The sequence below is a fragment of the Prosopis cineraria genome, unplaced genomic scaffold (assembly GCF_029017545.1).
Source record: "Prosopis cineraria cultivar Desert tree isolate PC_DT_omini unplaced genomic scaffold, ASM2901754v1 PC11, whole genome shotgun sequence".
In the NCBI taxonomy this organism is placed as follows: Eukaryota; Viridiplantae; Streptophyta; class Magnoliopsida; order Fabales; family Fabaceae; genus Prosopis; species Prosopis cineraria.
The window spans coordinates 40,482,163-40,546,394 of NW_026555342.1; the positions used below are offsets into that span (position 1 = coordinate 40,482,163).

Below are 64,232 nucleotides of genomic sequence, written 5' to 3' on the forward strand. Positions count from 1 at the left end.
ATTCAAAACACATTTTATTATAATAATAATAATTTTTAATTTATTAAACTAACTTTTATTAAATAAATTTTAAATAAAATAACATTTGACTAATAGAAAACTAAACACACACTAATACTTTTTAATAAAAAATTATTATATATATTGATGTATATTAAATTATTTATTATGTAATTTTTTAATATATCAAACTTCATATTTTTTTATTATGTAAAATATCAAATTTTATATTATTTAAAATTTTTTAACATTTTTAAAAATTTCAAACATATTAAATTCATAAAATAAAAATTACAAATAATTATAAATCAAAGTCCTATTTAATAATTTTATATTTAAAAATACATTTTATTATTATAATTTAAAAATTTTTTAATTTATCTAACTAACTTTTAAAAAAATATATTTAAATATAAATTTGATTATAATAATTAAGTTTTATTAAACTTATTTTTATTAAATGACCTTTTAAATTGATATTTGATTAATGCAACAAAACACGTACTAAGACTCTCTCTATAAGCAAGTTGGATTTTAAGTTTCCAATTCATTGAAAATAATACTTCTTGTGTCATCTGGCAGATTTCTAAACCCATGACCATTTCCCCACATCTACTATTTATAAAATAAGAAGAGTTTGCCGTGCGCCCTTCTTGGACTAGTAGCGGGTCCCAAAAGTTTGTCAAAACCGCGGAAGGTTAACCAAACGGCAAGGACTCGAAATCGCGTCGCGTCATCCGATTATCGTGAAAGACTGTTCTGCGAAGGATCCTTCAGCTGTATACTATATAAACATATATCGATATGGGTTTCCGGAAAAGAATTAGTTCATTCAGCCGAAATTTGATTACCCTCGGAATGGCAAAGGAATAAAGAAAAAAATTTCAAGATCTGAGAAGCGGGTACCTCAATTCAGGGTGGATTTATTTCCATTTGGTTTAGCTGATTCAGGAAAAGGAAGGAGGGCCCAGGCACAGTTTAACTGTCAATTGCTTTTCTTTTAATTCGAGGGCTGAAAATGATAGGGTAAAGGATGTGAAGGAGGAGCCTCTGAACCAGGTAAGACAAATTCTCCAAGTGATGAGCAACAAAGAGAATTCTGGGCATAGAATTTTATGCTTGCCTTCGCAAAACCCAGAACTCGTCATTGCGATGAATGAGCCCTTCTGGAGTCTGAAAATGGAGCTTCTGAAGGATGGCGCTTCCGTCCTTGGATTGACTGATCTACCAAGATCCGGAAAGACCACCTTGCCAGCGAAGCCCTGTTGGGATGAACAAGGTGCAGGTGACGCCGCTACTTTTGTTTTCTTTTTTATTCCTAATCGCCTTCCTTAAGGCCCAATACTCATTTTGCCCTAATTGAGGCCTAATAATTATTGTTGACACTCGAAAGTGTGAATTCTCAAAGGGAATTTTCCTTTAAGCAATGCTTTGGGCCCAGTGATATATACTCTGGTATCTGGATCATGTGCAGTCGCTTTTTGTGGAGTGATTTAGAAGTAGGTGATCGTGACCGTATATTTTATCTAATGATTGAGTAGTGAATAAGAATACTTTTCATTTGTAAAGCACGCAATCAAATTAAATATTATTTTTTTAAAAATTTTATAAATTAATTATGTAAAGATATTCTTAAGTTCAGATATAATGTTAAAATTTCTTAATAGTTTTTATAATTTTTTATTTAATAAATAAAATATGAAAAATAAAGATAATATTCTGGCACTTTCTAAAAAAATATTATTTTTAAGAAAAATTACAAGTTAAAAATTTAAAATCAAATCCATTCAACATACATTTAAATGGTTAATTTATGAAAATGATTAAAATTTTAATATAAATTAGATAATATAAATTAAATATAAATTGTTCATATTAATATTAAAACGGTTTTATTAAAAATATAAAATATGATTGTGTGCTTTGTAAATTAGAAGTCTTTTTTTTCACCTTTCACTTCTCAGCCATTTGGTAAAATGCATGGTGACGATTACCTACTTCCCAAGTATTGTACAAAAGGCTACTGCACATGATCGAATCCATTATTTTGGCATATGCCCAGTGTTACTCTGCCTATTAGTAAACTTACGACAGCCCAAGTATATATCCACCCCCATGAAAAGGCATGAAAATGTGCTTTGCAAGAGCATTATATCATATTATGATGTCTTGATGATTTTTGTGCGATCTCAGGTGAAAAAGTTAATAGCTCGAAGTCTCGAATTGTATTCTCTAATAATGTCAGACCTAACCATGCAAGGGAGATTAGTGATTTTCTTGAGTTTACTTCTACTGCTGATTTGGGAAAGTGTTTGGGTGTCCAGTTACATCATAAAAGGGTGTCCAAATCTACCTATCAGTATATTCTAAACAAGATGGACAGGCACTTATCAACTTGGAAAGCCAATACATTGTCTTTGGCAGCAAGAAAGACGTTAGTTTCGTCTGTGGTGGCGGCCATTCCGGTCTACACCATGCAATCAACTCCTTTGCCTTCGCACACTTGTGAGGAGATTGACAAGGGATGCCGTAGATTCTTATGGGGTGCAACGGCGGATAGGAGGAAGATGCATGCGATTGCGTGGGATGTGGTATTTAAACGCAAGGATGAAGGAGGTTTGGGGCTTCGTGAGGCACAGGAGCAAAATAAAGCCTATATGATGAAGTTGGGGTGGAGCCTTATAAATCGTAGAGACGCCCTGTGGGTTAGATTACTGGCGGAGAAGTATCGGTGTGGGGTGGATGTAATACCAAAAATTGAGTCTCGACATGGAGGCGCTGATATGTGGAGGGGCATTCGCAATGCTTGGGAAGAGACGTCAAATGGTATTGCTTGGCAAGTCAGAAGCGGGGATCATGTGAAATTCTGGACTGATTGTTGGGTGCCCCATCATGAGCCTTTGATCACATATGCCACTAAACAGGTACCCCATAATCTATTGACTGAAATGGTTGCTTGTTATCTTTCTCCTTTTGGTGGGTGGAATACTGACAGATTCGTAGGGTTCCTGCCTGATAAAATTGTAGCTGTAATAAATGGTTTAGGAGTAGAATCCGGTGACGACTTGCCTAGGTGGAAGTGGTCAAATAGTGGGGCCTTCACAACTGATTCAACCTATCGAAGCTTATGCTCCAATACAGACTCGGGTTGCCGTAGCGTATGGAGATTGGTTTGGAAAGCTCATGTGCCACAGAGGCATAAGACGTTCATATGGTTGTGTATGCAGGGACGTCTTATGACAAATGCTCTTGGAGCTAGACGAGGAATTCAATCAGATGAAAGATGTTCGGTGTGCATTGGATGTAGGGAAGATATTATGCATGTCTTAAGGGACTGTGAGTTAGCTGCTGGGTGCTGGGATAGGGTTGTCCCTACAAATTTACGACCATGCTTTCATAGCTCTGATGATCATGTGGAGTGGTTAAAATGGAACTTGTCTCAGAAGGCCATGTTACAGGGCATTAAGTGGGATGTTTGGTTCATTTTTCTATGCAGACAGTTATGGTTGAATAGGAATTTACATGTGTTTCAAAAGAAGGCTATCGGTGTTCAGGCCACACTTGCCCAGGTGCATGCAATGATGCGGTGGCCCAACACAGACCTTCTTAGGGATGGGTTGAATCGGAGAAAAACGGGATGGCAAGCTCCTGAGATGGGGTTGTTAAATTTTATCGTAGATGGGGCATGTCAAGGAGAAGGAGACGTTGCTGCATGTGGTGGAGTGGCACGTAACCACTTGGGTGAACTAATAGCTGGGTTTTCCTGCTATATCGGGTATGGCAGCAGCCTATGTGCAGAGCTCTTGGGGGATTCTTTGGGGTCTCAAGCGAGCATGGGACCTTGGGTGGAGGAAAGTGGTGATTGAAACTGACTGTAGTGAAGCATTGGAAGTGGCCCAGAACGTGGTTGCTAATAACCATCCTGATCGAGAGCTGGTTGAAGAGATTCAGCGCTTGCTGCATTGTGAATGGAACGCAGAGATTATATGGTGTAGCTGAGATGCAAACATGGTTGCAGATATCCTCGCAAAGGAAGTACTGACGTGAACTGATCCTGTTTTCTTTTCTATTCCTATGGACTTGTATCAAGGAGGTTCTTGCCTCAGACTTGAGGACGTAATGTCCTAATGCTTTGATTCTCAACGGAAAAAAAAAACAAAGAAAGAAATTTCGTCCACAACAAATTAAGAACCAAGAGGCATGTTATTGTTACCTTCGAGACTTCAAATGTTCCTTGATGCAAAATATCTGCTTGGTTTTATCAGGTAAATTCAGAGACCATATCTTTTTAGTGACCTTCTCAAAAAACACCCAACTTTAAGGTCATTGTGGAGGCGCTGCTTCAAACCTGTGAAAGTTGGGTTCCCAAGGTTCATAGCGACAAAGAAGCTGTTAAACTGTTGGGACCTCGTTTTAGTAAAATAGAAAGACCAATATTGTTGGTGTTGGATGACGTTTGGCCTGGCTCAGAATCCCTTGTTCAGAACTTCAAGTTTCAGATTCCCGATTATAAAATTTTGATCACTGCAAGGGTTACAATTCCAAGTGTAAACCCTCAAATCCACTTGGGACCGCTTCGTGATGAAGACGCACTAACCCTTTTCCGTCACTTAGCTCTCGTAAAAGACAACAGCTCATGCAATCCCGATGAAAATCTTGTCCAAGAGGTGCCCCCCCCTTTCTTCTTTTCACTTTCGATTCGTGGAAGTTATCTTTCCCTCTTTCTACGTTTGATAAATATTATGCTGAATTTTAGAAGTTGGCAAGATCAGCGATAATTTGACATAACTCATAACCTATATCATCATTTTCTCGGACCTTATTCGTTTGCGATGAAATGTAGGTTGTGAAAAGTTGTAAAGGTCTACCTTTGGCCATTAAAGTAATCGCTGATCACCGCGTCAGCAACCGTATGAGGCGTGGCAAAAGATGATACAGGAATGGTCGCAAGGTCATTCTATTATTGATTCTAATACAAGTTTGCTTAACTTTCTCCAAAGAAGCTTGGATGTTTTGGAAGATGAGCCCATCATCAGGGAGTTTTTGATGGACCTAGGGTTATTTCCGGAAGACCAAAAAATTCCCATCATGGCTCTCATTGATACGTGGGCAGAACTTTATAAAATAGATGATGACAGGAAAAAAGCGATGACCATAATCAATAAATTAGTCTTCCTGAATCTGGCAAATCTCCTTGTTACGAGGTACATTAACTAATCTTTTTCCCATGGTCTCTTAATGTGTAATTGCTATATGTAGTTGAAGATGTTGGGATTTGAGGGTGGAGGAAGAGTTGTAGATAAACTTTCATTACTCACTCAACTTGCACTCAAATACTAATAACTTTTCTCATAATTTTCCTCTACTCTTTCTCTCTCTTACTTCATTTCGCGCTACACTTACACAGGCACACACTTTCTTGTCTCTTCTCTCACCTTGTGTCACTTCACTCTTTATTTACTCATAAGCGGCCAATTTTGTCTTGTGACTTTAAACATTCTTGATTCTTGACTTCTGTATCTTCACAGATCTTTGTGATGGTGAAGATTGGTCTTGCTCTCCATCTTCGTCTTTATATTTTTTCTTAATTGAACTTTTAACATTCTCTTCCTTGACTTCATCTGCTGCTTCTGTGATGCAAAATGCTGTTGTTTCTTTTCCATTGAAATCTTCTGTCTCCATCTATTTTTCAATGGCACATATGATGCTTCGAAATCCCATTCTTCCTCACTGTCATTTTTATTGGTGATGACAACATTTCCTTCAGCCCTTCTATGCCAGCAGTCTCATGTGAAGAGGCCAACCTTCCCGCAATTATAACACTGACCTTTCTTTCAATGATTTGTTTTTCGTCAAGCCTGTCTCAATCTTTGTAACCTTGACGTGAGCTTCTATTGTGACATCCTCTATACCAATTGCTTTGTTGCCTTCTATCATTTCCTTGCTTCTTTGAGTTTGAATTCTCTTGTTGATGTCTCTTTATACAAAAGAGAGCCTTTCCCTTGTCTTTCAAAGAAACTTTGGACATTTGTGTATTCAAAGCTTCTTGATTGGCTAAGATACCTTCCAACTCGGCTAAGGTTGGTTCCTTAAACCAACATTTTGTTGCCGTGACTAGGCTGTGATATTTTGGATTTAACCCATAATCTCTGCATTTGTGTGTCGTAATGGGGTTCCTTGAATCTAACTTTCAAATCTCATTGCAAATAGATTTAATTTTTGAAAAGCAGTCACTTGCTCGCATATCATTCTATCAAATTGAGGCAAGCTCATTCTCAAATAACTGCAACTTTGCATCATTTGCTCTTTCAAATAGCAAGGCTAATGTATCCCATGCTTCCTTCAACGTCTTTGCTTCTTTGACATATCTAATGAATTGTGGCTCAACAATAACAGCCAATATGTAAAGAGCTTTCTTAGCCCTTACTTGCCAAAGATTTGTCGGGGGGTGTAGCGTCATCTCTGTTGATGAGATCCTAAAGATTCTGACTTCCGAGATAGAACTCGACTATTGTACTCCACACTTGATAATTCTCATTGTTTAGTTTCTCCACTGAACAAGCATTCGACATCATGTCTGCCATGGCGATTTGGTTGTGCCTAACCACTAAAGTCTTCTGCTTGAATACTCAAACTCTATCAGCTACTCTCAAGCAGCCCAACTACACCTCAATAGCTCCGGCTCTAGTGCCAAATGTTGGGATTTGAGGATGGAGAAAGAGAGGGACTTAAATGAAAATAAACTTTTATTACTCACTCAAATTACAATACACTCAAACACTCATAACTTATCTCGTAATTTTCCCTTACTCTGTCTCTCTCTTGCCTCACTTCTACACTCTTACAAATGCTACACTCACACACACTTTCTTTTCTCTTCTCTCACCTTGTGTCACTTCACTCTTTCTTTCTTTCTTCTCTCCACACTGATAAGATTCCTGATAAGATTCTTGTAAAGACTTATTCGAGAAGAAAGCAATAAAAGATAAATTAAATCTGATTTTATTATATTTTTAAATATTATTTAGGAAATTTAATTTATTATGAGATTTCATTTAGATATTTAGTTTTTATCTAGATTTAGATTTTATTCATTTAGATCTTATATTTAGATTTTATCTTGTCTTTCATTATCTAGTTATCTATTATCTAGTTATATAGCTTTCATTTGTATTTACCATTATAAATATGACTAGCAACTCAAAAGCTAGCATATCATCATCAATAAAATAATTTTTTTAAACCCTTTGAAGATTCTCCTAAGCGTGGCTATTGAGAGAAGCATAAAATGAGATTCTTGTTTTATATCATCTCAATAGATTTATCTCGTTTGTTTTCTTTTATTATTTTGAGCACCTATCAATTTGGCATCAGAGCCTAGTTAACCATGGTTACCACATGCACTAGCAATGAATCTATCAGGCCCCTTGCCAACGCATCCAACAACACACTTTCAGACACCAAAAATCCAGAAAATTCCAGCCAGACTACACCAGATCATTTGGCTACTATTGCAGCATGACTTGAGAAGCTTGATTTGCTTCACAAAAAAGTAAAGGCACTAGAAGCCTTGGCCATACGCAAAAATCGAAGAACACAGGATGACCAAAGAAGATGAATTAACTAGGAAGACGAAAGCGAAGAAGAACTAGACTTTTACTATCAAAGGGGTCCTCATCCACCTCAACCAAAAAGTGAATTTCCCAAATTCAATGGAGGAGACCCTCAAGGATGGATTCTCAAGAGAAATACTTTTAGTACTACCATAATCCAGAAGAATCAAAGGTCGACATAGCCTCAATGTCTTTAGAAGGAGACGCACTAGATTTATTTTCATGGATAAACTATAAACGTACCTTGCTATACTGGGAAGAATTGGTGACTGTACTACTAGAAAATTATTGTCCACCTGAATACCAAAATCCCAATGAACATCTCTGCAGCATCAAACAAGTCGGCTCCATGCAAGAATACTGCCAAGAGTTCGCCAAATGATCGGCTAGAGTCAAAAATTGGCCAGAGCACTACCTCCTCAGTGTTTTCCTAAGTGGCTTGAAGATTGAATTGCATTCTGATGTGCACATACACAAACTAGGGAGTGTCTATCATGCAATGAGTATGGCCCTAGAATTTGAAGGGAAGATGAGTACTCATGGGTCAAAACCCAACCCAGTTCAGAATTTGACCTGGTTCACTAATCATCCATCATCTTTTGCACGTGACCCAAACCAGAGGCAGCAAAATGAATACTCGAACACGTCTTCTAATGCATACAAGTCCTAGGCATCTTTGGCTTTGTCTTCTTCGCTCAAACCAATGAGCTTGAATTCGGCCAGACCATATTCCATGGGAGCCGAGCACTAAAGAAGGAAGGAGAAGGGTCTTTGTTTCCATTGTGGTGAAGTTTTCTGTCCTGGGCATCATTGTAAAGGGTCTTTTGCATTACTGGAGATTATGGATGAAGGAGAGGAAATCATGCCTCATCTAGAAGATGTTGAGAATAATTAAGCAGAGCCTTAGGATGTAGAAATCTCACTTAACGCAATTTTAGGTGGCAATTTAGGATCAGCAATGAAATTGCGTGGCACGCTTTGCTCTCAAGAAGTATTATTATTAGTGGACAATGGGTCCACGCAAAATTTTACATATGATGCATTAGTACAGGAACTTCATCTCCCTACCCAGACTCTTTCCACCTTCGAAGTTCAAATCGGTAACAATAGTATTGTGCACCGCAACCAAATTTGTAGAAATGTAGAAGTGGGATTGACAGGATTAACCATTAAGGAAGATTTTTACCCCTTCACTTTGGGAGGGGCTAATTTAGTTCTTAGAATTAAGTGGCTAGCATCTCTTAATATAGTGCAAGCCAACTGGAATAAACTCTTTATGATTTTTTGGTTGAATGGCAAGAGATATAAGCTTTAAGGGGTACCTAATGACACTAGAGGTTCTCAGTTTAATTCAATGCAACAACTAGCTGCTTCTGCTAACTCTATCCCATTCTGAGATTTCACACCATAGCCGTTGTTTAAGGAATTCACTTGTTTTTGAAGAACCTACTAGTATACCTCCATTTAGAAACCATGCGCACACTATTCCTTTGTTACCAGGGGTTAATCCTCCTAATCTACGACTGTATAGGTAGCCACACTATCAAAAAATAGAAATTGAAAAACAAATAGAAGAATTGCTAGCAAAGGGGTTTATCCAACCTAGTTCTAGTCCATTTGCTTGTCCAGTCCTATTAAACTAAATAGCATTACCATCTCAGATAAGTATCCAATCCCTAACATTGATGAGTTATTAGATGAATTACATGGGGCCGTCTATTTTTCAAAACTTGATCTTCATTCCGGCCACCACCAAATTAAGATGTTACCTGAAAATATCCACAAAACTGCATTTTGCACTCATTTCGGGTACCATGAATTCACAAATATACCTTTTGGCTTAACTAACGCTCCAGCTACTTTCCAAGTTGCCATGAATGACTTGTTTCGTCCCTATTTGAGGAAATTCGTATTGGTATTTTTTGATGATATTCTGGTGTATAGCCCCTCCTTTTAACAACATCAAGATCACTTACGCGTAGTTCTGAAGGCCTTGCAAGAAAATATGTTTTGTGTCAACTTAAAAAAATGCTTTATTGGGATGCCATGAGTTCCATTTTTAGGGCATAAAATTTCTGCCCAAGGAGTGGAAGTTGAGGCTGAAAAGGTGGAGGCTGTACAAGAATGGCCTGTTCCTAAAAACATGTAGGAGCTGCATGGTTTCCTTGGCCTTGTAGGGTATTATCGGCGTTTTGTAAAGAACTTTGGGATCATTGCTTGCCCGCTTACTGAATTAACTAAGAAGGATGCTTTCCTATGGTCTGAACAAGCCCAGAAGGCCTTTAATCACCTTGAACTCTCATTGATAATGGCCCCAGTCTTATAGCCACCCGCTTTCGAGGAAGAATTTACAATTGAATGTGACGCATCAATGGAAGGAATTGGAGCTATCCTTATGCAAAACAACCATCCTATTGCCTACTTCAGCAAAGGTTTCTCTGTCTCTAACCATTACAAATCAGCTTATGATCATGAACTCCTAGCATTAGTTCTTACAGTACAAAAATGGTGCCATTACCTTCTTGGGAGACATTTCTTCATACAAGCAGATCATGCTAGCCTTTAATATCTACTACAACAACGCATCACCACTAATACTCAACAACAATTGATCATAAAGCTTTTACCATTTAATTTCACTATTATCCACAAGGCAAGTATGGAAAATAAAGGAGTGGATGCCTTGTCAAGGCGACCCCAACATGCAGACTTCTTCCACATGGCAGTGCCACTCGCGTTTGAATTGCAAGATCTATTGATGTGTAAATAGATAATTAAAGGATAATTGGATAATTCATTCAGCTACGATTAGTTACCGTTAGACCGTTAGTCTATCCTAGGGAGTCCTATAAAAACAGACTCTGTAATTCATCCATATGTTTTCTCTTTGAATAATAAGTCTTGAGTACTATTTAAAAATCCTCTCTTCTTTTATCTCTCTTGTCTCTTCCTATCCTTCTCTATTCTCTATTCTTCTTTGTTCCTCCTATCCTACACATCAGTGGTATCAGAGCTGGCAGTTCTCGGCCTGTATGCCTAAAACAAGAGCACAAAGATTGCAACCTACCATGGCAGACAACAGTGAAGACCGACTTCGCGCACTGGAAGACGCCTTTGCCAGATTGGCTAATCTGCCAAGTGACGTCCAAGCTCTCACCAACCAAGTCGCTCAGATAGTACGTGATCGTACTGATACATCCGATGAAGGAAGGGCCAGTCATAACCAGCGCAGAGGACGACCCAGAATGGAAACCCAGGAGTATCAGCCTCGCATGCGTTTTACAAAAATGGAGTTTCCCAGATTTCAAAGAAGTGATATCTTGGGATGGATCTTGAAGTGTGAGTTCTATTTTCAAAAAAGATAACACACCTGTAGACTGGAAGGTGCTTATGGCAAGTCTGCACCTTGATGAGAAGGCATGGCAATGGCATCAAGGACTTACAGCATCAGATGTAAGTGGTCGATAGACATGGGAAGAATATGTGGAAGAATTGAAGCAGAGGTTCGGACCCACCTATGAGGCTCCCATGGAAGATCTCATGAAGCTTCGACAAACCGATTCCCTTGAAGAATTCGATGATGAGTTTGACACCATAGCCTGCAAGATCAGACTTTCAGAAGAGTATCTCGTTCAAACGTATACCGCGGTCTTGGGGGAAGAATTTGCAGCCCAAGTGCGGATGTTCAAGCCAAGAACATTACGAGAAGCGAGAAATATAGCACGTACTCATGAGGTAAATCGCCAGAAAGCACAGACGAAGACGCGTGGCACTGAGTCGAGACAACGTTTGTTTCAGTGGGGTCGAAACTCAGAGTCGAGACTGCAAGGGGGTGTCTTGGATACTTATCCAAGCGAACCGAAGGGAACGACTAGGTGGAGAGAGGCAAAGACTCCATCTGGCAGCAGTGGGTCTTCATTTAGTAAGGGTAAAACGGTCCAGTCTTCTAATTCTCTTTCTTTCGCACCCAAGACAGCTTCTTTTGCTTCTGTTTCTTCACACGCAGGGGCTGGGTCTTCAAGAATAAATACGAGCAACACAAGAACGCTGACCCCAGAAGAAGTAAGGGAATTACGGGCAAAAAACTTATGTTTCTATTGTCGGCAACCTTTTTCCAAAGATCATATCTGCTCGCAAACTCAAAAAATGCAATTGCAACTCATTGAATTGGAAGAGGAGGGGCCCAAGGAAGCTGATGAAGACATGAATCCAGACATGGAAACACCAGAAAAATTCGAATACATTCCAGAACACTCTGAATGTTTGCAAATTTCACTACATGCAATATAGGGAAGTGTGGGACCCTCGGCTATGAGAATTACAGGATATGTGGGTAGAAGACAAGTACAAATTCTCATAGATAATGGAGCTTCTCATGCCTACATGGACTGTGACTTGGCTAGGAAGCTTGGGTGGAAGGGTGATTTTGGCCCGATGGCAAAAGTGGAAGTGGCCGGGGGTGGAAAATTGAAAGTATATGGGATATTAAAGGGGGTGAAGTGGAAGATGCAGGGCGAAGAGTTCGTAGGGGACTTTCAAATAATGGAAGTCAAGACCTATGACATGGTTCTAGGGTTATCTTGGCTTAAAACCATCCATCAGGCTCATTGGGATTATGACAAAATGTCCATGACATTCTGGTATAATGGGAAAGTGTGTAAATTACAGTCTCAAGTAGCTGTAGGGTGTAAAATTGTTGATTTTAAAAAGATTGAAAATGAATTAGAAGCTGAAGGTCAGATGTTTATGCTGCAATTAGTGGAAAAGGAGGATGAAGAACGGTATTACTTTCAGTTGCAGGGGGAGAAGGGTTCTGAAAAATCGGTACAAGGCGTGTTGATGGAATTTTCAGATGTATTCAAGGAGCCTAAATCTCTTCCCCCTTTGAGAGAGGGCCACAACCATCCTATTATTCTGCAAGAAGGTTCTGACCCAGTCAATTTAAGACCTTGCCGATATCCAGCAGCTCAAAAGAATGCTATTGAAGATATGGTGAAGGAGCTGTTACAATCTCAAATCATTCAAGAAAGTAGCTCACCATTTTCTTCACCAATTGTGTTGGTGAAAAAGAAGGATGGATCATGGCGCATGTGCATTGATTATCGAGAGCTGAATAAGAGGACGATCAAGAATAAATACCGTATTCCGCTGGTGGAAGAGCTTTTGGACGAATTAAGGGCTGCTAAATGGTTCACTAAGCTGGATCTAAGAGCGGGTTATCATCAAATTCGAATGGAGCCTGCAGACATCTATAAAACAGCCTTTCGTACTCATTCGGGTCACTATGAATGGTTAGTGATGCCTTTTGGGCTCACTAATGCACCTGCAACTTTTCAGGGGGCCATGAATAGTATATTCAAGGAGTATTTACGAAAATTTGTCTTAGTTTTCTTTGATGATATTCTGATTTATAGTCCCTGTTTAGAATCTCACACACGACACTTGCAGGTAGTTCTGGAAATACTAAGGAAAAATTGTTTTTTTGTAAAGGAAAGCAAGTGTACGTTTGCTGCAACACAAGTAGAATATTTGGGACACATTATAAGTGGAGGAGTTGTCTCAACAGACCCCAAGAAGATCAAGGCAGTCATGGATTGGTCTGAACCAACCACAGTAAAACAACTGAGATCATTTTTGGGACTTGCAGGTTATTATAGAAGGTTTATTAGGGGTTATGGTTCCTTAACTAAGACCCTAACTGAACTACTAAAGAAGAATAACTTTCAGTGGTCAGAAGTGGCTGCTGCTACATTCCGAAAGTTGAAAGAAACACTGGTGGCAGCCCCTGTTCTTGCTCTTCCAGATTTTTCGCAAGTGTTTGTGGTTGAAACTGATGCTTGTAGTTCAGGCATTGGTGCTGTTCTGATGCAAAGGTGTCAACCTATTGCATTTTTCAGCAAGGCTTTGGCTCCTAGACATCTGAATCTCTCTATCTATGAGAAGGAGTTGTTAGGGGTAGTACAAGCTGTGGAACATTGGCATCAATATCTGGAAGGAAGGCAGTTTATTATTAGAACTGATCAGCAAAGTCTTAAATACTTGTTAGATCAGAAGCTTAAAACTGCATTTCAAATGTATTGGGTGACCAAGCTTATGGGATATGATTATGAGATCCATTATAGAAGGGGCAACGACAATAAGGCAGCTGATGCTCTTTCAAGGATGCCAAAAGATGAATTTTTCCAAGTATCGCTGCAGACCTGTTCAGAATTCCTTTTTCTGGAAATCCAAAAAAGCTGGGATGAGGATGTTGATTTGAGGGCTTTAAAAGCTCATTTGCAACAAAAGGGAGGTGTAGAAGGTAATTATTCTTGGGATGGTCAGCATTTAAGAAGGAATGGCAGATTAGTGGTGGGCAATATTCCTAGCGTAAGGCAGAAAATACTAGAATGGCTTCATGCAAGTTCACAGGGAGGACATTCAGGGGTACAAGCTACCTATCGAAGAGTCAAAAGGTTGTTCTGGTGGCAAAAATTATTTGATGACATCAAGGAATTTGTAAGGCACTGTGATACATGTGCAAGATGTAAGGCTGAATCAGTAGCTTATCCCGGGTTGCTACAGCCTTTACCTATTCCCAGTCGAGTTTGGGAGAGTGTGACCATAGATTTTATAAAAGGGTTGCCCAAATCAAATGGGAAAGATACGATTTGGGTAATCATTGATCGTTTTAGTAAATAAGCACACTTTCTGTCCTTATCTCATCCTTTCACAGCATCTACATTGGCACAGCAATTTTTAGACCATGTGTACAAATTGCATGGGTCACCGGTTGAAATTATTTGTGATAGAGATCCCCTCTTTATTAGTAATTTTTGGAGGGAATTTTTGAAGGTTTTGGCAGTGGAGCAGAAACTGACCTCCTCATATCACCCACAAACGGATGGGCAGTCAGAGGTACTTAATCGTTGTTTGGAAAATTATCTAAGGTGTATGTGCTGGGAAAGACCTAAGGAGTGGCATAAATGGCTTTCTTTAGTAGAGTGGTGGTATAACACATCCCATCACACTTCCACAAAAACTACTCCTTATGAACTGTTGTATGGACAGGTTCCTCCTGTGCATATTCCATATTTGCCTAGAGATGTGGTAGTAGAAGCTGTTGACAGAACTTTTTCAGCAAGAGAAGAGACTATAGCAATGGTAAAATATCATCTCAATAGGGCTGTGAATAGAATGAAACAGAAGGCAGATTTGCATAGAAGTGATAAAGAGTTTGAGATAGGACAATGGGTATTTCTGAAGTTACAGCCTTATCGTCAGATTTCTACAGCCTCAAGAAGCTCTCAGAAATTAGCCCCGAGATATTTTGGGCCTTATAGAATCTGTAAAAAGATAGGACCAGTAGCATATAAACTGGAATTACCTCCAGAATCAGGGGTTCACTCCACTTTTCATGTCTCATTGCTCAAATTATGCCCTGATCCTTCAGTAAAGCAGCGGCATCCCCCTATTGATTGGCCAGAATCTCCTTCAGATTTAATTCCAAAAAAAATATTGAACGAACGGAGGGGTAGAAGAAAAGGCAGGATTATCACGGAAGTTCTTGTGAAATGGAAGAACCTTCCAGATGAAGAGGCTAGCTGGATTTCTTTGTTTCAGTTACAGAAACAGCACCCTAGCTTTGTTATTTCTAACCCTTGAGGTCAAGGGTTCTTGAAGGGGGGGTATTGATGTGTAAACAGATAATTAAAGGATAATTGGATAATTCATTCAGCTACGGTTAGTTACCGTTAGACCATTAGTCTATCCTAGGGAGTCCTATAAAAACAGACTCTGTAATTCATCCATATGTTTTCTCTTTGAATAATAAGTTTTGAGTACTATTCAAAAATCCTCTCTTCTCTTATCTCTCTTGTCTCTTCCTATCCTTCTCTATTCTCTATTCTTCTTTGTTCCTCCTATCCTACACATCATCTATCCTCTGAGCTGGCATTAGATACCTTCACCAGTGAGATAATGCTGGATTTGCATAGGGACCCATCTTCTCAACCAAAATTCCACTTGGTTGACCAAAAGCTCTTCTATGACAACCTTATAGTCATTCCTTACACATCACAGTTGAGACCCAAATTACTAGTGGAGGCTCACTCATCGGCTATTAGGGGACATGGTGGTTTTCTTAAAACCTTTAAATGGCTTGCAAAGCACTTTTATTGGCCTTCCATGAAGTCAAATATGAAAGCATATGTACGGCATTGTGCCACTTGTCAGCAAAATAAGTATCAAACATTGGCACCAGCAGGTCTTCTTCAACCCTTACTAGTACCCTCCCAAATTTAGGAAGACATCTCACTTGATTTCATCATCGGCCTCCTAAACTCGAGCGGTTTCGAGGTTATATTGGTAGTAGTGGATCGTTTAAGCAAATATGCCCACTTTATTGCCCTGGCACATCCCTACACTGTAAAGAAGGTAGCAGCAGTCTTTTGTGAAGAAATCATCCGTCTACATGGGGTGCCTCGCTTAATTGTCTCTGATAGGGACCCTATTTTCATGAGCTCCTTTTGGCAAGAATTATTCTGGCTAAGTCAGACTAAGTTAAAGATGAGCACTGCCTATCATCCCCAAACAAACGATCAAACAGAGGTGGTTAACTGAGGCCTCGAAGCTTATCTTTGATGTTTTGCACATGAACAACTGCGTCTATGGCACAAGTTCCTGTGTTGGGCAGAATACTCATATAATATGGGTCATCATGCATCCGCCAAATCTTACTCCCTTCAAATTGGTGTACGGTAAAGATCCACCTCCCCTCCTTCCGTATGTGAAAGGTGAAACTCAAATAGATGAATTAGAAGATCAATTGGAAACTAGGGATGCAATGCTCAAACCCCTAAAAGATGATTTGCGTAAAGCTCAAGACAAGATGAAGGCTTATGCAAACAAGCATAGGAGGGAAGTCAAGTATGCTGTGGGTGATGTTGTTTGGCTACGGGTCCAGCCCTTTCACCAACAATCTCTCACCAAGAGGAAATTCGAGAAATTGTCCCCTCGTTTCTTTGGCCCTTATAAGATTCTTAGGCAGATTGGCAAGGTAGCTTATGAATTGGAACTTCCTTCAGATGCTTGACTTCACCTTATTTTCCATACATCTCTCTTACGTCTTGCTTATGGGATGGTTCCACCGGCTTCTCCAGCATCCTTACCACTTACTGCAGATTTTGAGTTCCATGTGGTACCAGATCAAGTCTTAGCTTGTAACACTTGCCCCGAGTATTATCCAAAAATCACACAATTCAAATATACTAAGTGTGGTTAAGGAATTAATCCTAAAACCAACTTAGGAAACAAACCATTTAAAGCCTTTAACTGCCTGTAATCGATACACAATCTTAAACTACCATCCTTCTTCTTCATAAATAAGACAGGAGATCCCCAAGGAGAAACACTAGGTCTAATAAATCCCTTATCTAACAGCTCCTCAAGTTGCTTCTTCAACTCAGCTAACTCTGAAGGAGCCATTCTATAGGGAGCCTTTGAAATTGGCTGAGTCCCCGGTACCAGGTCAATCGAGAATTCAACCTCACGTTCTGGAGGTAATCCTGATACATCCTCAGAAAACACCTCTGAGAACTCCCTAACAACCTCAATTTCATCCACTATACCTGTCTCAGACCCTTGGGTAGCGAGCACTACCATGTAAGCCTCACAACCCTGCTCAATCAACCTTTCAACTTGCAAAGAAGAAAGAAAACAAGAATGACCAGGGTATTCCTTGATCACCTCCAGTACTTCTACCAAAGTCACTGTCTTAGCCACACAATCTAAGACAGCACCATAAGCTGTCAACCAATCCATACCAATAATTAAATCAATCCCTTGCATAGGTAATTTGATCATATTCACCCAAGTCGATCGCCCATTAAAAGTCATCTTAGTCCTACAGACCATTCTGGATCGACCAACCAAACCAGAAGTAGAGGAAACTTCTATATCATGGGGCAACTGGTCAACAGGCATAGCCATTCTATCTAAGCGCTCGGCAGAAATAAAAGACTGCGTCGCACCACAATCAAACAAAGCTTTTAAATCGAGGCCACAGATAGAAACCATACCAGTGATTAGATTCGATGACTTCCTAGCCTCCTCTTGAGATACTGTATACACTTTACCAGGAACACGTTCCTCCGGTCCGAGCTCTCATGTAAATCAGGGCAGTCACGGATCAAATGGCCTAACTTTCCACACTTGTAGCAAGCAAAGCAGCGACCAAAATGAACCCTACCACATCTATTGCAAGGTGACCTCGCTGTGCTTAGAATTGGGGCTTGACTGGTCTGTGAAGAACGTGCTGGAGCATTCCCAAAGAAACGAGAACCCCCAGATCTCATATTACCACCCCGATTACCTTGAAATCTTGAACCCCTATTTAAATTTCGATTACCAGAAGCAGAAGAAGATCCGGTTCTAAAGGAGCCACTAGAAGAAGAACCAGAGCTAAAACCCATTCTCTTGGATACACCACCAGTAGGAGCCAACCCAAAAGAAAATCGACCTCGTGTATCCCTACTCCGGCTACTCTCTGTGTCTCGGCCTCGACGAGCGGCAATCCTCAGACGATTACACATCTCATCATATGTCGCCTCGCCCAACAAAGATAGCTGCTGGCGGTATTCTGGCCTCATCTTTTCTAATAACCTCTTTGCTTTCCACTTGCTATCATTAGAAGCCTTCAAATATGTTGAGAACTTAGACAGCTGATTGAATTTTCTCATAAAAGTCTCCTCGTCTAAGTCCCCCTGCTGAAATGCATGAAACTCTGCCTCTTTCTCATCTCTGAAAGCTGGCGGAAAGTGAAAATCATAAAATCTTTCTTTAAATTCAGCCCAAGACATAGATCTTCCATCTGTGGGCTTAACAGAATCCCACCAATGCTTGGCTTCACTAACAAGCTGCATCATAGCCAAGATAACCCTCTGCTCAGATGTACACCTCACAACAGTAAATAACTGCCCCATCCGATCCAACCACTCCTCAGCTTTCCCATCAAGCATACTACCATCATATGTGGTCGGATTAGAACGAGAGAATTCCTTCCAAGATTCGGATATGTCATAATCTCGATTATTAGTAACTGGTGCATGAGCTCCCATAGTACTAGAAGATCCCTGCCCAGCACTTAGGTCAACATGCTGATCTGAACAGTATGACTTCTAAGATTTTGCTGTATATCCACCATAACTTCAAGCAGCCTAGCCATGACTGCATCCATCCCCTGTGGTGGTGGCGGAGGTGGAGGCGGAGGCGAAGGAGGTAGAGGTGGTGGTCATTCCTCATTCCTCGATCTACCCCTTCCCCTTCGAGCCATATTAGAACTGAAAGGTGTACGGCCACAAGCGTACGGACCTTTCTCCCCTCCTAAAGGAACAAACCAGAGAAAGAAAAACAATATTAGTCCAGGTTAGTGGTAGAAGGGAAAGAGCAAAAAAGTAATGTATTTAAGGTGCCAAGTAGGAAAAAGGAATCATAAACCTAAAACTAATACCAAATGTAACACTTGCCCCGAGTGTTATCCAAAAATCACACAATTCAAATATACTAAGTGTGGTTAAGGAATTAATCCTAAAACCAACTTAGGAAACAAACCATTTAAAGCCTTTAAAAAAAATTTATAGGTTCTACCTATAGCACGCGGAAGCAAGTTAGACGAAAGTGAAATAAAAAGATGCTATCATGACAGCATTAAATTGCTGTCATGACAGCCCTCCTGGGCCAACTTCCAGGAGGCACCGTTTCGTCATTCGACCTCCGATCGAAGTGATTTTAAAGCTCACACGTCACATTCAAAGGGTACTATAAGTATACCAAATTTCAAAAAGATCCAACGGTTGGATTGAAAATTAGACATGATAAAAAATTGGTTATTTTTGCTGTCATGACAGCACTTCCGGACCAACTTTCGGAGTGCACCATTTCATCATCTGATCTCCGATCGGAGTGATTCCAAAGCCCACATGTCACTTTTAAAGAATACTATTAGCATACTAAATTTTGAAAAGATCCAACGGACGGATTGAATTTTATGCAGGTTACAACATCAACACTGTAGCTGTCATGACAGCAATTTAATGCTGTCATGACAGCACCTCCAGACCAAATTCCGAAGTGCGTCGTTTCTCCGTCCGATATCCGATTGACATGATTCCAAAGCCCACACGAAGCTTATAAAAGGTTTTACTTGTGACCCAAATTTTAGAGAAATCCAACGGTCGGATTAAGATTTGGACACCCGGATGCAAAAGTGCAGCTTTTTGGTAAAAACCATTTTCAAAATTGTCCAAATCTCATCCTAATGGTCACAAACCTGTGGGAATACTTTGGACACGTCAAATAAGATTAAAAACACCTGATAGAACATTCAAATGATGGAAAACCTCTATACATCAAAATTTGACCACCCGAGTGCCATTTCCCAAAATGGGCCCTAGACCCCCAAAATGCACAAATCATACAAGAGTGGTCACAAATCAATCCAAATACCATGTATTTATATAAATACATATGCTACATTTTCACTTGGCTCAGAGCTCCTTGTGAGGCCCACGCACCCACTCTCTTTATCCAAACTGTATGTTTGCCCATAACACACCATTTGCAATGCAACCACTTTGCATTTGCTTATAAAATCACATATATATCAAAATAAAGATCTGCTTGTAATAGAAACTTGGTCTACTAAGTAAATCCATCAAAACCACACACCATAACCAAGTTTCCTAACCACAAGTCTGCAAACAGACAAAAATTCATATGCAAGCACACAATCCACACATATTCACACACACACACATTATCATGTCCTACTGGCACCCTAATCTTAAATACATTACAATATATTTGCTCAAAAGAAAGAGGTTGCAGTTCTTTACAAATCACAAGCAAACCCCTAGTTTTGCTCCTTTCCACGTCCACCACTGGATCCTTCGCCTAGACCTAGAATATTGAAAAGAAAGGGGTGAGACAACCACAGCCTCAGTAACAGTGAAATCTACATTGATTATTACAAAGTAAGCCATAATCAAATGAATGAATAATAAATTCAACATAGTATATAATTTAGCCATTTAAAATGCATGAATGCATGACCTAGGCCGATATGGCCTTTCATGACCAACAGAATGCCCCCTGGCACTCTTTAACTCGCAGGTAAACCTTATACCTACTTGTACCTCCACAGGCACAAAACATAATCTAAGGCATGATCTAATCCACCGAACCTCCTATGCCCCTTCGACGTGAATCCTAAGCAGTTAAAGCTAACTCCCTCTCAGAGCCAGCCGAACTTACTTTCCATGTGAGGGCTACCTTGGCCTAGGCACTAAACCTCACACTTCATATGTCGGATTCCCTCCCCCACTGAGAGGTGTCGAACACTCAATACACTAACCACTTTAGTGCACTAAGTCCACAATACGTAAGACAACACTGAGTACTGACAGTGTGACATAAAATATCAAAAATCCACACCTTCTCATTGGTGAACTCCCACCAAGATCATGCCTTTTACTCTTGTCTATCTTTCGTGAGTATTGACCATTCAACACTCTAAAGTAGTATAACATTTATAAATCTCGTTTCCATAAAAACATTGTTATTAAACAATCTATAATCAAAGTAGTACCCCATAACCCCTTATAAAGCACATTTAATCTTTTAAAACATGTAATGCATGATAGCTAGTAATATTTATTCAAAAATAGCTAAAACAGAGTAATAGAAAATATAAATTTTCCCTGTTACCTCAACCCTTTGGTACCAAAAGGGTTCCCCTTGTACAAAATAGGGCTCGGCTTGTTCCTTACTTCTCAATAAGTTCCACCAACAATTTTCTACAACATATAAGTGATCCACATCACTTATCATGACAAATAGCATTAATGAAGACTATAACTCATACCACACAACTTGTGTCTATGAGCCATAATCCATCCCAATAGTCCATATATTTAACCAACCATTCACATAGTATCACTTAACCACCAAAACCATTTATTAGCCATCACTAGGCTAAATTTCTAATTTATATAAAATTTTTAATCAAGTAAAAACCTTTACTTAGTGCCACCAACTTTCACCATTAGCCTTTATAATGAAAACCAAACCTTAATTTAAATCTTATTGGGCTCAAATAGTAAAATTATAATTAAATCAATAAGCTTAAACCATTGAAGAGCAAAAACCCAATTTCTCAGGATTTATTTTGTGCCCAAAACACCTCTTTTCATCCAATTATTCACTCAAAATATTAGATCACTATATAGAAACTCAAAACATCCTCCCTAGGATCCAAAGAAACAAAAGCTTACAAGAATAAAGCCTTTGAGATCAAAATCCAAAAATCTCCTCTTCTAAAAATTGAAGAAAATCAAGAGAAAGAGAAGAGGATTGAAGTAGGGAGTTTATCTATCGTATAGCCGAGCTCGCAACAGTCGCAAAGACTCCTAGATCCGAGCCTAACTCCTTCTCTTTCTCCTTTCTTCTTCCTCTCTCTCTCTCTCTCTCACGTGTTTCCTTTCTTTCCTTGTTTTCTTTTCTGCGTTTTTGGTCTATTTTTCCTCTTATAAAAGCTGATCTAAAAGTTTGGGAAAAATTACAAGAAATGGCCCAACATTTTTTATTATTGCACAAAAGCCCGGGTCAACTTTGGTAATTTTTTCCATAGTTAAAAATCAAATAAAACTAAATTTTTGCTTAGTAAAATTCAAACTCTGGACCTCTATCAAATTATTCTAAATTTTAATTTAATTATAGATATTTTCTTTTATTTTATCTTTATAAATCCAAGTCTTAAAATTTTGGGATGTTACATAGCTCATCACTAGACTCAACATAATGCACTTGAATTATTAGTGCAATGGCAAGGATGATATGTGGAAGAATCAAGTTCGGAAGACTACAACCTCTTGCGAGCTCAATTTCCCTCTTTTCAACTTGAGGACAAGTTGAGTTTTCAAAAGGGGGGTAATGATAAGATTCCTAATAAGATTGCCGTAAAGACTTATTTGAGAAGAAAACGGTAAAAGATAAATTAAATATGATTTTATTACATTTTTAAATATTGATTAGGAAATTTAATTTATTATGAGATTTCATTTAGATATTTAGTTTTTATCTAGATTTAGATTTTATTCATTTAGATCTTATATTTAGATTTTATCTTGTCTTTCATTATCTAGTTATATATTATCTAATTATCTAGATTTCATTTGTATTTACCATTATAAATATGACTAGTAACTTAAAAGCTAGCATATCATCATGAATAAAATAATTCCTTTAAGTCTTTTAGAGGTTCTCCTAAGCGTGACTATTGAAAGAAGTATAAAACAAGATTCTTGTTTTATATCATCTCAATAGATTTATCTCTTTTGTTTTCTTTTATTATTTTGAGCACCTATCACACGCCCATCAGTACATCACTAACTAATGCACATACATATTTATAGGTGAGTTATGTTGCCCAAATCACTTGTCCAGCAGTATCCAGAAATTTTACTCTTTCACCGTCATTGCATTTTTCTGACCAAGGATAGAAACACTCAAGAAACATCCGTGAGGAAGAGAAGGACCTCGAGAGAGAGGGAGAGGCGTTGATATCTAACAGAAGATAGCTGATGTAGCTTCATGTAATTGCACGAGTACTATTCTATTGAACATCAAATAGAGAACATAAGTTGAAGACTAGCATAATATCAGACAAGAGGACGCATACTTCTACCTTGTCTGGAATTTTTCCTTAGTTGGGAAGCTAATTTCTGCTCATTTACCCGGAAAATTGAAAGTGATTCAGACAAAATACTACAACAACTACTTCATCGTGCAGCATGACCTTCTAAGAGAATTTGAAATTCATCAAAGCAACCAAGAACCATTTGAACCGAGAAGATTGATGATTGGCATAAATGAAAATAATCGCCAATGGTGTCTGGAAGAGCAGCAGCAAAGCATTATTTTCCGCCTGTTGTCAATATTCCTTAAATGGCGAGCTAAACTAAAGCAGCAACCTGCTATTGCTCGCACATTGTCTATATCAACTGGTTAGTTTGATCTCTTCCTTAAAAATTTACACTTGCAGATTTAAAAGAGAATACCTATTAGAAAGTTGCAAAGTGCTCTAAATTGATGCCAATTGGGTTATTTCTGCGAAACATTCACTTTAGATTGGGGCAGCTCGCAGTTATTGGAAACTGAGGTTCTATTATTGAATGTTCGTACTAAGCAGTATTCCCTGCCGAAGCTCACTGAGAAAATGAGTAGCGTAAAGGTTCTGGCATTCACTAACAATGGTTTCCATACTTCTGAATTGGAAAACTTTGAGATACTGGGTTCTTTATTCAACCTGAAAAGAATTAGACTGGAGAAGGTTTCTGTTCCTCCCCTTGGCACCTTGAAGAGCCTGCAAGAATTATCCCTTTATATGTGTGATACAAGTCAAGCTTTTGGAAGCTCTAAGATACCAATTTCAGATTCATTGCCAATGCTAGTAGAATTGAACATTGACTATTGCAAAGATATGGTGGAAGTGCCTTCTGGTCCCTGTGATATTAAAACCCTCAAGAAGCTAAGTATTAACTGCCAGAAGTTTTTACTTTGCCGCAAGAAATTGGAAGGCTGGAGAATTTGGAAGTGCTGGGGCTGAATTCCTGTGCTGATTTAGGAGCTATACCAGATTCAATTGGTGGGCTTTCCAAGTTAAGGGTTCTTGACATCTCAATCTGCATAAGCCTAAGAAATTTACCAGAGGGCATTGGTAGCTTGCAAAGTATAGAAAAGTTGTACATGACAGGTTGCTCAAGGTGTGAATTGCCAGACTCAGTCATGAATCTTGAGCATTTAAAAAGTGTAACATGTGATAAGGAGACGGCTTTTTCATGGGAGGTTTTCAGACCATTGCTTACCAATCTAAGGATCGAAGTTCTACATGTAGATGTTAACTTAAATTGGCTTCTTGTGTCTGGCTCAATCTAATCTGTGGTTTCACCGGAAGAAAATCTGCTTGATGGTGCTGCCGGTACAACGCAGCATTTTAAGTAACTAGCATTCACTCGCCCGCACATTGCATAGGAGCGTTTCCTTCTATGTAAGACCTTTAAAGTAATCTTTTAATTTTTTTCAGAGTTGTTTTACATTATGAAAAATAACCCAATCAACTTGTGCAAAAATATTAACAATAAGTTTGTGATTTATTCAATGATCAATAAACATGACATTTACTAATTCAATAACCAACATATAAAACAACCATTAACAAATAATGTTTAGATTTTGTCCTATACATTTACTCACCAACTTATAGAACATTTTTTCCTGTTTAGATTCTAGTGTGACCAACATGTTTTTAGCATTTACTCACCGGTGCATGGCATGGAAAACTTATACTTTATAGCTATTACAATTAAAGATAATATGTTACTTTCATACTTGAAAATAATAAAATTTATAAATAGTAGTCATGTGTTAGCTTGAATCATGTTGGGTACTTGATACCCAATATTATATGATGCAATTTATACCATCATCTCATCCCCTTGCCAGCATCAAAACCACCTCTTCAACTCAATCCATAATACTGTTTATTCAAGCAAATAATTCAAATGAAACCATTACAGACTCCAAAACAGAGATATTGTTCAAAGAATTTATTTCCCATGCAATGCATGACAATGTTAAATGTAAATAATGGTCAAATACAATATAAATATTAAATTTCACTCTTTTTATTAATGAAAGGATACTATATATCATAATTAATAATAAAAACAATTTTATACGTATAGATCAAGTTTATATTGTATTCCCATTTAATATACCAAGGAGATATTTTATATATATATATAAATATAGATGAGTGTAAAGTGTGTGTACAAGAGAGAAAATGTTTGCGAGGATTATTATTGTTGTTTTGGTTGTGAGCCATTGAGGATTAAGATATGATGATGGGATTGTGCCATGAGCTGGATTTTTCTTTGATTACTTTAAATGTTGCAATCTGCACACTATTATTTCTGCAGGGTCTTTTGGAACCCCACCTTCTATGAGATTCTTCCGGGACTCTTCTTCACCGCTTCGGGGGGACTTAGGATGAAAGTACTTGCACGAAGTGGGCTGCCTTTTTAGTTCTAGGGCCTTTTGTGTGTGTCATATTCAGGAACTATGTTAAAGTTGTATCTTTTTGTGTTTTTGGGGCTGTTCTTCGTAAGATTATATCTTGTCCCCAGGTGTTGAAGATCTCTAGCTCTCCAACCCTTTCAAGAACTTTGTAAAAGTGCTGTAGATCTATGGTCCTTTGGCCTTTTGAATCTGTAATTGGTGCTTTAGCACCATATATTTTATTCTTAAATGTTATGTGTAGTTTCTATTCGGTCCTGCCTTCTCCATTCATTTTAATCAAATAGTTGCCATTTTTCTTTTATTTGTTTATACATGCTACTTATACTGTAATAATGCTGGTAAAAATTGGCACAAAGCTATTGTCCTGTTTCAATCAAATTCGGTTTTTAATTTATATTGTCGAAGTTAGTTTCTTATCTTTATTTATTTAAGGATATGGTTGTGATATGTAAGTTTGAATCTTTATACTGGATCATATACTATGTGTTAATTATAATTTACTTGGTGTATATATATAGTCTTGATGCCTTAAAAATATCTTTTATCTTTTTTATCCAACATTGATCAGTTTTACGTGATGTATTACTTACATTGCTGAAGTTTCTGATATGTTTGTTATATTGATTAGCTTTTTGGTCACTTGTCTTTCCTTCCATTTTTTGTGCTATGACTATGCCTATATTGTCATCGATTTCTGTTATATTTGTTGCAATATTTTTTATTTTTTGTCATGTTTTATTGTTGAAATCTTGGAAATGTCATCTGTATGATCTGTTACATGATTTTGTGTCTTTTTCTCTCTTCCAGTTGTAGCGTGTTATTCAGTCTCTGGCAGCCTCTTAGAGACTTATTTGGATTAGATGTGTTGTGTGGACCACGATAGTACATATAAAGCAGTCTAATTTTTATTTACACTATCATCACTGCTTTTAGATATGTCCGAATTTCTTTTAGTAATTAATTGTGGTTTAATTTTCGTATATCTTATCAATAACATGGTGATTAAGTCTAATGATAAACGTCTTCTTTATATGGTTATGTAAAAGGGGTCCAATGTGGTTTGGTTAATTAATTTTAGATTTATTATCTTGAAGATATCATCTGACTTCGTCACATCTGTATAATTTTCTAGATAACACAGCACATTTCTTCAAGCTATTGTTGGATCTGTGATGTGTGATATTTTTGTGAAAAAAATTAGAGCATGTCATGATTTGTTCTAACCTGCCACTATAGAAATATGATATTACACTTTCAATAAGTAGTTAAAGACATGAACATCAACATTCATTCATTTTTTTTATTGAAGCATAACCAACTGTGTGGTTTATTTATGTCATGTTGCTTTCTAACTTTTAAGGCTTGTATCTTTGTGAATGTATTGACCAACGGGTAGCTGTTGTGGTATCTATATTTTTTGTCCTTTGTGCTTTTTTCGGTTAGTTCAGATTTAAAACGTGGGGGTAATCTGATTTATGTTGCTCTTTTTGTTCTAATTCTGTTAGTGCATGTTTTTCGGTGATGATTGATCATCAGTCAACTGTTTTACCTTTTTCATTGTCCGCTTGGTATTTCATGATGCATGACCAGTAAATCTTTCCTTATCTTTTTTCAATAGTGTTAATATCAGACTCGTGTGTTTTCTTCTCTTCCTTTTTTTTCCTGCTGTGACCATGCCTTAGTAGACATTTGATACTATTATACTTATTGTAGTCTTTTTCTCTGTCATATTTTATTGCTGAAACCATGGAATGGTGATTTGTATGATCTGCCACACGATTTTTTCTCTGTTTTTTTCTTCGAATAGCAGCCCTATGGTACCGTCTCAGACACTTTTTTGGATCCAAAGTGTTGTGTGGACCACGATAGTGCCTATAAAACAAGTCTGATTTTTATTTAGGTAACATTGTCATCAATGCTTCTAGAATATAGTGTACCTCGTTCAGTAATTAATTGCGGTTTACATTTAGTGTACCATATAATAAACATGCTAGTTTCTTTTAATGTTTATGTAAAAGGAGCCCAGTGTGATTAGATTAATTAATTTAAGATTAAATAAGATCAAGAGATCATCTGAGATGGTCACAGTTGTGTAAGTTCCAATAGATGGTGCTGATTTATTCAAGATATTGTTGGAAAGTGTGATATTTTTGTGAAAAGATTTAGCGCGATCATGATGGTTTGTTGTAGCTGATTTTTATATCTTATTGGGTTCCTCAAATTCTGCTTCATGATTTCTAGGACATCTCAAAGGATTTTTTAGTATGAAAATAATATCTTTCCAGGGTTTTTAGCAATTTAATATTTTTATTTATTTTATCATGACTTATAGTTATCACCATGATAAATTGTAGGTATTGCGGCTATACTGATTTTTTTCTCGAAACTTTATATTTGAGTTCTATGATTTAGTGTGCTTCTCGATAAACATATCATGCTCTTTTAGCTCTATCTATATTTTGATAAATAGAAAATGATCTTATGCCATACTTCTTTGGAGCATAGATTCTGATATTGTTTTCTACAAGACTTTTCACATCTACATGGTATGTTTTAGTTATTGAAAGTGTAGCGCTTTCCCATAAACTTTACTGTTGAGTCCCATGTCTTTGTTTGCTCTTCGTAAAATTGATCATTATATTCTATTACTGGTGGAAGATCTTTATCTGTGTGGGTCCATTTTTTATTGGCGTAACACTGCCAGCATTGTAATTAGAATGTAATTAGTCTCTGATATAAAGTATTGTTTGCTGGATAAAAACCTTATTATAAACATATCATTACTCATTATCCTATATGTCATAAATATGATCAATATAAGTTTTCATTAATTATTTCATTTGTTTTGCTTACACGACAAATACCATCTATTTACTTGATTTTAACGAGATACTTCTTTATGTATAATGAAAATCCTGTCGCAAGGACTAATCCACGTGTTATGGTCCCCCAAATGCCATTACTGTGTTAAGTCTGCAATGAATTTTGCAAAGGAAAATGAGAGAAATTGAATAGGCATTATACATGGTGCTTTAAAGCTATTTTTATGATAAGGCTTGATTGTATGAATTTACATAGTTGTTGTCACCTTGCATATCATTTTCAGCACTCATGTATATATTCTACTTTTATTTATAATTTGGACATATGGGAAGCTATGATCTTTTAATAAACCTCTATCTCTTCCATTGTCAATGCAAATTTCATTCTGTTTTATTTTAAATGTTAGTCAATCTTCATTAGAAGTTCGATTGAAGTCAACTTTTTTTATGAGTTATCATTGGTAAAGTTGTTTAAGTGGCTCGAAAGATCGGTTAACCAGGTCTTGCCCAAGCCAATTGGGCTAATCAGGCCTGGCACCAGGCTGAGGTAGCCCTAATCTAACCTTATTCGGCCCGAAGTATTTATCTATTTTATTTTATTTTTTAATTTTTTGTCAAAACTTAATTATTTTATAGTGCTATTTTTATTTAATTCTCTTATGTATTATTTTTTTTTATGTTCATTATGAATATCTTTTATAATTTTAATTTTTCTAATCATTTAAATATTTAAAATTGATTTGTTTTACTTTATATCATGTGAAAACAATGAATAATTTTTAATTATATACAATTTAAAAATTAGTACTTTAAATTCTAACATTATTTTTATAAATAATCCATTTTAAATAATTTTAATTATATTTTATATTGTTTAATAAATTTTTTATATTTAAATTTTTTTAAAATAACATTTGAGCATCGGGCCAAAACCCAGCCCAATCGTTTAGGTGGTCCGATATCCATAGGGTCGGGCATTGGGTTAAGGTGGAAGCCAGCCTGGCCCATATACACTCTTAATCGTTGGGGCAACTATCCATTCTACAGTTGGTATGATGTAAGCATACACTTGTTTTTTTTATGGTTTAGGTACAACTGTGTGAGTTTGGAAATTCATCGTCCTTTTTTTTTTATTGGGTGAATTCATGGGCTTTTTTGGTTGTCACTCTTGTCTTTTGTTAACTTTTTGTTTCATGCTTTTGATCGATGGTCCAATACTTTGTTCATTTTCTTATCCAAGTTAAAAAAATTTTATGCTTTTGTGAGAATATCTTTTCTTCTTTTTATATTTACTGTTTCTTAATTTTGCACCACCTTTTTCATATTTTGCTGTTGTTACCATACTTTAGCAACAAGTATGAACTTGTATGCTTTATGATGATTTTTTATATGTCATGTACTTTATATTTATTTTTTTTATTTTAGTAAGGAAAGTGGAAAAATATGCAAGAGAGGAACATATGAAGACTTCCACCCCCCCAAAAAAAAAAAAAAAAAAAAGCATCTTGAGGCATTTAAACGAAAAGAAATTAAATGCAGTGTTTGTCGTGAGCACGTTCTTTCAAAGGCGGCAGCTAAACGTAAGGTTGGGCTACTACCCGAATGTGATCATTCTGCATATATGGTAATAGGAATTGGCGTTGTAGTTACTCAACCTTGGGCATGGATGTAAATACCACGTTGAGGTACTGTCCAATCTGTGGCAAGTTCTCTTATTTTGTCATTCAAATTGTCCATTTAGACATCAATTATATGTAATTGATTATAAAAAATAATTGATTAATGTAATTAATTTTAATTATAATTGATTGTATTATAATATAATTTATTTGAATATTATTTTTTAAAATTAATTTTAACTGTATAAATTACAACAGAGGACATTACTTTTTAAAATTAAATTATTGATAACGTTATATTTAATATTATTAAATTTATTAAACTTTATTTAAGAAATAAAATATATTATTTAACAGTAAAATTAAGTTTATAAGCAAATTTTTGAAGCTTATTTTAAAACGTAATTTTGGCTCAGTAATTATTTATTGACTGTTTGGGTAATATTATTAGTGTTTTTCTATAAAAAGGTCAAGGGAAATACTAATTTTAAAACACGACTCATCTAATAAACAAGCTTAATGTTCCATGTGATGGGCTCTTGGTATTATATTATAATATCAAACTCATTCAAAAGCTGCACCCCCAACTTAAGCCAAAAATCAATTTTGGGTCAAATAATTAATTATGAGCAAATTTGGTTGTTTGGGTAATGTTTAGTGAAATCAATTATTTAGCCCAAAAAATTGATCATTGGCTTATCCAAAAAATCGATTAGTTCTCTTATTTTGTCATTCTAATTAACCATTTAAATTTCAATTAGGCATAAATAATTAATTAATATGATTGATTTTAATTATAATTAATTATGTTATAACGTAACCTGTTTAGATATTGAATTTGATTTTAGCTATATAAATTACTATAAAGAATATTGCTTTTCAAAATTAAACTATTGATAAAGTTGTATTTAATATTATTAAATTTGTTAAACTTGATTAAAGATTTAAAATATATTATTTAATAGTAAAATTGAATTTATAAACAACATCCTAAAACTTATTTCAAAACGTGATTCAAGCTCGGTAATCAATTATCAAATTTTTTGAGATAACTTTTATTAAAAAATCAATTTTAGCTCAAAAAAATTAATTTTATATCCTATCCAAACAGGCAGTACAACAAAAGAAAAATAAAAAATCATTGACAGCTACAAGGAAAAACTCAAGTAATTTTTAACTACTGGCAATTGCCCTGTTTCTCTCTCAGGCTCTGTATAATTAATGCATGCTAAGATTATTAATCAGGCACACTTGTGTATTGCTTGATGCTTGATTTGAGGGTCATTGGTAATTCTGCTTCACCTCTCATTCCTCTCTTTATTGATATGCATGTGCAGTAAAAGTATGGATTTTACATGATTGTTAGTTTGTTAGTATTTTAAAACCATGAACCGTTCAACCAAAGAATAGGTTCCACGAAGATTTTTTTATTGTGACATTTTCATCCATTTCAATCCACATAATGTATGATGTAATGGTTGTAACAGAATTAGGCTCATAGGTTTTAGCTGCTTTTAACTTTTTCAAATGTCACCTGTAAAGGTTGAGAAAGGAAAAGAAAATCGCCATCCTTTTTTTTTTTTTTCATAACAGGAAATCACCATTCTTAGTAACTCAAGAAAAGAGAAAATGTAGCATATATTTAATTATGAAGCAGAAACCACCTGTTAGTGTCTTGAAACTTATTCTTTTCAGCTCAAAATTTTTTAGGTGTGCAAAAATTTGTTTTGACATATTAATGGATAGGAATTTCCTTAGATAAATAAATTGGATGAGACACACTAAAGTACTTTTTCTAAGTTTGAGTAATGTGTTATCGGCTTTTCATTATCTAGCTCTAAATTTTCCAAAAACCTACAAGAAATTAGTAGCCTTAGTCATAGCTTTAGGAGAATGATAAAAAGGTCCTAAAAAAATTAATTAATTAAAGTTAGGTCTCAAGTGTCAAACTCTAAAAATTTACAACTTAATTTCTCAATTTTGTAATTACATTATAATAAATTTGTAACTTATTTTTTAAATTTTAATATGGTTGAAAAATAAAAAATTTATTTTTTCTATTAAAATTTAAAATACAAGTTATAAATTCATCACAATGAAATTGTAAAATTAAAAAATTAAGTTACAAATTTTTAAAATTTAATACTTAAAATTTAATTTAAATTAATTAATGTTTTTAAAATTTCTCTATCATTCTCCCTTGAACTTTTGTTCATTTGATTTTCAGAGCAAAACGTCAATGGCTTTCACACGTGAGCCATCAGTCACAGCAATAATAACACTCGACACATTGCAACCCCGTGCCCCTTCAAGCTTGCGCTGGCACTCTGATAATGAACAACAAATTGTAATGTTCATGCATTGTCTTCCACATGGACGGCAGGACATTTTAGCAAAATGTAGGGAAGGGCATTTTGACTTTCCCATAACGTCACCTCTTTTTTTTTTAAAAAAAAAAAGTATAACTTTTAATCTTTTTTTTTTTAAAAAAAAGTATAACTTTTAATCCTACATTTGCTTGTATTTTGTTATTGATCTTTATATTTTTTTTTAATATTTTAAATCTCTATATTTTTATTTTTCATTGTTTTAGGTATACTTTTATTTTTTATTGTTTTGGACAGGACTTAAAACACTAAAAAAAGTGTAAGAACCAATAATAAAAAGTGAGCAAAGTACAGAAACATAAAGTTATATTTTTTTTTTTTTTAAAAATAATCATTTGATCTTGTAGTGTTTATCTAGTTGTGATTCAGTTTCTCAATTTTAACTTATTATAACTCAGTCTCTAGAGTTTTAACTCAGTTATAAATCAGTCCCTGAATTTTATCTTTTACAATTTAATCTTTAAAATTTTAACTTCTTAAATATTAGTCCCTATATTTTAAAAAATAAAATTATAAAGATTAAAAATATTTTAAAATTTTAATATTTATAATATTTATAAAGATTAAAAGGTTTAATGATTTAAAATATTAGTAATAAAATTTAAAATATTTTGAATCTTTATTATTTTATTTTTAAAATATAAGATCAATATTTAAGAGGTTGAAACTTTATGGACTAAGTTACAAGAGATAAAATTCAGATACTAATTTACAATCGAGTCAAAATTTTAAATATTGAATTATAACAAATTAAAATTTAAAGACTAAATTACAACTAAGTCAAAATTATAAGAATTAAATAATTATTTTTTTTGGATAAAGTAATGTCACCTTTTATAGCTAAAGAAAAGAAAAGGAAATCACCCGTCTTTGTATCCGTTAAAAAGACAAAGGCATAACACTCATTCAATTGCGAGATAGAAAACACTAATTAGTACATTGAAACTTGTTCTTTTCAGCTCTAAATTTTTAACATGTGCAGAAATTTGTTTGACAAATTAATGGGTTGGAATTTTCTTAGCTTTGTTATTTTCATACATGAACTTGCACAAAGCTTGTCAAAATTCGGTTGAGCGTTGTATAATGCATGCAGGGCATTCTTCCTACTTTGAACTTTTATGGCCTAATTTCACAAGATTATTTGTCGGCCTCCCATGCATATGGCGTTCATTATACATCTCAATTGCTCACAATACTATTATTTTCTCATACACTTTGTACAAGTACAAGTAAATGCAATAATTTCATATTTTAATTAATCCAAGTAATTGATCATGAATTAATTTCTCTGTTGCAAAGCACAGAGGAGTATGAACTGATTGTAATTAACTGGGAAGAGAAGTTCATAACAAAACCAAGGATAGGTATAAACAAGTTCAATATTAGGAATTATGCAAGTAATCAACTTCAATTGAATATTATCTGCTCAAGCATGTATTTATGCATGAACAATTATATATTTCTCTTTTAAGAGAGAAAAGTTACAACGGTTGAAGATTTTGTTTAGTGATTAGACAAGTTAAGTTATTGCTATTAGAGCAATGTTCAATTATTAGATGGTTTAATTTAATGTTATTAGTTTTTCTACAATATCATTTATTTATTAATGATATATTTTTTAGGGAAAAGGACAGTAAAGTATCGAATGGAAGAATTAATAACAATTAGATCCTCAACAAAATTTTCTAAAAAAATAAGTTGTGAATATTAATTTAAACTGGCGCAAAAAGAAATATTAATTGTAAACTAAAATTTACTTTTAGAATTTAAGTGTATCATTTGTAATTAAAATTTCTGAATTTACAATTATTTAAATTGATATTTGTTAGTTTATTTTTCAGAAAATTGTGAAATTATTGATTAATGACAGGACATCTTTTGCGGGGAAATATTAACTAATATATTTGAATTGCTTTAATGAGTCATGCATCTTAAGAACCAATTATGAGGCGTCTATGTTGTTTTTAATTATTTATGTAATTGTTGTTAATTATGTATTGTATTTTTTAGTGATTTTATTAATTAGTTAAAGACAACAGAGTTTGCAATCACTCATATATATATATATATATATATATATGTTTTAGTGATGGCTGTATTTAATATTTATTGCTTCCATGCATCACATGCGATAACCAGTGTTTGCATAACTAGACGCCAAATTCTTTTAAATGCTACTGCTTTATTAATAATTCTTTTTTAATTTTCCTCTTTTCTCATCTAAAGAAGCACTTTTATTAAAATTTAGTTCCTTCATCTTTAACAACATTGTAAGTATAATAATATAATTTAGATACCTGTTGATGATGATTATTGAAATTTTTTTAATAATATATTTATTTGTGAAACTCTTAAATTAATTTTAATGGAAGTATATGGTTCTTGAGTATCGCCCAGGCGAGTAAATGATGCTCATGACGATAATTGACATGATCTTTTTATATAACCAGTATGTGTCCCGTATGATGCACGGGTGTAAAATAATAACTAATGATTTAAATAAATAGGAGTAAGTTATATAAGTTAAATTACAAATTTATGTTATCATTAACGATAAATCACTTCAAAATTGAAGTAATTGGTGTATTTCAATAGTAATAATGGGTTGAATAAAATAATAATTTTAAAATCCCCATGTAACTTCCCATGGAATGAATTTAAAAACTAATTAAATATAAAATATATTTAAATTATAAATAATATATTCACATTTCATAGTTAAATTATAATTAAGAATTAAAAAATTAATTTCATAAACTGAATTTGGGGTCAAAAAGTTATGATGTTTCAAATTTTTTAAAAAAATTTAAGATTAAAATTTAAAATTGTGAATAAGAAGTTGAGAAATTGTGATAATTAGCATTGTACCCATAAAAGTAAAAATTTAAAACAAATTTTTAATGATTGGGCATGACTATTTTTGTAACTTAAAGTAAAATAATTTTAGAGTTTTAACTAATATGGATGGCAAAATATTTGCATAAACGAAATTGAAATATTAACTAATAAGATTATTAATAATCAAGGTTATCTCTTTGGCCAAGATAATCAAGGTTATTGAAGTTTATTTAAAATTACAGTTCATTATTTTTGTTGCGCAACTAATGTTGTGTATACTTTAGTGATCGCATGCGCTTCATTCAAATATCCCGTACTTAGTATGAAATAGCTTGTATCTTCTCTTCATCTTATTATTTTATAATGTTTTTTTTTTTGAAGAATTAAGATTACAAGGTAAAAATTAAAGACTATACAATTGGGTGCCATTTTTTCTCTGAAGTCATGTTTGGGATAGATGGATTTACGAAGCATTATAGATTTTATTTATAATTAAATATGACATTAAAAAATAAAATATATTAATATATCCAGTATTGAAAACTTGATTTTCAATTAAAATATCAATATTTTCAAATATTGCCTACTCCATAGTCTTAAAGGATTTATCAAGTAAACCATGAAGCAAATCTAACATGGTTTTGAAAACAACTTTACACAAAAATGCCCAAAATGTACAAGTTGTCGGGGGAACATTCAATGGATTTGAAGAACCCTGACTTTGTTATGAGTAAGGCAGAGAGACTAAAAAATCTTCATCAACATGAAAGTTTAATATGCGTGAAGCTATAAAATCATTAAAAGATCATTATATGATAAATTAAAAATCTCCTTCTATTCAAGAGGTTAAAGCAAAATATGAAAGGAAATATAGGACTTGTTTATTTTCTGTTTTTAAAAACTGTATTTTGTTTTTGAAAACATAAAAATTTAAAAATTTATTTGAATAAGTGTTTTTCATTTAGTTATTTTCAAAATTGCATTCACTTTTTATTTTTAATAACAAAAAAGAGAAAAAAACTTTAAGCTATTTTTATTTTTAAAAAACACAACATTTAATTATTAAAAATTATAATTATTTTGATCAATTTTTTTATTAATCACCACTATTAACTGCATGTAACTATCATTATCAATCCATTTTTAAATTTTAAAAATATATTTAAATTGACATAACCAAATAAATTTTCATTTCATTTTATTTTAAAAATATATTACAAAATAATTTTTAAAAACAAAAATTGAGAATGAAAACCAAACAGGCCCATAATTACTAGAATAAAAAAAGGGAAATAAAAAGTAAATGTAAGTAAATAAATAAAAATTCCCATTATAAATTCAATAGATTTATTAATATACTCAATGGCGGAGTCAAGATCTTGAGTCAGGAGAGGTAACGATGGAGTTAGGATTCTTGGTAAAAGGAAGACATTTCTATCTCTTTCAAATCAACTACTTCTCTTTTCTTTTTCTTTATTCCCTATCCAACTTTCAATTATAGATTTGTAAGTGTAGCAAGCTAGTGAAAAACATTCACTCAATTTACTCTTAAGTTTTGAATTTTCATTATTTATCATTGTTTTTTTTAACTAGCCCCTTAGTAGTTTTCAGGATGAGGAGCGAGTCTATTTAATCATATTAATTTTTTTATTTTTAAATAATTAATAAATAATATTCATATTTAAGTATAGTGAAATTATGGACTAATATTCATGAGGTTAAGTTAAAAATTTGAATAGATCTTGGCTAAAAAAGTAAGATTGAAATGGGTTTAAATTTTAAAATATAAAAATAAAGGGGTGCAAAGTATAATAAGTAAAAGGTACGAATTGTAAAATATAAAACCTATACTTTCAAACATGTCATTTTTTCCAAGCAAAGGGGGCATACAATCACATGTGGCTTTGCCATTGAATATATTTCCATTTTCATGAAACATCCCTTAAAAACTAAATGCATGCCATGGAATTGCGGGTAAAAAAATGCATGCCATATAACAAAGGTAGAAAAGAAAAGCATAATATATAATATTATGTATTTATCGTTACCGAAGGCTGCTTGTTGTAGTCACTCGAATATTTAGTTACTAACCTCTACGAACAAATTTCCATAACTAAACTCAATATACATATATATATATATATAGAGAGAGAGAGAGAGAGAGGAGAGAGAGAGAGATAGTTTATAATAAAAAATTGAATCGAAGTATGAACAAATAATAAGCTAGCAAGCGGTATTTGAGCTACTCTCTCTATATATTATATGATCAATTTCAGAAGCCAATGACTGAGAAGAAGAAGCAAAAACAAAGTGAGATCAGGGAAAACTCACGCATGCAAGCTAATTATTCTCTCGTACTCGGGTCGATTGGGATAAGTGCATCAGGGTCGATCGTGATCTGCAAGCATAAGAAATAACTTGTGGACTAATTAAAGAGAGCGTTAGTTGAATCAAAAAAACGGAAAGAGAACATAAGTTATTAAAGCTAGAGGTTTCTAATGTGATTACTGTAAGTGACCCTCGTTGAGATTTACCTCATAAAAGGATCCAAAGCATCCGCAACTACACTTTTTAAAATATTAAGTGTTTGAGGTAGATTTATACCTCATTGAGATTTATATTATTTGAAGTAATTGATGTTGATCTCTCATATACATTGTAAAAATCTTGAAGAATGAAACACAGAATTTATTTATAATTTGTAAATAGACCAGACTATATGTATAATCATTTCGTTACCCATGCATGATTCATGCCTTTCCTTTTCCTCTATATATCTTAGCCGGCAATAGTAATCCATTTCTATCATCAACACCATTTCCCAAACTGCCAAAATATGAGAATGTAAAAAAGATTGACCAAAAAAGGTTAATTCTTGACAATACACTAATTTTGCTTGGCCTTTTGCTTTCATAGTAAAAAAGAATTTGCGAAAGAGACGAGATAAAATGAAGACAAGTCTCAAAGAAAAAATGCCAGAATGTCACCAACCAATAGAGATTTATTTTGAGTATTGAAGTCAATATTGTCTCCAACGACTGAAAGTGATCTCTGGCTAGATTGATATACACATCAAAGAAATTTAGGAGAGGGATTTTAGGTTTCAAAAATAACAATTAACTCACATATGGAGAATGTTGAGGAAGACTACAACTGAGAAAGAGTGCCCTATGATAGTTGCTTGAAGCGTTCACGAGCCACAACCTGTGGGGCAGTTTTACAATTTTTAAATTAGAAATTATAGATTATAAATAAATTATGAATAATTTTCTGGGGGTGGGGCTAATGAAGATATATTTGAAGGTGAGGTAGTTTTATATTTAAATTTGAGGTTGGGGTAGTTTTATATTTAAAATATATGAGTATGATATAGGGCATTACTGGATCTAAACTTGTGGCTTTACTTTTATATATTTTTAAAATTATTTTTTTTGAAAAATATCAATGTTAATATGGAGGTTATGATAATGAAAGGGATAGTGGGGGAGAATATTAGAGATAATTGAAAATAAAGGAGAGAAAAATAAGAGATAAAGGGAAGTAGTTTCGGTTAGTAATAAAATCATTGTAGTTATTATCTTTTATAAAATATTTTTAGAAATAATTGAAGAGATAGTGGAAAAGATATGTGGGATAATGAAGAGATATGTGGAAGTGAGGTAGTTTTATTTATTTTTGAAGTAAAGAACGAAATATAAAATATAAAGGACATGTGGCACGAGATTTGTGGGAGTGAGGTTGTTTTATTTATTTTTAAAATAAAAAATAAAATATAAAAATATAACAAAAGACACGTGGCTTTACAAGACATAAGTTTGTGATTCTATTATATATATATATATATATATATGTGTTAGCAAATGCTTCCCATGCAATGTACGTGTGAGTTACTGCTAGTTTAAATAAAAAGAAAAATAGTGAAGGGAAAACTTTGTTAATTCCTTGCAAATGTTGATATGTCAACTTCAATCCCAAAGAAAAAAAAAATCTTTATCATCAAATCTAAGGGCCCATTTAATTTTTTGTTTGCTGAAAATTCATTTAATAAAAATTAATTATTATAATAAAATTTATATTTTATTTTTTAAAAAAATGAATTTTATAACTAAAAGTTGTTTAGATAATATATAATGAAAAGTATTTTTATATGCATAATTATAAAAAAGGATATTGATTTTATGATATGTAATTTTTATTACACACATACAATATATTTGAAGTGTTTGGAAAATGCATATAATTAAAATTTTAAATAACATAAAATTTGATATGTTAAATAATAAATAATAAAAAAATAATGCATCACCATTAGCATTGCTCATTTTCTCAATCTCATAAATTACTTTCCTTTGTTTGTTTGTCTGACACATTCAATATGAAGCAGTACTAATTATTTTTCTTAAGCGAATAAAATTTTAGTTTAATGCTTATGATCACTTCCTATATGATTTATCCAGTCTCCCTACAATTTGTGGTTTATGAAAAATTACAAGCTCAACAGTCTATAAAAATATAATGTTTGGTAAATAAATAATCATAAGGGTAGAATAGTAAAACAAAAATCACACTCCCTCATTAATGCCCAAACTCTAACTTCAAATGTAAACTTAAGTGAAAGTAGTTTTGGAGAAATAAACTTTTAATGACTTTTTCAGTGGACTTTTTCGAACGACTTCAGAAAATTTTATGTAAATCAAACAGTCTTTACGTTTGAAATTTGCCAAAAGTACTTTGTAAATGTTAGGAGCTGGTTACCCAGACGCATACAAAATCCCTTCAATTCATTGATTGGATGAAAACATGAGTGTAAAGGACTAAAGGGATGTTATACAGCCCATTTGAAAACCAGTGTCTTATCATCCTATAAGAAATGTAAAATTGAAACAAAACAATTAAAGCGCACGCGTCTTTTTTCTATTCGTCTTTGAATGACAATGAAGCATAAGCTAGGTTTGTCTTAGGACCATATCTTTCTGTATAAAATTTAGTAATAAAAGAGAATTTTTAGTTAAACCAAACAGTATGGGTTATAGTAGCTGGATTTATATGTTGCAATGCATGATAGTTAAAAAATACAGATCTCATATATTTCTACAAGATCCTTCTTGCCGTTATTAATTCTCATCGTGAATACATCACAAAGATGAGTTTTCTTAGCCTCAATATTTAAGAAAATATGTCCTAAATAATTTTCTCTTTTGTTAGTTATAATAACTAAAAGGGGTATTTATGAAATGAGACAGGGTCAAACACCTCATTCTTATGTCCCGTCAAGGTTGAAAATAGGAAGAGAGTACGTAGAAAGAGAGAGAGGATGAAGGAGGAAGAGAGAGAAAGGGCTTGAAAATGGAAAATGATGGGCCCACAAGGTCTAAAGTGAATGACATTGTTTTTGAATTAATGATGGGGCGTGATTGCTCTATAATTCACTAGCATTGACTCTCCCGTTGCACAAGAAGCATCGACTTTTTTTTTTTAAAAAAAAATGCATCACATGAATATATATTTGTAAGATTATTCATTTCATACAATAACAAAAATAGTGGATGACATATGAAATTAGGATAAATTAGTCTATTAGCTGAAAAAAATATTGTGCTTAAAAAATACATATTAAATTTTAAAAAATTTAAGAGTGTAATGGTTCATATTAATATGTAAAGAGTTTATCATTTATAAGTATAATAAACTAGTTATAATATAAAATATAATAAATGTTAAATTGTTTGCTTAATTTAATCTTATAACATAAGTTATATCTACAATAGTCTCATAAAATTGTATATCTCAAACATTAATTGTGCACATAGACATATAATTTATTGTTATTACAATTGAGCAATACTTTTCTAATCAATTACTTAGATCAATTAAAATATAAGATTATTGCATTAGATTTACTTTTGTTCTTGGACAAATTTTTTTGGTATATATGCTTGTACAAATTATGTGAAAAAACAATAGTGTTGTGATCACTTAGGTGAGGGAGATTTACAAACACAGCTTTCTGTTATGATGATATAAATATGACTCAAAAATGTTTGTACATATAAAATTAGGAAAATTGATTAACAATGTATGTTCGTCCCCTTGCTTAAAAAACTAATAAAATAATAAAATTAAGTTTTTAACGGTAACTTTTATACAAAGTAAATTTTGAACTCCACACCTCCCCTAAAAATACAAAAGAAAAGACATGTCTATTTTAAATAATTCAATAGATGAAATAGTAAAAAAGTAAAAGAATACCATTAAGCTAATTCATTGATTATATTAAAATGAAGGAAAATTTAAAAAATACAGCAGGTAGTAAAATTATTCCAAAAACAATTAAGCTCATGCAAATTTAATTGGTCTTTCACCTTCAAATGCCAATATTAATTTTGCTAATTTCAATATAATGATGAATTCTTCTACTTGACAGTGATTACATCTATGCTTATTTGATATGATACTTTTTTTATCAGTGAAGAGAATAAAATACTGGGCATTAAGCTTTATTAATAAAGAAACTGTTGCCTATGCATTTGTTAGATAAATAATAAAAATGTTAGTTGAATATAAATAATTTTAATTTTAATTATTTATTTTAAATATTAAGCATTTGAATGTAAACCAATACATAAGGTGCATTAATGTTTAAGAGAAGTCTGCCCAAAAATTTGCAGCATGCTTGCAACACATCTCCTGCCAACTGTCTGCATTTTCTTTTCTAGGTCACATCAATATAATGAGTGATGAGGAGCAATACAAGAAGCATGAAAAGCAATACGAGAAGCATGAACTTCTTGCGTCATGATGTCACCTAGCAGATTTCTAAACCTGCGACCATTTCCCGACATCTAGAATTTATAAAATAAGAAAGGTTTGCCGTCCATCCTTCTTTTAACTTGCAGCAGGTCCCAAAAATATTAGTCAAAGCCCGGCAGGTTAACAGGGCGGCAAGGACCTCGAAACCTCGTCACATCATCCGATTATCGTGAACGACGGTTCTGCGAAGGATCTTTCAGAGTGAGGGAACAAAAGAAAGAAATCAGCCATGGAAGAAAGGGCACAACTATTCGAAGAAGCTGATCCAGCAGCGCTGCTTTAGAGGTCGATGAAAAAGATAAGGCAAATGATCGACGATGCACACAAGAATGAGAACAGACTCCAAAGGTTCAGATCAACACTGAAGGCCTTCACGCCGTTGATGGAAGAGATCAAAATATTTAACGATGGCCTGGATCGCCCCAGGGAAGAAATACAAGAGCTGATTCAGGAAAAGGAAGGAGGGCGCAGGCACGGTTGGACTGTCAATTGGCTTTCTTTTGATTCGAGGGCTGAAAATGATAGGGTAAAGGATGTGCAGGAGACTCTCAACCAGGTAAGACAAATTCTCCAAGCGATGAGCTACAAAGAGAATTCTGGGCACAGAATTATATGCTTGCCTCCGCAAAGCCCAGAACTCGTCATTGGGATGGACGAGCCCTTCTGGAGTCTGAAAATGGAGCTTCTCAGGGATGGCGCATCCGTCCTTGGATTGACTGGTCTACCAGGATCCGGAAAGACCACCTTGGCAGCGAAGCTCTGTTGGGATGATCAAGTCAAAGGTAACGCCCCTTTTTTTTGTTGCCCCCTTTTTGAAGTCCTAATCGCCGTGCTTGAGGGCCAGTATTCATTTTGGCCCAATTGAGGCCCAATTAGTATTATTGATACTCAAAACTGTGATTTCTCGACGGGAGTTTTCCTTTGAGCAAGGCTTTGGGCCCAGTGATATTTATTGGGCATATGCCCAGTGTTACTTTGCCTATTCATAAACTTACGGCAGCCCAAATATGTATCCACCCCCCTGAAGAGGCGTAAAAAATGTGCCGTGGAAGAGCATTACATCATATTATGAAATTTCATACGCAGCAAATTAAGAACTGAGAAGCATGTTGTTGTTACCTTCCAGACTTCGAATGTTCCTTGATTCAAAATATATGCTTGGTTTTATCAGGTAAATTCAGAGACCATATCATTTTTGTGACCTTCTCAAAAACACCCAACTTTAGGGTCATTGTGGAGGCGCTGCTTCAACACTGTGGAAGTTGGGTTCCCAAGGTTCATAGCGACAAAAATGCTGTTAAACTGCTGGGACTTCGTTTTAGTGAAATAGAAAGACCAATATTGTTGGTGTTGGATGACGTTTGGCCTGGCTCAGAATCCCTTGTTCAGAACTTCAAGTTTCAGATTCCCGATTATAAAATTTTGATCACTTCAAGGGTTACAATTCCAACTGTAAACCCTCAAATCGACTTGGGACCACTTCGTGATGAAGACGCACTAACCCTTTTCCGTCACTTTGCTCTCGTCTCATGCATTCCCGACGAAAATCTTGTACGAGAGGTCCCCCCCCCTTTTTTTTCTTTCTTCTTTTCACTTTTGATTCGTGGAAATTATCTTTCTTCTCTTTCTACGTTTGATAAATATTATACTGAATTTTAGAAGTTGGCAAGGACAGCGATAATTTGACATAACTCAACCTATATCATCATTTTCTCTGACCTTATTCGTTTGCAATGAAATGCAGGTTGTGAAAAGTTGTAAAGGTCTACCTTTGGCCATTAAAGTAATCGCTGGATCACTGCGTCAGCAACCGTATGAGGTGTGGCAAAAGATGATACAGGAATGGTCGCACGGTCATTCTATTCTTGATTCTAATACAAGTTTGCTTATCTTTCTCCAAGGATGCTTGGATGTTTTGGAATTTGAGCCCATCATCAGGGAGTACTTCATGGACCTAGGGTTATTTCCGGAAGACCAAAAAATTCCCGTCATGGCTCTCATTGATATGTGGGCAGAACTCTATAAAGTAGATGATGACGGGAAAAAAGCGATGACCATAATCGATAAATTAGTCTCCCTGAATCTGGCAATTCTCCTTGTTACAAGGTACATTAACTAATCTTTTTCCCATGGTCTCTTAACGTGTAATTGCTATATATAGTCGAAGATGTTGGGATTTGAGGATGGAGGAAGAGAAGACTTAATTGAAGATAAACTGTTATTACTCACTCAACTACGATGCACTTAAATACTAATAACTCTTCTCGTAGTTTTCCTTTACTCTCTCTCTCTCTTACCTCATTTCTTCACTCTTACAAGCGCTACACTTTACGCGCACACTTTCTTTTCTCTTCTCTCACCTTGCGTCACTTCACTCTTTATTTCTTTCTCCTCTTGGCACACACCACTAACTAATGCACATACATATTCATAGGTGAGTTATGTCAGTCAAATCACTTATCCAGCGGTATCAGGAAATTTCACGTTTTCACCGTCGTTGCATTTTTCTGACCCAGGATAGAAATATCCAAAGCTTCACACTCAAGAAACATCTGGAATATTGGCGGGGAAGAAGAGAAGGATACGGGGGAGAGAGAGGCGTTGATATCTAACACCTCCCCTCAACGACTACTTTCTCTCAACCTTCACATTGCTTCTTCATTTCTTCAGACTTCCAAATGGTTTCCTGAACCTAGCATAATCAATTCCACATCGTTGAGGAAACTCATACGCGGCCAATTTTGTCTTGTGACTTTAAACATTCTTGATTCTTGCCTTTTGTATCTTCATAGATATTTGTGATGGTGAAGATTGGTCTTGCTCTCCATCTTCGTCTTCATATTTTTCCTTAATCGAACTCTTAACATTCTCTTCCTTGACTTCATCTGTTTCTTCTGTGATGCAAAATTTTGTTGTTTCTTTTCTACTGAAATCTTCTGTCTCCATCTCTTTTTCAATGGCACATGATACTTCAAAATCTTATTTTTCCTCACTGTCACTTTTATTGGCGATGACAACATTTCCTTCAGCCTTTCTATGCCAACAATCTCGTATGCAGTGGCCGACCTTCTCGCAAATATAATACTGACCTTTCTTTCGGCGATTTTTCTTTTTGTCAAGCTTGTCTCAATCTTCGCAAGCTCCCCCTTGACATGAGCTTCTATTGCGACATTCTCTATACCAATCGCTTTGTCGCCTTCTGTCATCTCCTTGTTTCTTTGAGTTTGAATCCTCCTGTTGATGTCTCTTTTTACAAAAGAGAGACTTTCTCTCATCTTTCAAAGGAACTTTGAACATTTGTGTATTCAAAGCTTCTTAATTAGTCAAGATACCTTTCCAATTAGGCTAAGGTTGGTTCTTTAGACCAACCTCTTGTTGTCGTGACTAGGCTGTAATATTTTGGATTTAACCCTGTAATGATAAATCTCCGCGTTTGTGTGTCAGTAATGGGGTTCCTTAGATCTAATTATGAAATCTCATTGCAAATAGATTTAATTTTTGAGAAGCACTCACTTGCTCGCATATCATTTTGCCGAACTGAGGCAAGCTCATTCTCAAATAACTACAACTTTGCATCATTTGCTCTTTCAAATAGCAAGGCTAATGTATCCCATGCTTCATCTGGCTTCTTTGCTTCTTTGACATATCTAATGAATTGTGGCTCAACAATAACAGTCAATACGTAAAGAGCTTTCTTAACCCTTACCTGCTAGCATCATATTTGTTGATGAGATTCCAAAGATTCTGACCTCTGAGATAGAACTTGACTATTGTACTCCACACTTGATAATACTTATTTAGTTTCTTCACTAAACAAGCATTCAACGTCATGTCTGCCATGGCAATCTTGGTTGTGCCCAACACCCACACCAAGCTGATTTGGTCCCTGATTGATCTACTCCACAGTCTCGGATTGTTTATCGGCAGAATCTCAAGCGAATCTAGACTCTCAAAGTCTTCTGCCTGAATATTCAAACTCTATCAACTACTCTCAAGCAACCCAACTGCTCCTCAATAGCTCCAGCTCTGGTGCCAAATGTTGGGATTTGAGGATGGAGAAAGAGAGGGACTTAAATAAAAATAAATACACTCAAACACTCATAACTTTTCTCATAATTTTCCCTTACTCTTTGTCTATCTCTTACCTCACTTATCTACACTCTTACAAATGCTACACTCACACACACACCTTCTTTTCTCTTCTCTCACCTTACGTCACTTCACTCTTTCTTTCTTTCTTTCTTCTCTCCACAAACATCACTAACTAATGCACATACTTATTTATAGGTGAGTTGTGTTGGTCAAATCACTTATCCAGCGGTATCCGGAAATTTCACTTTTTCACCGTCATTGCATTTTTCTGACCAAGGATAGAAACACTCAAGAAACATCGGTGAGGAAGAGAAGGATCTGTAGAGAGAGGGAGAGGCGTTGATATCTAACAGAAGATGGCTGATGTAGCTTCATGTAATTTCACGAGTACTATTCTATGGAACATCAAATAGAGAACATAAGTTGAAGACTAACATAGTATCAGACAAGAGGACACATATACTTCTATCTTGTCGGGTTCAGTTCCCCTATTCATCCCATCCTTGGGATGAGATCTGATGGTCCAGATTTCAAGTATAATTTTATATTATATTTATTAAAATAAAAATTTATAAAAATTATAAAATAATTTTAATAAATTTTTTATTTTTAATCTGGCCTATACTTAATTTAGAGGGTCCAATTTAATATTAACATTTTTATAACTGATGTATATTGATTATCCAGATGTACTTTGCTCAGTCCAGATAATATAATTGATGTACATTTGAATAATTAATATACATCAATTATAAAAATTTCAATATTAAGTTGGACCCTTTAAATTAAATCTAGACCAAATTAAAAATGAAAAATTTATTAAAATTATTTTATAATTTTTATAAATTTTTATTTTAGTAAATATAATATAAAATTATATAATAATATTTAAAATCTGGACCATCTAGATTAAAATTTGAATGATCCAGATCTCATTTCAAGGATGAGCACATGAGGAGTAGGGAATTCCCTCTCTTTTCTGGAATATTTCCTTAGCTGGGAAGCTAAACTCTGCTCATTTACCAGGAAAGTTGAAAGTGATTCAGACAAATACTACAACAACTACTTCATCGTCCAGCATGACCTTCTACGAGAACTCGCAATTCATCAAAGCAACCAAGAACAATTTGAACGGAGAAGAAGATTGATGATTGACATAAATGAAAATAATCTCCAATGGTGTCTGGAAGAGCAGCAGCAAAGCATTATTTTCCGCCTGTTGTCAATATTCCTTAAATGGCGAGCTAAACTAAAGCAGCAACCTGCCATTGCACGCACATTGTCTATATCAACTGGTTAGTTTGATCTCTTCCTTAAAAATTTATACTTGCAGATTTAAAAGAGAATACGTATTAGAAAGTTGCAAAGTTCTCTAAATTGATGCCAATTGGGTTGTTTCTGCAGATGAAACATTCACTTCAGATTGGGCCAGGATTGTTTCTGCAGATGAAACATTCACTTTAGATTGGGGCAGCTCGCAGTTTTTGGAAACTGAGGTTCCATTATTGCATGTTCGTACTAAGCAGTATTCCTTACCGAAGTTCACTGAGAAAATGAGTAGCCTAAAGGTTCTGACATGCACTAATAATGGTTTCCATGCTTCTGAATTGGAAAACTTTGAGATACTGGGTTCTTTATCTAACCTGAAAAGAATTAGACTGGAGAAGGTTTCTGTTCCTCCCCTTGGCACCCCGAAGAGCCTGCAAAAATTATCCATTTATGGTTGTGATACAAGTCAAGCTTTTGGGAGCTCTACGATACCAATTTCAGATTCATTGCCAATGCTAGTAGAATTGAACATTGACTATTGCAAAGATATCGTGGAACTGCCTTCTAGTCTCTGTTTTATTAAAACCCTCAAGAAGCTAAGTATTTCTAACTGCTATAAGTTTTCTACTTTGCCACGAGAAATTGGAAGGCTGGAGAATTTGGAGGTGCTGAGGCTGAATTCCTGTACTGATTTAGGAGCTATAGCAGATTCAATTGGTGGGCTTTCCAAGTTAAGGGTTCTTGATATCTCAATCTGCATAAGCCTAAGAAATTTACCAGAGAGCATTGGTTGCTTACAAAGTATGGAAAAGTTGTACATGACAGGTTGCTCAATGTGTGAATTGCCAGACTCAGTCATGAATCCCGAGCATTTAAAAAGTGTAACATGTGATGAGGAGACGGCTTTTTCATGGGAGCTTTTCGCGCCAATGCTTACCAATCTAAAGATCAAAGTGGTTAACTTAAATTGGCTTCTTTCGTCTGCCTCAATCTAATCTATGGTTTCGCCGGAAGAAAAGCAGCATGATGGTGCTGTTGGTGCAGCGCAGCATTTTAAGTAACTAGCATTCACTCTCCTGCATGTTACACAGGTGCGTTTCCTTAAATGTAATACCTTGAAGTTAGTATTTTAATGTTTTTTAGAGTTGTTTTACATTGTGAAAAATAACATGAACTTTATGAAATCTATATGATATAATTATAGCCCAATCAACATATGCAAAAATATTAACAATAATGTTTGTGATTTATTCAATGAGCATTAAACTTGACATTTACTAATTCAACAACCAACATATAAAACAACCATTAACAATAATGTTTAGATTTTTTCCTATTCATTTACTCATCAACTAATAGAACATTTTTTTTTTCCTGTTTAGATTCTAGTGTAACCAACATGTTTGTAGCATTTACTCACCCGTGCATGGCATGTAAAACTTATACTTTATTGTTATTACAATTAAACATAATATGTTAAAAATACTAAAATTTTTAAATAGTAGTCATGTATTAGCTTGAATGATGTTGGGTACTTGATACCCAATATTATATGATGCTATTTATACCATAATCTCATCCCCTTGCCAGCATCAAAGCCACCTCTTCAATTCAATCCATAATACTGTTTATTCAAGAAAATAATTCAAATGAAATCTTAAAGACTCCAAAACAGAGGTATTGTTCAAAGTATTTATTTCCCGTGCAATACACGTCAATATTAAATGTATGTAATGGTCAAATACAATATAAATATTAAATTTCACTCTTTTTATTAATGAAAGGTTACTATATATCATAATTAATCATAAAAACTACTTTATAATTACAGATCAGGTATATATTGTATTCCCATTTAATATACCGAGAAGATATTATATGTCATATGTGCCTATCACCAAAGTATATGGATAAGTGTCAAAGTGTGTGTATAAGAGAGAAAACAATGTAATTATAGCCCAATCGACATATGCAAAAATATTAATAATAATGTTTGTGATTTATTCAATGAGCAATATACTTGACATTTACTAATTCAATAACCAACGTATAAAACAATCATTAACAATAATGTTTAGATTTTTTTCCTATACATTTACTCACCAACTTATAGAACATTTTTTCCTGTTTGGATTCTAGTGTACCAACATGTTTGTAGCATTTACTCACTCGCACATGGCATGGAAAACTTATGCTTTATAGTTATTACAATTAAACATAATATGTTACTTTCATACTTTAAAATAATAAAATTTATAAATTGTAGTCATGTATTAGCTTGAATGATGTTGGGTACTTGATACCCAATGTTATATGACGCTATTTATATCATCACCTCATCCCCTTGCCAGCATCAAAGCCACCTCTTCAATTCAATCCATAATACTGTTTATTCAAGGAAGTAATTCAAATGAAACCCTTAAAGACTCCAAAACCGAGATATTGTTCAAAGTATTTATTTCCCGTGCAATAAGCGATAATGTTAAATGTAAATAATGGTCAAATACAATATAAATATTAAATTTCACTCTTTTTATTAGTGAAAGGTTACTATATATCATAATTAATAACAAAAACAATTTTGTAAGTACAGATCAATTATATTTTGTATTGCCATTTAATATACTGAGAAGATATTTTACGCGCGCACACGCACACATACATATATATATGTATACATATGTACCTATCACCAAAATATATAGATGAGTGTCAAAGTGTGTGTACAAGAGAGAAAACAACAACAGCAACAACAACAATGTTGTTGCAGTATTGGTTGTGAGGCATTGAGGATTAAGATATGATGATGGGATTGTGCCATGAGCTGGATTTTTCTTTGATTACTTTAAATGTTGCAATTTGCACACTATTATTTCTGCAGGGTCTTTTGGAACCCCACCTTCCATGAGATTCGTCCTATGAGGAGGAGGACTCTTCACCTCTCCAGGAGGACTTAGAATGAAAGTACTTGTTTGGAGTGGCCTGCATTTTCAGTTCTAGGTCTTTTTTTGTGTCTCATTTTCAGGAACTATGTTGAAGTTGTATCTTTTTGTATTTTTGGTGGCTGTTCTTTGTAAGATTATATCTTGTTCCCAAGTGTTGAAGATCTCTGTCCGACCTTTTGAAGAACTTTGCAAAAGTGCAGTAGATCTATGGTCCTCTGGCCTTTTGAACAACTCTGTAATAGGTGCTTTGGCACCATATTTTATTATTAAATGTTATGGGTAGTTTCTATTCGCTCTTGCCTTCTCCATTTCATTTTAATCAAATAGTTGCCATTTTTCTTTTATGTGTTTATCCAATCTATTTATACTGTAATAATGCTGGTACGAATTGATACAAAGCTGTTGTCCTGTTTCAGTCAAATTTAGTTTTTAATTTATATTGCTGAAGTTGGTTTCTTATCTTTATTTATTTAAGGATATGGTTGTTATATATAAGTTTGAATCTTTTATACAGGATCATATATTTATGTTTTAATTATAATTTACCGGTGTATATATATATGGAGTCTTGATGCCATAAAAATATCTTGTATCTTTAACGCTAATCAATTTTACATGATGTATTACTTATATTGTTGAAGTTTCTGATATGTTTGTTATATTGATTAGCTTTGTAATCACTTTATCTTTCTCTTCCATTTTTTCTGCTTTGACCATGCCTATATTGTCATCGATTTGTGCTATATTTGTTGCAATATTTGTCTCTGTCACGTTTCATTGTTGAAATCTTGGAAATGTCATCTGTATGATCTTTCACATGATTTGGTGTCTTTTTTTTCTCTCTTCCAGTTGCAGCATGTTATTCAGTCTCTGGCAGCCTCTAGAGACTAATTTGGATTGGATGTGTTGTGTGGACCACGATAGTGCATATAAGGTAGGTCTGATTTTTATTTACACTATCATCATTGCTTATAGATATGTCCGAATTTCTTTTAGTAATTAATTGTGGGGTTTAATTTCAGTATATCAGATAAATAACACGGTGGTTAAGTCTGATGACAAATGTCTTCTTTACATGGTTATGTAAAAGGGGTCTAATAAGGTTTGGTTAATTAATTTTAGATTTATTATCTTGAAGATATCATCTGACATTGTCACATCTGTATAAGTTTAGATGACATAGCAGATTTCTTCAAGATATTGTTGGATCTGTGATGTGTGATATTGCTGTGAAAAGAATTAGAGCGCATCATGATGATTTGTTCTAACCTACCACTGTAGAAATACGATATTTTAAAGCTATGCATATACAGCTAGATGCCACAAATTCCTCATATTTATTTATTTTCGAACTCTGAACTTGAGATTACACTTTCAATAAGTAGTTAAAACATGAAACTCATGATTCATTCACTTTTTTTGGTTGAAGCATAACCGTTTGCGTTATCTATGTCATGTTGCTCTCTAACTTTCAAGGTTTGTATCTTTGCGAATGTATTGACCAATGGGTAACTATTGTGGTGTGTGTGGGTGTGTGGGTGTGTGTGTGTGTTTTTCTTGTGTTTTTTTTTTTTTTTTGGTCAGTTCAGATTTAAAACGTGGGGTTAATATGATTTATGTTGCTTTTTTTTTTTGTTCTAATTCTGTTAGTGACCATCAGTTAATTGTTTTTTTGGTGATGATTGACCATCAGTTAATTGTTTTGCCTTTTTCATTGTCCGCTTGGTATTTCATGATGTATGACCAGTAAATCTTTCCTTATCTTTTTTCAGTAGTGTTACCGTCGGATTGTCACATGGGTTTTCATCACTTCCCTTTTCACTCTTGTGACCTTGCCTTAGTAGTCATTTGATACTACTATTTTTATTGCAGTCTTATTCTGTGTCATGTTTTATTGCTGAAATTTGTATGATCAGCCACATGATCTTTTCCCAGTTATGTTCTTCCAGTGGCAACATATGTTTCAATCTACGGTACCTTCTCAAACACTTACTTGGATCGAAAGTGTTGTGTGGACCATGATAGTGCACATGAAGCAAATATGATTTTTATTTAGGCGACATTGTCATCAGTGCTTCTAGAATATGGTCGATCTCTTTCAGTAATTAATTGCGGTTCACATTTACTATACCATATAATAAACATGCTCATTAATTTCTTTATATGTTTATGCAAAAGGAGCCCAGTGTGATTAGATTAATTAATTTAAGATTAAATATGATCAGGAGATCATCTGAGATGGTCACAGTTGTGTAAGTTCCAAAAGATGTTGCCGATTTATTCAAGATATTGTTGGATAGTGTGATATTTCTGTGAAAAGATTTAGAGCAATCATGATGATTTGTTGTGGCTGATTTTTATATCTTATTGGGTTCCTCAAATTCTGCTTCTTGATTTCTACTTTCTAGGACATCTCAAAGGACTGGATAGTATGAAAATAATATCTTTCCAGGGTTTTTTTTGAATTTAATATTTTTATTTGTTTTATCATGACTTATAGTTATCACCATTCACCATGATAAATTATAGGTATTACAGGTATACTGATTTTTTTTTCTCGAAACTTTATATTTGAGTTCTATGATTTAGTGTGCTTCTCGATAAACATATCATGCTCTTTTAGCCCTGAAAATATTTTGATAAATAGCAAATGATCTCACGCCATGCTTCTGTGAAGCATAGATTCTGATATTGTTCTTGACAAGACTTTTCACATCTACATGGTATGTTTTAGTTGTTGAAAGTGTGGCTTTTCCCATAAACTTTTACTGTTGAGTTCTATGTCTATGTTTTTGCTCATCGTAAAATTGATCATTCTATTACTAGTGGAATATCTTTATCTGTGTGGTTCCATTTTTTTATTGGTGTAACACTGCCAGCATTGTAATTAGAATGTAATTACTCTCTCACAGATATAAAGTGTCGTTTGCATGGATAAAACTTTATTATAAACATGTCATTACTCATTATTCTATATGTCATAAATATGATCAATATAAGTTTTTATTAATTATTTCATTTGTTTTGCTTACATGACAAATACCATCTATTTACTTGAAGTGGATTTTAACCAAATACTTCTTCATGTGTATAATGAAAATCTTGTCACAAGGACTAATCCATGTGCTATGGTCCCCTAAATGCCATTATTGTGTTAAGTCTGCAATGAATTTTGCAAAGGAAAATGAGAAAAATTGAATAGGCATTATCCATGATACTTTAAAGCTATTTTTGTGATAAGGCTTTGATTGTATGACTTTACATTGTTGTTGTCACTTTGCCTATCATTTTCAGCACTCATATATACATTCTACTTTTATTTATAATTTGATATACAGGAAGCTATGATCTTTTAATAAACCTCTATTTTTTTTATTGTCAACGCAAATTTCATTTCGTTTCATTTTAAATGTTAGTTAATTTTCAATAAGGGTTGAATTGAAGTCAACTTTTCTTATGAGTAATCATTGGCAGGGCTGTTCAAGTGGCTCAAAAGCTTGATCCTGCTTGAGTCAGTCGAGCATCAAGTTGGGGTCAACCCTAACCCAACCCAACCTGGCTTGAAATATTTATCTATTTTATTTTATTTTTTAATTTTTTTAAAACTTAATTATTTTATAATGTTATTTTTATTTAATTTTCTTATGCATTATATTATTTTTTATGTTCATCATGAATATCTTTTATAATTTCAATTTTTCTAATCATTTAAATATTTAAAATTGATTTTTTTACTTTATATCATGGGAAAATAATAAATAATTTTTAATTATATACAATTTAAAAAATTATTACTTTAAATTCTAACACTTTTTTTATAAATATTTTAAATAATTTTAATTATATTTTATATTGTTTGATAAATTTTTTATATTTAAAATTTTTTAAAAATAAAATTCAGGTATTGGGTCAAAACCCAACCCAAGCGTTTCCGGAATATATATATAGAGTTGGGCATCAGACTAGGCAACTATCATTATTTTTACAAATAATTCATTTTAAATAATTATTACACGGGCAACTATCCATTCTAAAGTTGGCATGACATGAAGATACACTTTGTTTTTTTTTTTGGATGGTTTAGGTACAACTGTGTGGGTTTGGAAATTCATCCTCCCCTTTTTTTGGTTGAATTCATGGGCCTTTGGGTTTTCACTTCTGCTTTTTGTTAAATTTTTGTTTTATGCTATTGACCGATGGTCCAAGGCTTTGTTTATTTTGTTATCCAAATTGTAAAAATTTTATGTTTTTGTTCAGATATCTTTCCTTCTTCATATATTTACTATTTCCTTGTCAGTTTTGCACCACCTTTTCATATTTTACTGTTGTTACCATACTTTAGCAGCAAGTATGAACTTGTATGCTTTATAATGGTTTTTTATCTATCATGTACTATATATTTATTTTTATTTTAGTAAGGAAAGTGGAAAGATATGCAAGAGAGGAACATATGAAGACTTGCCCAAAAAAAAAAAAGGGGGCAAAAGCATCTTGAGCCTTGAGGCATTTAAACGAAAAGAAATTGAATGCAGTGTTTGTCGTGAGGATGTTCTTTCAAAGGCAGCGGCTAAATATAAGTTTGGGCTACTATCCGAATGTGATCATTCTGCATATCTGGTATTAGGAATTGGCGTAGTATGTAAATACCACATTGAGGTCCTGTCCAATCTGTAGCAAGTTCTCTTATTTTGTCATTCTAATTGCTGGTTTGAATTTCAATTGAATATAATTAATTATAAAAATAATTTATTAATATAATTAATTATATTATTTTGTTTATACTATTTTTTAAAAATTAATTTTAATTATACAAATTATCATAAAAGACATTGCTTTTTAAAAATTAAATCATTGATAAAGTTATATTTAATATTATTAAATTTGTTAAACTTTATTTAAGAAGTAAAATATATTATTTAATAATAAAATTAAATCTATAAATAATCTTCCAGAACTTAATTTAAAACATGATTTTGGCTCAATAATCAATTATCGACTTTTTGACTGTTTGGGTAATATTATCGGTGTTTTTCTATGAAAAGTTCAAGGGCAGTACTAATTTTAAAACACGACTCATCTAATAAACGAACATCATGTGATGGGGTCTTGGTATTATATTATAACATCAAACTCATTCAAAAGCTGCTCCCCATCAAACTCATTCAAAAGCTGCTCCCCCCCCCCCCCCCCCCAACTTAAGCCAAAAATAAATTTTGGGTCAAATAATTATGAGCAAATTTGACTGTTTGGATAATTTTTAGTGAAATCAATTATTTACCCCAAAAAATTGAGGCTTATCCAAAAAATCAATTAGTTCTCTTATTCTGTCATTCTAATTTTCCGTTTGAATTTCAATTTAATATAATTAATTATAAAAATAATTAATTAATATGATTGATTTTAATTATAATAAATTATGTTATAACATAATCTATTTGGATACTGAAATTAATTTTAGTTATACAAATTATTATAAAGGATATTGCTTTTCAAAATTAAATTATTGATAAAATTGTATTTAATATTATTAAATTCGTTAAACTTGATTTAAGAATTAAAATATATTATTTAAAAGTAAAATTGAATCTATAAACAACCTATCAAAACTTATTTTAAAATGTAATTCTGGTTCAATAATTAATTATCAAATTTTTTTGACTGTTTGGATAATTTTCATTAAAAAATCAATTTTGGTCCAAAAAATTGATTTTATATCCTATCCAAACACGTAGTACAACAAAAGAAAAACAGAAAATCATTAACAGCTACAAGGAAAAGCTCAAGTAATTTTTAACTACTGGAAAATTCTTTATTTCTCTCTCAGGCTCTGTATAATTAATGCATGCTAAGATTATTAATCAGGCACAATTGTATATTGCTTGATGCTTGATTTGAGGGGTATTGGTAATTCTGCTTCACCTCTCATTCTTCTCTTTATTGATATGTATGTGCAGGAAAAGTATGGATTTTACATGATTGTGTGTATTAGTGTGTTGGTTTGTTAGTATTTTAAAACCATGACCCCTTCAACCAAAGCATAGGTTCCACGAAGATTTTTTTATTGTGACATTTTCATCCATTTCAATCCACATAATGGAGCATGTAATGATTGTAACAGAATTAGGCTAATAGGTTTTAGCTGCTTTTAACTTTTTCAACCGTCACCTATAAAGGTTGAGAAAGGAAAAGAAAATCGCCATCTTTTTTTTTTATATATAACAGGAAATCCCATTCTTAGTAACTCAAGAAAAGATAAAATGTAACACATTTAATTGTGAAGTAGAAACCACCTGTTAGTGTCTTGAAACTTATTCTTTTCAGCTCAAAATTTTTAGGTGTGCAAACATTTGTTTTGACATATTAATGGATAGGAATTTCTTTAAATAAATAAATTGGATGAGACACGTTAAAATACTTTTTTTAAGTTTGAGTAATGTGTTCTCGGCTTTTCATTATTTAGCTCCAAGTTGTCCAAAAACCTACAAGAAGTTAATAGCCTTAATTTTAAGCCATTAGTCATTGATCTTTGAGAAAATAATAAAGAGATTCTAAAAGAATCAATTAATTGAAATTAGATTTTAAGTGCTAAACTTTTAAATTTACAAATCAATCTCTCAATTTTACAATTATGTTATAATGAATTTACAATTTATTTTTAAAATTTTAATATGATTGAAAAATATAAAATTTTTTTCCTGTTAAAATTTAAAATACAAAATTATAAATTTATCACAATGGTGTTATAAAATTGAAAGATTAAATTACAAAATCTTAAAATTTAACACTTAATATCTAATTTAAATTAATTAATTCTTTTAAATCTTTCTCTCATTCATCCTTTATCTTTTGTTCATTTGATTTTCAGTGCAAAACGCCAATATCCTTCACATGTGAGCCATTAGTCACAGCAATAATAACACCCGACACATAGCAACCTCGTGCCCGTCCAAGCTTGTGCTGGTACTCTAATAATGAAAAACAAATTGTAGTGTTCACGCATTTAGCAAAATGTAGGGAAGGGCATTTTAGCAAAATGTAGGCTCTCTCCTAATGTCACCTCTCTTTTTTTTTAACATAGGTCTCTATATTTTGCTCGCATTTTGTTATTGATACCTACATTTTTTTATGTTTTAAATTTCTACACTTTTATTTTTTATTATTTTATGTTACTTTATAAATAAAGTGTGGGGACTTTAAAGGAATCTAAAACTATAAAAAAAGTATAGAAATCTAAAATATAAGAGAGAAAAATACAGGGATCAATAGCAAAACGCAAGCAAAATATAGGAATCTAAAATTATATTTTTTTTTTTTTACAAAAAAAAAAAGTAATGTCACCTTTTATAGCTAAAGAAAAGAAAAGGAATCACCCGTCTTTGTATCCATAGAAAAGACAAAGGCATAACACTCATTCAATTGTGAGATAGAAGACACTAATTAGCACCTTGAAACTTATTCTTTTCAGTTCTAAATTTTTAACATGTGCAGAAATTTGTTTGACAAATTAATGGATTGAAATTTTCTTAGCTTTGTTATTTTCATACATGAACTTGCGCAAAAATTATCAAAATTCGGTTGACCGTTGTATAATGCATGCAGGGCATTCTTCCTACTTTGAACTTTTATAGCCTAATTTCACAAGATTATTTGTCGGCCTCCCATGCATATGGCCTTCATTATACGTCTCAATGGCTCATCTAATTTATTACAATACTATTATTTTCTCATATAATTTGCACAAGCACAAGTAAATGCAATAATTTCATATTTTAATTAATCCAAGTAATTGATCATAAAATTATTGCTTTGTTGTAACTACCATAAGTATGGGCTTCCCGTGCAACGTACAGAGGAGTATAAATTGATTGTAGTTAACTGGGAAGAGAAGTTCAAAATAAAACTGAGGATAGATGTAAACAAGCTCAATGTTGGGAATTGTACAAGTAATCCACTTCAATTAAATATTATCTACTCAAGCATGTATTTATGCATGAACAATTATATGTTTCTCTTTTAAGAGGGAGAAGTTGGAGGGATTGAAGATTTTGTTTAGTGATTAGACAAGTTAAGTTATTGCTATTTGAGCAACGTTCAGTTATTAGATGATTTAATTTAATGCTATTAGTTTTTCTATAATATCATTTATTTATTACTAATATATTTTTTAGGGAGAATGAAAGTAAAGTACTAAATGAAAGAATTAACAACAGTTAGATTCTCAACAAAATTTTTAAAAAAATGAGTTGTGAATATTAATTCAAACATTTGCAAACAGAAATATTAATTATAAACTAAGAGTTACTTTTAGAATGTAAGTGTATTATTTGTAATTGAAATTCCTGAATTTATAATTATTTGAATTTATATTTGTAATTTATTTTTCAAAAAATTGTTAAATTATTGATTAATGACCGGACATCTTTGCAGGGAAATATTAACTAAAATATTTGAATTGCTTTAATGAGTCATGTGCATCTTAAGAACCAATTATGAGGCGTCTAGGTTGTTTTTAATTATTTACGTAATTGTTATTAATCATGTATTGTATTTTTTTTGGTGATTTTATTAATTAGTTAAAGACAACAGAGTTTGCAATCACTCATATTTATTGCTTCCATGCATCACATGGGATAACTAGTGTTTGCATAACTAAACGCCAAATTCTTTTAAATGCTATTTCTTTATTGATAATTCTTTTTAAATTTTCCTTTTTTCTTATCTAAAGAAGCACTTTTATTAAAATTTAGTTCCTTCATCATTAACAGCATTATAAGTATAATAATATAATTTAGATGCCTGTTGATGATGATTATTGGAATTTTTTTAATAATATATTTATTTGTGAAACTCTTAAATTAATTTTAATAGAAGTATATGGTTCCCGAGCGTCGCCCAGGGGAGTAAATGATGCTCATGACAATAATAGACATGATCTTTTATATAATGTTGTGTTAGCAAATGCTTCTCATCCAACGTATGAGCGAGTTACTGCTAGTTTAAATAAAAAGAAAATAGTGAAGGGAAAACTTTGTTAATACCTTGCAAATGTTGATATGTCAACTTCAATCCAAAAAAAAAAAAATCAAATCAAATGGGCCTTTAGATTTTGATGATAAATATTTTTTTTGTTAAAAGTCTATTTGATAATAATTAATTTAATAAAAGTCAGTTATTATAATAAAATTTTATATTTAATTTTTTTAAAAAAATTAGTTTGATAAATGAAAAATTTTTTATATAATATATAATGAAAATTAATTTTATATGCATAATTATAAAAAAGGACATTGATTTTATGATATATAATTTTTATTACACACATACAATATATTTGAAATGTTTAGAAAATGCATATAATTAAAATTTTAAATAACATAAAATTTGATGTGTTAAATAATAAATCATAAAAATAATGCCTCTCCATTAGCATTGCTCATTATCTCAATCTCATAAATTACTTTCCTTTGTTTGTTTGTCTGACACATTAAATATGAAGCAGTACTAATTATTTTTCTTAAGCGAATAAAATTTTAGTTTAATGCTTATGATCACTTCCTATATGATTTATCCAGTCTCCCTACAATTTGTGGTTTTATGAAAAATTACAAGCTCAACAATCTATGAAAAATATCATGTTTGGTAAATAAATAATCATAAGGGTGGAATAGTAAAACAAAAATTACACTCCCTCATTAATGCCCAAACTCTAACTTCAAATGTAAACTTAAGTGAAAGTAGTTTTGGAGAAATAAACTTTTAATGACTTTTTCAGTGGATTTTTTCGAAGGACTTCAGAAAATTTTATGTAAATTAAACAGTTTTTACGTTTGAAATTTGCCAAAAGTACTTTGTAAATGTTAGGAGCTGGTTACCGAAACGCATACAAAATCCCTTCAATTCATTGATTGGATGAAAACATGAGTGTAAAGGGATGTTATACAGCCCATTTGAAAACCAGTGTCTAATCATCCTAGAAGAAATATAAAATTGAAACAAAACAATTAAAGCACACACCTCTTTTTTCTATTCGTCTTTGAATGACGATGAAGCATAAGCAAGGTTTGTCTTAGGGACATATTCTTTCTGTATAAAATTTAGTAATAAAAGGGAATTTTTAGTTAAACCAAACAGTATGGGTTATAGTGGTTGGATTTATATGTTGCAATGCATGATAGTTAAAAAATACAGATCTCATATTTCTACAAGACCCTTCTTGCTGTTATTAATTCTCATCGTGAGTACATCACAAAGATGATGGCTGATTATGCTACCAATACATCTAGAAAGCAAATAAACCTCAATATTCTAATACCGCTAGAATATTGAGTTTTCTTAACTAAACCTCAATATTTAAGAAAAACTGTCCAAAATAATTTTCTCTTTTGTAAGCTACAGTAATTAATAGGAGTGTTCATGAAACGAGACAAGACCAAAACATCCCATTCTCATGTTCCATCAGGGTTGAAACTAGCGAAAGAGAAGGCAGCGGAGAGAGGATGAAGAAGGTAGAAAGAGAAGTGTCAAAATAGAAAATGACAGCCTAAAAGGTATAAAGTGAAAGACGTTATTTTTGAAATAATGATGGGGTGAGATTGCTTCATAATTAATTATTTAAAGTTTAAAATATAATAAATATGAATTTAGTTTAAATCGCTTATGAATCTATAGTTCAATGTTTAAATTATCATTTAACCCTTAATAAAATAACAATTAATTAATGATCGGAGGTTTTAAAAAATAAAATTAAAAGTTAAGGGTTTAATTTTAAATATTTAAAAATGAAGGGGCTATATATTTTGTAATTATTGTGTAAATGTGTCAAGGAGAAGTCTCACATTGCCCACATGAGAAGAGCCCCTAGCGTATATATATGCTAAGGAATGAAAATGGGCTAATAAATAGACTCAAAGGAGAAGTTGACTTGCGCACCCCCTATGTGTGAGTTGAAGAGGCACTGTATTCTTTTTATCGAATTTGTTTTGCAAAATTATTAAATTAATTTGTATTTTGGGCTTTTCAAGAAAAACACAAATTTATTGTGTTTAAAAGTTAAGTTATAGCCTAAGAGGAGTTTTATTTAGATTTTATCAAATTTTAATAATATGTAATGAATGTTTTATTGTCATAACTCCCCAACCACTCAATGTTATACAATATCAACATAAAGTGATTTTATGGGTGATTATTTCCATATAAAACTGGTGCTTAATTGCTGCTTTAAGGACCTCTATATGATTGTGCCTCTATATAGATCGAGAATGTAGTGTAGCGGTGAGCTCAGCTCTTCAACTCTCAAGCTTCTCCTCTGTATTGTATTGCTGAGTATATTCTGTTAGTTTTTGTTGTTCTGTGGCCTTGCTTATTTTGCGGGATGAGTCTGTTTAATCCTAAGGAGCTGTCGTGCGAACAATCTAGTGTGACGGAATAGCTCTTAAAGACAATGTCCTTGGCACAACTTAGACTTTAAATCTATCTACTGATTCCAACATATATAACTTAAGGAGTTTATGTATTTTAGTTAAAATAAAATGACCATTGAGACAACACATTTGACCTTTAGGACAAATTCATCCGACTAATCAGATGAGTTTTACGACATTTGTGTAATAAATGATTGATGTACGCGTCATTACCCTCTCTTTTCTCTTAATCATCAATTTGTGTACTAGGCGCCTCATGTTCACCATGATTTACAAATTAAACTTTACTGGTTAAATGAATCGAGTTGTTTGATCATATAAAAAAGTATCTCCAAAAGAAAGTTACAACTTGACCCGCCAAATTGGTGGGTTAAATCAACATTTTGAAAACTGAGTCGAATCGGACAATTCGACTAGTTAAATTATCACCTAAGCTACGAAACAGCTCTTTTTAATGTTTGAGCCTTTGAATTAGAAACTAAAATAAAACTCATTTATTACACACTTTTTAATATTAATTAGGACCATTAATCATGTGTTATTAGCTCAATGCACACATATTGTATTGGAATTGAAAATTTGTAAAAGTGTCTACATTTTGTTTATTTAGAATATTTTAATTCAAAAATAAAATTTTAAAAAAATGTATAAGAAAAATTAACAAAATATATTTCAAGTGCAAAATAAGAGTGGTCAAATTAGTTTTTACAAATTCATTTTAATTTGATAATAATTAAATATAAGTCAACACTTTTTATTGACTTTTTCAAGTGTGTTCATTTGACTTAGTTTTGAATTTGCATTTGTGTGTGAATCTTGGATAGCTTTTACTTTCTCAAGTGTGTTCATTTAACTTAGTTTTGGATTTGCATTTATATGTGAATATTGGACAGCTTTGTGCACCCTATTTGGACATTTTTAATAAATTATTCCTTCTAAATATGAATGAAATGCTACACTTTAATTAGATTTTATGATGTCCCATTTTATTAAATTGAGTTATGTATATTTTATAACATATGTAAAATGTGCACATATGTATCAATTAGGCAAAGCTTCAAGAAGTAAAATCTGAATATATGTGGAGCCATTTCTCTATAATTGGGTGGAGTGGATCTAATCAAAATGTCAATGAAGCATGAGATTATAAGTTGACACACTTTTAAATCATCTACAAGGTAATAAAAGAATGTCACCTTGCAAGCTTCTTCTACGTGACTTAGATCCACTTGTATTTTTTTTTATTTCCTTTTATTTTAATCATTTGAGGAGATGAAGCCAACAAGTCTTCACACCATCTCACTCATATTTTCATATTAAACACAACACTTCACATCATCTTCACACATCCTCTCATTTTCTCTCACTAGTTAATCGTTATTCTTCATTTTCTCTCATTTTGACTAGCACCATTCTTCATCATTTTCTCACTTTCTTCATCTCTTCCATATCTCATCCATTCCCTCACCTTCTTCCAAGGATCCAAGCCTCAAATCTTCATCCAATCAAGCAATGGAGTTTGGCGACTTCAAGCATTTCAAGGTTTTCATGCAAATGGAGATGAGTGTCTAGGTTCTTTAGTGAAATTCTAGAGAGATGAAGATGAAGGATGAATCAAAAGCTTCATAGGGGTAAGCCTCCTTTGCTTCCTATTCTCTTCTCTTTGACTTAATAATTAGATTCCTTAATCTAGGATTTAGTTATCATGGCCTTGTAATTTCATTGTAAATTTAGTTCCTTTGTAAAGAGAAGAGGATTGTGACATTATTTTCTTCCTTGTTTATCCATGGATGCATGATATGGCTACTTGATGAAATATACATAGACTTGTATTTTTCATTTAATGAATTGCTTGTGTTGATGTTGTATAATCTTGTAATATTAATACTTATCACATTAAGTAACTTGACATAGTTTTGTGGTTGCCTTTATTTTGCTTTAGGTTGTGGAATTCAAGGAGAGATTTAATTGTCACACTTGGCTAATTCTTGCACCAATTAGTGAAATGAACTAACAGCTTTAGTCTAAGACTTAGGGACTTGAGTTAATTAGGTTAATTGGCTTAAGAGAGTCTTCTATAAACTAAAATAATTTCAGTCTAGAGAATTTGGACGTAATCAATGAAAAGATACTGATTTCAATATCAACTAATTTTTAGGGTTCCAACTTCTTAAAAAGAGAATTTCAAATCACTCATTTTAAGCTATAGTTTAGTTCTTTGTTTAGTAGACAGTTAGCTAATTCAACTTCAACATTTTGGGTCACTTATTCTACTAGTTAACCTCTTAGTTAGATATAAATCA

At 33.3% G+C, this 64,232-nt stretch overlaps 1 protein-coding gene and 1 pseudogene across 2 annotated transcripts; both read left to right on the plus strand.

The window, feature by feature from the left end:
* The first annotated feature begins 4,237 nt into the window (after positions 1–4,237).
* Positions 4,238–25,976, plus strand: LOC129287258 (probable disease resistance protein At5g66900; annotated as a pseudogene).
* Positions 25,977–42,217: 16,241 nt separating this feature from the next.
* Positions 42,218–50,801, plus strand: LOC129287270 (probable disease resistance protein At5g66900). 2 transcript variants are annotated; one of them, XM_054923473.1, is made up of 6 exons: positions 42,218–42,985; positions 43,375–43,763; positions 43,948–44,309; positions 47,322–47,590; positions 47,700–48,655; positions 50,446–50,801. In XM_054923473.1, the coding sequence occupies exons 1-5, from the start codon at positions 42,493–42,495 to the stop codon at positions 48,557–48,559; spliced, it is 2,373 nt and encodes a 790-aa protein (XP_054779448.1). In that variant the 5' UTR covers positions 42,218–42,492; the 3' UTR covers positions 48,560–48,655; positions 50,446–50,801. The 2 variants fall into 2 exon arrangements, with proteins under 2 accessions (XP_054779448.1, XP_054779450.1); XM_054923475.1 differs by having other exon boundaries at positions 43,375–43,754.
* The last annotated feature ends 13,431 nt before the right edge of the window (positions 50,802–64,232 follow it).

Coding starts and splice junctions, on each gene's coding strand:
- LOC129287270 (XM_054923473.1), top strand. CDS start 42,493: ATGAAAAAGATAAGGCAAATGATCGACGATGCACACAAGAATGAGAAC. Junction 43,764..43,947: donor ACGAAAATCTTGTACGAGAG/GTCCCCCCCCCT, acceptor AATGAAATGCAG/GTTGTGAAAAGTTGTAAAGG. Junction 44,310..47,321: donor GCAATTCTCCTTGTTACAAG/GTACATTAACTA, acceptor CTCATTTACCAG/GAAAGTTGAAAGTGATTCAG.